The 70,418-nt window shown below is 43.9% G+C and overlaps 2 protein-coding genes across 12 annotated transcripts; one reads left to right on the top strand and one right to left on the bottom strand.

Moving 5' to 3' along the window:
• Nucleotides 1–17,951: 17,951 nt before the first annotated feature.
• Nucleotides 17,952–29,678, top strand: KCTD6 (potassium channel tetramerization domain containing 6). 6 transcript variants are annotated; one of them, XM_053600106.1, is made up of 4 exons: nt 18,233–20,413; nt 23,855–23,959; nt 25,296–25,367; nt 28,274–29,678. In XM_053600106.1, the coding sequence occupies exons 3-4, from the start codon at nt 25,341–25,343 to the stop codon at nt 28,958–28,960; spliced, it is 714 nt and encodes a 237-aa protein (XP_053456081.1). In that variant the 5' UTR covers nt 18,233–20,413; nt 23,855–23,959; nt 25,296–25,340; the 3' UTR covers nt 28,961–29,678. The 6 variants fall into 6 exon arrangements, with proteins under 6 accessions (XP_053456085.1, XP_053456082.1, XP_053456081.1 ...); XM_053600108.1 differs by lacking the exon at nt 18,233–20,413 and adding an exon at nt 20,425–22,891; XM_053600110.1 differs by lacking the exons at nt 18,233–20,413; nt 23,855–23,959 and adding an exon at nt 17,952–18,102.
• Nucleotides 29,679–32,215: 2,537 nt separating this feature from the next.
• On the bottom strand, nt 32,216–62,000 carry ACOX2 (acyl-CoA oxidase 2). 6 transcript variants are annotated; one of them, XM_053600318.1, is made up of 16 exons: nt 61,630–61,995; nt 61,272–61,362; nt 60,133–60,391; nt 59,565–59,721; nt 59,186–59,337; nt 58,674–58,781; nt 57,499–57,618; nt 57,081–57,196; nt 56,291–56,463; nt 54,385–54,547; nt 52,830–53,020; nt 51,085–51,264; nt 49,328–49,433; nt 45,294–45,511; nt 35,862–35,994; nt 32,216–32,605 (listed from the first exon to the last, which is right to left on the bottom strand). In XM_053600318.1, the coding sequence occupies exons 3-16, from the start codon at nt 60,290–60,292 to the stop codon at nt 32,543–32,545; spliced, it is 2,040 nt and encodes a 679-aa protein (XP_053456293.1). In that variant the 5' UTR covers nt 60,293–60,391; nt 61,272–61,362; nt 61,630–61,995; the 3' UTR covers nt 32,216–32,542. The 6 variants fall into 6 exon arrangements, with proteins under 6 accessions (XP_053456293.1, XP_053456296.1, XP_053456294.1 ...); XM_053600321.1 differs by having other exon boundaries at nt 60,133–60,315; XM_053600319.1 differs by lacking the exon at nt 61,272–61,362.
• Nucleotides 62,001–70,418: the final 8,418 nt, after the last annotated feature.

Genomic DNA, 70,418 nt, shown 5'->3' with positions numbered 1-70,418 from the left:
CCTTTTAGTCTAGTGTCCCCTTCCGAGGAGCTGGGAAATCTGTCCCAGAAATCTCCTATCAGATATATCCTCACATTTTAATGGGCAGAATTGGGTCACATGCTAGAGTCTAATGGGACCACTAAGAGGGAATTAAGCCAATTGGGATTTATCTCTGAGCGAGGGATGAGGAACCATTTCATAAGCCATGTCGGGGAGGACAGCTCCTGGAACAAAAGTCATGTTCTATTAGCAAAGAAAAATGGGGAGGATTATTTTGATTGCTCTCCTTTTTATCCCATTAATGAGGGCAGGATTCTTACCCGGGGTTGTGGGGACTGAAGACAAAACCCCACGCTGGACAGATAAGATTGACAGGAGTTTGTTAGGGACATGTACTCGCAGCTGGGGAGGAGGACACTGCTATTAGCCCTTCTAGTGGGGGCTGCCCTTAGGAAGGGAGTGGACGACCAGGGGCTGTGAAAGGCAGGCCTTGCTGCTTCAAGAAGGTGAGGTTCCCCCTTAATTCCCACAGGAGGAAGTAAGTGGCTTTTGGAATAATTCCATGGACTGGTAGGAAGTGAAGCCTGCTACTCAGGGATAAGCAGGAACAGTGCCTAGTCCCTGTGATGAGGTTATTTGGGTAGGGGAACTTATCCACAGGAGCGGAGTGGGGAGAGGGACTTGTGGTTAGGTCATTGGAAGCCCTCCCAATTTTACCAGATTGACCAGATATCAAGGCAGCACATAATATTGAACTTTAATTTTAGGTCTTACACAGGCGGAGATGAATGTGGGATACATACATATAACCTCTCTTCCATCCACCCATCCGTCCATTCATCCATCCTCTGTATGTTCCACTAAGGATCACGGCAGCCTAAGCACTCTGACTGCATCTCTCATCATTAATGGAGCCCAGTTCTTAGTTGTTTGTGGGTGGTGGACACGGCAATTCGCCCTTCTAGTCCTGTCACCAGTTCTTCACCCTTTCCAACTCTGCCTCTGTCAGTAGGTCAATTCATTGACCCTAGAATGTGCTTTTCTCTGTTCCGCTTCTCATTTTGCCAGGAACCCCCCCCCCCTTTTTTTTTTGGAGACAGAGTCTCACTTTGTCACCCTTGGTAGAGTGCCAAGTGATTTTTCGGGCTTCAGTGATTTTCTTGCCTTAGCCTCCCAAGCAGCTGGAATTACAGGCACCCACCACAATGCCCACTATTTTTAGAGATGAAGCCTTGCTCTGGCTCAGGCTGGTCTCAAACCTGTGAGTTCAGGCAATTCATCTGCTTCGGCCTCCCAAGTATAGGTGTGAGCCACGGTGCCTGGCTAGAACCCTCTTCTTTGCCTAAATTCTGTCCTCCCATGAGCCAAATCCCTCATCCAAAGACACTTTTACTTGGCTTCCTGAATTCTGGTCCTTGTCCACCCGAAACCTTTGTGGCAGCTGCTCCATGCAAGTGTGTAACCGTGCACTATTGTGTGTTATTGCACTTACAGGAGATGCTCTTTCACTTCTTCTTGGTTTCTTTTCTCACTAACCTCATGACTGACTCTCTGAGAGCCAGGGCTCTGCCCTAAGTTCTCTTGTCCTGTCCCTGCATGGTGTGAAGAAAGGACTGCACAGCACCTTATCCTGCTCCTGAGGCTCCACAGACATTTTTTGGCTTAATTCAAATCTTTAGATTCCTTTTAAGAATATTTTTAATGTAAGTACAAAAAGCAGTTTGAGTTGAATCTTTAAATGAACATTTGTCTAGCATCTAGCACAGACAAGGCATTCAATAAAAAGGTGTTGGAATGGCCAATAAAACATTTCAATGGCCATAAAATTCTGATTGTTATTTTTTTAAAGCCTTTAAAAATCTTTATTTATTTCATCCCAGTAGTTTTATTTTTATTCCTCCCCCCCTGCTGAGAGAGACAGAGAGAAGAGGAGTGAGAGGGGAAGGAGAGAGATGGGGGAAGAAAGAAAGAAGAAAAGGGCGGTGCCTGTGGCTCAAAGGAGTAGGATGCCAGCCCCATATACTGGCGGTGGCGGGTTCAAAACCAGCCCTGGCCAAAAACTGCCAAAAAAAAAAAGAAGAAAAAGAAAGAAAGAAGAAGCCTTATGAGCACAGCTTTTGCAGATCAAGTTGAGAAAAAACTAAAAGTTTGTTGTCGTATAATAAGTACAAAAAGTATAAACAAGATCCTGGAGACTTTAAACCGAGTGAAGCTCCTGATTATTATTTTTAAAAGACTGAACATTGATAGCTATGCAGAGAATTTCAAGCCTCTCAGAAACTATTTCTCTCTCTCAATTGAAGTTACTATTTTACTGGCTTTAATCATTGGCATACATTCTTACAATTTTTAAAAATCTATGCACTGTGGCTTGGCGCCTGTGGCTCAAGTGGCTAAGGTGCCAGCCACATACACCTGAGCTGGCGGGTTCGAATCCAGACCCGGTCCGCCAAACAACAATGACAGCTGCAACCAAAAAATAGCCGGGCGTTGTGGCAGGTGCCTGTAGTCCTAGCTACTTGGGAGGCGGAGACAGGAGACTCGCTTGAGCCCAGGAGTTTGAGGTTGCTGTGAGCTATGATACTACAGCACTCTACCCAGGGCGACAACTTGAGGCTCTGTCTCAAAAAAAAAAAAAAATCTATGCACTGTGTTACTATTAATGTTTCCTTAAATTGATTTTTAAACCTATTCTAGATCTCAGCAATGGTATCTGTGGTATCACGGGCTTGATATGGTAGTTATATTCATGAGTCTTATCAAACATACAAACAATTAAGTTCATGAATTTGCCAGTGTGAGCTTACACTGGCAGCACTGTACACCCTGGTGAGATGTCCTGACCTTGGGGCGTCAGCGTCTCACAGTTGTGCTCGTGTTGCTGTGTGGTGGTCTCTTGCTGAGTCATGTTCATTATTGTTGTTGCATGTTTTCGTGTGCCACCACAAGGATGTTGGAGCTTGAATTGGAGCAACAAACAAACATTCATAAATTTCTTGTTAAACTTGGGCAAGAGTGGAAGTGAAACCGGGGACATGTAAGTCTAAGTTTATGGGGATAATGCCATGAAGAAAACAGCAGTGTACAAGTGGATTAAATGTTTTTCTGAGGGAAGAGAGGTAATGAACAGTAATGAACAGAACTGATGAAAACATTACAAAAATTTACTAAATTGTGTGTCAGAATCATTAGCTGTCTGTGAGAAGCATAGCATACCAAGTAAACATCAATAGAGAAACAGTTATGAAAATCGTTAACTAAAAATTTTGGCCAATAACTCACGCTCTTGCATCATGACATTGCACCAGCTCATATGACACTGTCTGTCAGGGAGTTTTTAGACAGGAAACAAATAACTGTATTGGAATACCCTCCCTACTCACCTGATCTGGCCCCCAGGGACTCTTTTCTTTACCTGAAAGCAAAGGAAATATTGAAAAGAAAACATTTAGGTGAGATTCAGGATACCAAGGGTAATACAATGACAGTTTTCATGGCCATTCCAGAAAAAGAATTCCGGAACTGCTTTGAAGGATGGACTACATCCTAGCGTCTGTGCATAGCTTCCCAAGGGGGAACTTCAAAGGTGACTTTAGTGATATTCAGCAGTGAGGTATGTAGCACTTTTTCTAGAATGAGTTCACAAACTTCATTGTCAGACCTCATACACAACTAAGATAGCAAATAGTTGTCTATATATAACCCACAGTTATTTTTTGAATTGAAATATAACAGTTGTCCATATTTTCAGGATACATGTGATACTTTGATACATGTATACCATGTGTTATGATCAAATTAGGGTAATTGGGATGCCCTTGAACTTTTATCTTGTCTTTGTACTGGGAACATTACCATTCTTCTCTTCTCTTTGAAATATGCAAAACATTATTGTTAATTATATTTTCTCTATTATTGAACATGAGAGTTTATTTATTCTTTCTATGTGTTTATACCCATTAACCAACTTCTCTTCATCTCCTTCCATCTCCTTCTCTTCCCTGCATCTGGTAACCACCATTCTGCTCCCTTCCTCCATGAGCTCCACTTTTTAGCTCCCACCTATCAGGGAAAGCAAGCATATTTACCTTTCTGTGCCTTACTTATTTCACCTAACATAGTGACTTCCAGTTCCATCTATGTTGCTGCAAACTTTTCATGGCTGAATAGCATTTCATTACGTATATATACTGTATTTTCTTTATTCATCTGTTGGTGGATACTTCAATTGATTTCCTATCTTGGTTATTGTGAATATTGCTGCCCTAAACATAGGAGTGCGGATATCTATTTGATATATGGATCTCCTTTGTTTCGGATACATACCTCGCAGTGGGATTGCTGGATTATATGGTAGTTCTTTTTTTAGTTTTTTGAGGAACCTCTACACTGTTCTGCATAATGGCTGTACTGATTTACATTCCAACTAATAGTATAAGAGCCCTCTTCTTTCTCTGTCTCCTCGCCAGCATTTGTTATTTTTTGTGTTTTTGGTAATAGCTATTCTAACGGGGGTGAGGTGAGATCTTATTGTGGTTTTGATTAGCACCTCCCTGATGATTGGTGATGTTGAACATTTTTCCCTATCCCTATTTGCCATTTCTATGTCTTTCTTTGAGAAATGTTTATTCAAGGGCTGGGTGTGGTGGCTCACACCTGTAATCCCAGCACTCTGGGAGGCTGAGGTGAGTGGATTGCCTGAGCTCAGGAGTTCGAGACCAGCCTGAGCAAGAAGAGACCCCCATCTTTAAAAAAAAAGAAATAGCTGCATGTTGTGGTGGGCCCTTGTAGTTTCAGCTACTTGGGAGTCTAAGGCAAGGAGATTGCTTGAGCCCAAGAGTTTGAGGTTGCTGTGAGCTATGATGCCATGGCACTCTACCGAGGGTGACAAAGTAAGACTCTCTCTCTCAAAAAAAAAAAAAAAAAAAAAAAAATAGAAATGTCTATTCAAGTCTTTCCTCACTCTCACCCTCACCCCCTTTTGGAGATGGGGTCTTGCTATGTTACCCAGGCAAATCTCAAACTCCTGGGCTCAAGAGACCTCAGCCTCCCAAGTAGCTGGTACTATAGGTACACACCAGTTATTTTAACATCAGATTATTTGTTACTTTGCTGTTGAATTGTTTGAGTTTCTTACATATGCTGGTTATTAATCCTTTGTCAGGTGGATAGTTTGCAAATATTTTCTCCCATTCTGTAATTTATCTCTTCACTTTGTTAATTGTTTTCTTTGCAGAAGCATTTTCACTTGATGTAATCCAATTTGTCTATTTTTGCTTTGGTTGCCTATGATTTTGAGGTCTTACCCAAAACAAGCCTTGCCCAGATCAATGTCCTACAGCATTTCCATGAAGTTTTTCTTCTACTAGCTTTATAGTTCCAGGTCTTACATGTAAGTCTTTGAGTTGATTTTTGCATACGGTGAAAGAGAGGGAACTAGTTTCATTCTTATGTATATGGATATCTAGTTTTTCCATTTATTAAAGAGACTGTTTTTCTTCCAATGTATGTTCTTGGCACCTTTGTTGAAAACAGTTTATCTCTGTGTGGATTTATTTCTGTGTCCTCTATTTTGTTCCATTGGTCTGTATCTGTTTATTGTTAGTTTTGTGTGTGTGTGTGGTGTGTGGTGTGTGTGTGTATTTGCCAGTACCAAGCTGTTTTGGTTACTATAGCTTTGTAGCAAATTTTGAAATCAGGTAGTGTGATGCTTCTAGCTTTGTTCTTTTTGCTCAGGATTGCTTGTGTTATTTGAGGTCTGTTATGGTTCCATATGAACTTTAGAATTTTTTGTATTTCTTTGAAGAATGCTGTTGTTATTTGATAGGGATTGCATTGATTCCGTAGATTGCTTTGGGTAGTATTAACAATATTAACTCTTCCAATCCATGAGCATGGGGAAATCTTTCCATTTTTTTGTGTGTCTCTTCAATTTCTTTCATCAGTGTTTTAGTTTTCCTTGTAGAGATCTTTCACTAATTTATTCCTAGGTATTTTACTTTTGTGTGGCTATAATAAATGAGATAGCTTTATTGATTTTTTTTTCAGATTGATCACTGTTAGTGTATATAAACACTACTCATTTTTGTATGGTGATTTTATATCCTGCAGCTTTACCAAATTCATATATTAGTTCTAAGAGTTTTTCGTGAAATCTTTAGGTTTTTCTAAATGTGAGATCATGTCATCTATAAACAAGGCTAATTTGACTTTATCTTTTCCAATTTGGAGGCCCTTTATCTCTTTCTCTTGTTTAATTGCTCTGTCTAGGACTTCCAGTACTATGTTAAATAACAGTGGTGAAAGTGGGCACCTTTGTTTTATTCCAGATCATAGGGGAAAGGCTTTCAGGTTTTTTCCATTCAGTATAATGTCAGTTGCAGGCTTGTCACATGTGGTTTTCATTGTGTTGATGTGTGTTCCCTCCATACCCAATTTGTTGAGGATTTTTATCAGGAAGGGATGTTGAATTTTATTGAATGCCTTTTCAGTTTCTATTGAAATGAACATTTGGTCCTTGATTCTGTTAATGTGATGTATCACATTTATTGACTTGCATATGTTGAGCCATCTCACATCCCTGGGATAAAGTGATTTTTTTAATGTGTTGGATTCTGTTTGCTAGTGTTTTGTTTAGGACCTAAAATTGTTTCATGAGCCAGGCTTGGAAAACTCTAGTCTGGCCATATTCATTTCTACATATTTTATGATTATAAAAGCCAGTCATAATACTAAAGAGTATTATAATATATCTAAGATTGTATGATTCCACTTATATGTAAATTTTAGTAAAGGCCAAACTCTGGAGACAGAGAAACAGATCAATAGTTACCTACAGCTGAGGGTAACAGGGGGGGCTTAAACTTCAATAGGGTGTTACTTTGAACAAAGGAAATTTTTAGAGTTAATGGAAGGACTATAAAACTGGATGGTGGTGATGGTTACATGACTAAACATATTTATAAAATATCATCGTCTGGGGGGCACCTATGCTCAGGGGTTAGGACACTAGCCACATGCTCTGGGGCTGGGGGGTTCAAACAACAACAAAAACAGCAAAACAACAACAACAACAAAATAGCTGGGTGTTGTGGCAGGTACCTGTAGTCCCAGCTACTAGGGAGGGTGAGGCAAGAGAATTGCTTGAGCCCAAGTGTTGGAGGTTGCTGTGAGCTGTGATGCCATAGCACTCTACTGAGGGTGACAAAGTGAGACTCTGTCTCAATTAAAACAAAACAAAACATCATTTGATTAATTTACAAAGGATACAATTTTATGGCTTGTAAATTATATCTCAAAGAGAAAGAAGGAGGAGGAAAAAAATGAGAAAAAGAAAAGAAAAGAAAGGAAAGATAAGCCAGGAAAGGGCATGAGGTCCTGGTAATGTTCTTGATTTGTGTGTTGGCTACAGGATATATTCATTTTGTGAAAATTCATCAAGCTGTCCATTTATGCATTGTGCATATTTCTTTTTATTTTTTATTTTTTGCCCTTTGTTGAGTGCCATGGTGTCATAGCTCACAGCAACCTCCAACTCCTGGGCTTAAGCGATTCTCTTGCCTCAGCCTCCCTAGTAACTGGGACTACAGGTGCCTGCCGCAATGCCCAGCTATTTTTAAAGGCAGGGTCTCACTCTTGCTCAGGCTGATCTTGAACCCATGACCTCAGGCAATCCATCCACCTCCAGCCTCCCGGTGTGCTAGGATTATAGGTGTGAGCCATTGGGCCCGCCCTGTGCATATTTCTTTTATTTCCTTTTGTTGTTTTTGAAACAAGGTCTCATTCTTACTGCCAGTGGTAGAAGGCAGTGGTGTGATCATAGCTCATTGCAACCTCAAATGCCTGGGCTCAAGTGATCCTCCTATCTCAGCCTCCCAAATAGCTGGGATTACAGGGCATGAACCACACCCAGCTCATTTTTCTATGTATTTTTTTTGTAGAGACAGGGTTTCACGATGTTGCTCAGGGTGGTCTCAAACTCCCGGCCTCAAATGATTCTCCTGCCTGGGCTTCCCAAAGTGCATATGATATCACACCCAACCTCTTTGTGCATATTTCTATATGGGTGTTATACCCCAGTAACAACATTTACTAAAAAAATAAATTCAGCCAAGATGGGAGGGTGCGTCTTCTCAGTTGTTACTTAACTATTTAATGATACTTAGTTATTACTTTCTTTTTTGTTACTTTGTATAATTATATCCCTCTGCCAACTTAGTTTTGTGATGTTTGCCTGTCTTAATACAGAAAGAGTTATAAAAAGATTAATGTAACTAATCACACAAGTGCTGAAAGAATGTCAGCAGCAGTCATTGTTCTTTAATTATTCCTAGCAATTATCAGTGTGGACAATGTTCAACTTGCAGCCAAAATAAATGGATGTTTTAAGAGGTCTTGTTCTAACAATCAAATCATCAGTCTCAAAGTCCCCTCTCTCAGCCCAGTTCTCCTGCTGCTTGCCAGAGTTTCGATTCTATATTTATCTCCTCAAATCAGCAGTAGGGCAATTAGTAATTATAATAAGAGCTACCAATTTATTGTGTGCAGACTTCTTGCCAGGTAGTGCATTATTAAAGTTTTTTATATTTTAATTGCCTCATTTTATTGTCACAACAACCCTTCAAAGGACTTATTTATTCCATTTTACAATTGAGGAAACTGAGGCTGAGAGACTTCTGAGTGTCCCCAAGCCCAAATGCCTGGTAAGTTGACAGAGCCAGAGAGCAAGCTGGGGTCCTACCCAGTCATCTTGGGATCTGACATCAGTAACAGGAAATAAGTGACATGTGTAAGACAATTCTGAATCCCAACACATGGCTTATCACACGGTTGCTATAGTTACTACTCTATCTCATGCTCTCCATTTTTTGCTGAGATGACAATGGGCCCACTGTCAGCCATTGAGGTATTGAACCGCCTGCCCCCCAAAACCCAAGAGACATTTTAATAAGGTTAAAGTAGCGTTCTTGGCTTATAATCATACCGTTCATTTCAGAAGCTCCTGGAACATTCATAGATCCTGTACTATGGCAGCTTTACAAATATTATTAATTGCACCTTGTGTAAATCATAGAAGGTCTATGAAGGTAACTATAGGGGAGGAAAAATATCCTTTCCTTTCTGCCCCTCTGTAGCAAAAGACAGGTTAATAAGGAAAAACACACACATTTATTTAAGTTTTATGTGATGTGGGGGCCTTTCCAGGGAAACGAAGACTTGAAGGAATGGTTAAACCTGAGTGTTTTTATATTAGGTTTGTTGAAACATGGGAAGTTGTGGAAAAATGTGATAGGACAAAAGGCTATGAGCCAAGCTAGTAAACTGGGAAACTTACCAAGCCCCGTTCCTGATTCTTCTTGGCACGTCCCTCTATTTTCATAGATAAGGCTGCTCCTTTCCCTTGGGAATAAGGAGGGCACCTCTCACATGGTGGGCTTATGACTGGATTCAGGGGAAGGTCTGAGAGCCCTTCCTGCACCTGCTATTTTCCAAATCCTTTTAGTTTTAAGTATTTCATATGCCAAGTTGCCATATTCTGGGGTAGCATGTCTTGAACCCTGTCATAATACAACCATATTTCAGAGTCACACAGAACTCCTGGACAAAGCAATGAATTTGAGGGGGTCATGCATGAGAACCCCTTCACTAGGTTCAAGAGGGGGGAGACCCAGAAAGAAGTGTGGAAAGAGGGGCTCTTGGACCTGGAGAGACCCAGCCTGAGAGGGAGTGGACCAAAAGGTCAGGAGTGAGGCTTTGCAAGAGATTCTACTCTTTCTAAACAAGCAAACACAAGCAGAGGAAGTGGTTTGGATTAGGAATGGGGTGGGAGGATAAACCAAGGCCTGAAATGTGTTACTGACAAGTTTTTTGGATACTGAGCTGTCAGGGAGGATGAAAACTCAGAATCTGGATTTGTTTTCCAAGTCTTTTGCACGCCAGCTGGTACTGCTATGACCAGAAATCTGTGTTCCCATTTGACACTGACATTTCAGAGGTGGCACACTGCGATGCTCATGGGGCTGAAGACGAAGCTGGAGCTTCTGAGTTCTGGGCTAATGAAAGATCCATTCTCTGTAATTACAGAGTCATAGTGGTAAGAGGGCCAAGACATCCAAGGACAATCACAGGGCCTCTCTCGATACTGGTGAGAACCAGATTCCTTTCTCTGGTTCTGTAGCTCCCAGCAGAGTTTTGGAAACTGATTAAAGAGAAGGTCAGAAATAACAGGTAATTAGAAAGCTTACAAAAAAGAAAAAACCATCCTCATTAGACTTACCAAAGCATCTCTGTGGCTAGAAGTGGGGGAGTTGTTGGAAACTGCTGGCTGCTGGGTCACTTGCGCCAGAGGGTGGCCTGGAGAGGACAGAGCTAGTCCCTAGCAGGAAAGAGAGGAGGCTGTTTTGTAATTTATTTCCAAGTTGGGGCACCTAGTGAGGAAAAAGCTAAGGCCATTTATAAGCCCCAAGAAAACCTCATCTGATGAAACTAGTGACATAAGGACCAAAGACAAAAGTGGAAGAGAGGGAAACACACAAATAACACATACACCGAAGAGACAGAGCCCCCCACCAAGACAGGCAGGGGGGAGTGGGTTTCTCACTGGCCGGTTCCTGGCTATTTAGAATATTCCACAAGGAGTAGCTGGAAGGAGCTCAGCAATATCTTGGGTCCAGATTATCCATGTAATTAGCTGCTTTAAGGTCCCTCACGTCTTGGGAGGGGCATGTGGGAGGTATTTTTTTTTTTTTTTTTTAGAGATAGGGTCTTGCTCTGTAGCCCAGAGTGAAGGGCAGCCACACAATCATAGCTCACTGCAGCCTCAGTCTCCTGGGCTCAAGCAATTCTCCTGCTTCAGCTTCCTGAGTAGCTGGGACTACAGGCATTTGTTACCACACCTGGCTACTTTTTAATTTTTGTCCAGATGGTATTGCTATGTTGCCCAGGCTGTGGGAAGTTATTTGAATGGCCACATGTGGGCTGAGTATGTAGGCTTAGCCCCCAGGAAACCTACTTGAACTCCAATAGTAATCAAGCAGACCTCTCTTTGGTGGTGCCTCTGCCCAGGGCACTCTCACAGTTTCCCTCCATGGGGCTAAAGTATGGCCTCCCTCTTCCTCTCCTGCAGGGCTTTCCATTTTAGTGTTCAAGATATTGTTTTGGAAGATACTAGAGGGACCCAGATTGGTTTCTTTCTGCATTCCCTCAGACTGCAGTGTGGCTGGGGGACTTTATCCACAGAGGCAAGGGAGTGGAAGAAGTGGGGAGGCACTCACATTGTAAGTAATCAGCCTAGAGACTCATTCTGCTTTTGCTGTTTGGGTAGTATTTCATTGCTGGTTCCTTTTCCCATCTTGTTCTCTTTTCTCTTCCCTGCTCTTTCATTTCTTTTCTCAGGAGACTGACCATCTCCTGAGAGCCAAGGTTCCCTCAGATACAGAGGTATTCTGAATGAGGACTGAGGCCAGTGCTAAGGCTGAGGTGGGATGATCACTGGAGACCAGAAGTTTGAGATGAGCCTGGACAACTTAGAAAGACCCTGTATCTATATAAAAAAAAAAAAAAAGAAAGAAAAATCAGCATGTGGCCTGTGTCTGTAGTCCTAGCTACTTAGGAGGCTGAGGCTGAGCCCGGAAGTTTGAGGCTGCAGTAAGCTGTGATTGCACCACTGCATTCCAGCCTGGGCAACAGAGCAAGACCCTGTCTCGAAAAACAAACAAACAAAAATAGTGAAGACTGAGACACAGTTCTCTCTTTATTGGGAAGTCACAGTCCAGTTGTTAAGGGACAATTTAAAAGCAGAGGATGTGTTTATACGCTCAGTGGAGGCAAGCAGGGGGTGGCTTGAGAGCCCAGGGATGGGAGGTGAACAGACATAAGGGATTGGGGGGGGAGGCCAGAGGAACCTCCCAAAAGAGGGGGCAATGATGCCAGCTCCTGACAGGGGTGCCAGATAAAATACAGAATGCTTGTATTTAATGCAATACTTGGGATATACTTTTATCAAAAAACTTATAGTTGTTTATCTGAAATTTGAATTTAACTGAGCATTCTGTATTTTCATTTGCCAAATCTGGCAACCCACGTTGCTGATGAACAAACAGGAGTTAGCTGAGTGATGGACGAAGGGAGGGAAGGCATGCCTGTGGGGGAGCAGCATGTGCAAAGACCCGGAAATGAGGGTTCCACGACCTGTCTAAGGAAATGAACGCTGTCTGTGAGGCTGGAGTATGGAGTGCAAGATAGAGGGCAGGGGAGAGAAGTCACATGGTTGTTGAATATGTGTGCTAGGGGCCAGGCAGTAGGTGAAGTTCTAGGGTGTGTTATGAGTGGGACAGATACAACCTCTGCCTGCAGGGAGCTCATCGTCCAGAAGAGAAGCAGGGAGGTAGGCAGGGAAAGATCAGGTACTGCGGAAGTTATAGCTGGGGGACTGCAGCCTCCCTGGGGGTTCAGGGCAGACTCCCCTGAGGGGGTGCCTATATGCTAAAAATGAGGAAACAGGCATGCCAAGGGATGGGGGAACAGTGTTCTAGGCCCGGGGAACAGCATAGTGGAAGGTCTGACAAGTGAAAATGGGCAATGGGTCCTAGGAACTGAAATGTGCTCAGAAAGGGTGGGGCCCAGAGAGAGGGAAGAGGAATAGGGGAGGAGGTGGGATGAGTGGGCAGGGACCAGGCCATGGGGGGAAGTTGAGCTGGATCCTGAAGGCAATGGGTACCACTGAAGGGGTGTGAGGCAGACAGGTGCTCATAGCCAATCTTGTGTTCTCAGTGGGGACTCACGCCGGGGTAGAGGTGGATGCTGGGCAGTGGAGGGGGCAGAGAGTGTGAGGGAGGCCATAAGGCGGGCACTGCAGATGTCCAGACACACACACTGGTGGCTTGGCCCGGCTCAATGGTGGCGGAGCTGAAGAGAGCAGGAGAGATGGCTCCAGGATGCTCTGAGGGGGCAGACTTGGCAGGGCTGGGCTCTCTGGCACTGGGAAGTGAGGGGGAGGGAGGAGCAGGCATGACTCAAAGCTTCTGGCTTGGGCAGATGGGAGGATGGCAACGCCATTTGCTGAGCTGCGCCAGGGACTCGGGAGGCTTGGGGGTGGCGAGGAGAGAGAGTTCAGGCTTGCACATGTTGCGGGTGCTGAGGCTGGACCGTGGGCTGCGGGCTGTGGAGGGGGAGAAACCCGCGGGGAGCCAGGCAGGATGGGGTTCTCCTTCCTCACACTTCACTCAGCCGGGTGGCCTGGATCTACGACGTCCCCTCTCCTTGCCTTTGGTCTCTCATCTGGGCTGCAGGGGGTGAGGGTGTCCTGCCTTCAGTTGTGAGGGTGTGGGGGCAGCCTCTGAGATAGCGCCTCCTGACTCCCTCTCCTGGTTTATACCCCGGTGAGGTACCCTCTCTGTGACCAAAATAACCCTGGTATGTCACTTTCCAGGTTGGCTCATAAAAGATGTTGTGGCTTCTGTCTTGCTCTCAGAACTCTTTTTTTTTTTTTTGCTTTCAGAACTCTTGCTCTGGAGGACACAAGCTCCATGTGGCCAGAATAGGCCCACTTGTGAGGAAGTGATGCCTTGTGCTGAAAGCCTAGTGAGTGAGGCTGAAAGCCAATTCTCCAGTCTTTGGGGGACTATAGCCCATGCCGACATCTGGACTGCCAGCTCGTGGGAGATATTGAACTGCTTCCGTGTTCTTGACCCACAGGAACTGTGAGATTATAAATGTGTCTTATTGCAAGCCCCTGCATTTTGGGATAATTTGTTATGTGGTGACAGATACCTGATATAGAGTCAAAACACTTTGCACAGTGCCTGGTATGTAGTTGGGACTATAGAATATGTGAGATCTATACTTCTGAAGTTCAGGAGAGAGGGCTGGGCTGGAGGTGTGGATTTGGCAGCCTTCAGCTTGGAGATAGGCATGGAATCCATGGGAGTGACCAAGGCAGAGGAGTGGATAGAGAGGAGAGGATGGTGCTGGACTGAAACTTGGGCACCAGTGGGGGTAAAGCAAGAAGACCCTGTTCATGAGCCTGAGAAGAGCTATAGAGGAAAAAGGAAAAATAGATTATGGCATCCTGGAAGCCAGGGGAAGAGGCTGTATCCTCAGGCGATATCACTGCAGAGAGACCTGACATGCATGATCTGAAGAGGTTCTTTTGGATTCAGCAACAAGGAGGATCCTGGTGCCCCAGGAAGAGCCATTTAGATGGAGAGGTGAGTGCTCAGGCCAGATTAGAGAGTGTGGGTTGACGTGTTAAGGGAGATAGGCAACAAAGCAGAAGAAAGGGAGGGGGACACTCAGCCAAAGGAGGTGAGGTCAACCAGGGAATGAGAGTTGGGAGGTAGAAGGGGAGTGAGGAAGGGGATTCAGAACTATTAGGCTTAATTCTTACCAACTGCTGCTTCCCTTCTGCCCTCCCAGCACCTGCTGGGTTTGGTTCCTTCTTGTAACCTTGTAGCTGCCATGATAAATAGCCCTTCCAGGCAGGCTTGGCCAAGGGGAAGACAAGGATCGTCCAGGCCATCTCTTTATTATGGGAGCCTGGATACTTGGTGGCCACCTGGAAAAGAGAAGCCTATTACAGGCAGTCACAAACCAGAAGCCAGCCTTCTCCCACGTGCTCATAACCCTGAGCTCTGTGGAGTCAAATAGCTTCTAACTGGATTCCACCCCAATCCTCCAAACCAGCAGATCCAGATGGTTTACAGGAGAATCCTAGAGAATACTCAAAAGTACCAAACATCCTAGACTAGTTAGTAGACTGTTATTCCTTCATTTATTTTATGAGGCTCATGTAATGTTGATGGCAAAACCAGACAAGGAGAGACTAAGAAAGGAAAACAGTAGGCATATGTCAGTCATAAACATGGATAGAAAAACCCTAAATAAAATATTAGCAAATGGAATCTAGCAGTATATTGAAGAAACCGTACATCATCAAGGTGAGTTTATTTCAGGAATGCACAGATGGTTAATATAATAAAATCCCAGATTGTAATTCATTACATTAGGGAGGAAAATTCTACATTTGATAAAATTCAGCACCCATTCATAGTAAAGCAAAATAGTGCTTCCTTACCCTGATAAAATGTATCTATCACAAATCCAGGCAGTGCCTGTGGCTCAAAGAGGTAGGGCACTGGCCCCATATGCTGGAGGTGGTGGGTTCAAACCCAGCCATGGCCAAAAACAGCAAAAAAAAAAAAAATCCACAACAAATACCATACTTGATGATACATTAGAACATCATGTTCTTGTGTCAAGAACATGACACAAATGCCCACTACCATCATTGCTATTCAACATGTGTGCAGGAGAATTTAGTCAGCATAATACAGAAAGGAAAAGGGTATAAAGACAGGACAGGAAGATACCAAACTGTCATGATTTGCGAGTTCTATGATTATTTATTGCATTTTTTGGCCGGGGCTGGGTTTGAACCCGCCACATCCAGCATATGAGGCTGGCACCTTACCCCTTTGAGCCACAGGCGCTGCCCAGGCTTTATGATTATTTATAGAACAAATTCAAGAGAACCTACAAAATTATTAGAACTATAAAATGAACTCTTTAGTTTGCTGAATACAATATAATTATATAAAAACCAACTTCAAAAAAAAAAAACAACTTCATTTCAATAACTATCAAACATTATAAAAAATAAAATTGAGGGCAGCACCTGTTGCTCAGTGGTTAGGGTGCTGAGGCAAGTGGGTTTGAACCCCGCCTGGGACCTGCTAAACAACAACAACAACAAAATAGCCAGGTGTTGTGGTGGGTGCCTGTAGTCCCAGCTACTTGGGAGGCTACTTGGGAGGCAAGAGAATGGCTTGAGCCCAAGAGTTTGAGATTGCTGTGAGCTATGATGCCACAGCACTCTACCAAGGGTGATAAGGTGAGACTCTGTCTCAAAATAAATAAAATAAAATAAAATAGAAAATACAATTTCCATTAGTTATAAAAACTTTAAGATACGAAGGAATAGGTTTGATAAAACCACTGACAAAGTTTACGCTTTCATTTTTTGTTTGGGGCAATGTAATAGATGCCCTGAGAAGGGAAATGACTCTTTCAAAGACACCAGTAAGTCAGAGGCAATTCTGGATTTTCAGTGGCATCAAATTCTGGAAATCTGAATGTTGGGTAATTTTGTTTTGGGCCTCTTGTGAAAAATAAAGCTCACTGTCTTCATCTCATTATAAAAAATACTCATGTTTTCTAGAAAATATGGAAAATTCAGAAGAACATTAAGAAGTAATAAGTCATTAACATTCCCATCCTATTGTCTGGAACAGTATGATCAATGGTTTGGGGTTATTTCCTTCAAAAATGTGTCATGTATGTTATGTTTTTAAAAATAAAATTAGGATTATGCTATATATATTACTTGGTGTGCTGATTATTTTCATACACTTTTCCCTGTATCCTCACCTTTTTTTTTTTTTTTTTTTTGTAGAGACAGAGTCTCACTGTACCACCCTCAGTAGAGTGCCGTGGCGTCACACGGCTCACAGCAACCTCTAACTCTTGGGCTTACGCGATTCTCTTGCCTCAGCCTCCCGAGCAGCTGGGACTACAGGCACCCGCCACAATGCCCGGCTATTTTTTGGTTGCAGTTTGGCCGGGGCTGGGCTTGAACCCGCCACCCTCGGTATATGGGGCCGGCGCCCTGCTCACTGAGCCACAGGCGCCGCCCTATCCTCACCTTTGTGAATGTGATAATGTAGCTCTCAGTATATTGATGAAACATATGCCATTTATTTAAGCTATCAATTTAAGTTTTTCTTTTTTTTTTTTGAGACAGTCTCACTTTGTTGCCCTTAGTAGAGTGCTATGGCCTTGTAGCTCACAGCAACCTCAAACTCTTAGGCTCAAGTGATCCTCTTGCCTCAGCCTCCCCAGTCGCTGGAACTACAGGCATCCTCCACAATGCCTGGCTATTTTTTTTAGAGACCGGGTCTTGCTCTCTAAAAAGGCTGGTCTCCAACTTCTGAGCTCAGGCAATCCACCCGCCTTGGCCTCCCAGAGTGCTAGGATTACAGGTATGAGCTGCTGTGTCCGGCTAATGTAAGTTTTTGGGAAAAAACCAAATATTAGATATGACTGTGATGCGTACACTGATGAGAAATTCCACTCTAGAGTCAACTCAGGCACATGTAGACATGAAACCCAAGTGCGTTTCTAAGGTCAGAGGTTATTTCCGGTGGAGGGAAATGATAAACCATTGTCATACAACTGGTCCCTTCTGGAAGGGGACAGCAACCTGGCCAGCAGGAAGTGAATGGGATTTGGTCTACTTATGGAGACCTATTAGTTCTGAAGCTTTAGGTAACTGCCCACTCCCTCCAGCCTTGGTTTCTTTCCTGAATTGGGGACAGTATCTGTGCCAACCTCATCTGGGGCCGAGCCCCTTCAGGCCTCAAAGCCTTTGCGTAAAGCCTTGCCTGCGAGGTTGGCTCTGCCCTCTCTACCTGGCTGCCCTTTGTTGCTTTTCGCTGCCTTGCCCTCCAGGCCGGATAGGTGGCCCCGGGGGCTTCCTCACAGTCCTTATTACGGCGGATTCCCCAACCAAGGGCAGGGCCTGCAGGGGTTCCGTCCGTCTGCCTGGCGGCCAGGTCCCCTTCCTTTCTCCATTTAAGCCTCTAATCACGCTCCTCCCAAGTTAATGCTCATAACTTGTCGTTATTCTATTAATTCTTCCTTGAGTCTTGTCTGTCTTCTCTCAAAAGCTCCCGTCTCTGTCTCGGTGGCCGCTGTACCCCCCAGGCCTGGCGCACGGTGGGAGCCCATACAAGTTCGTGAAATGACAGAAGAGACACAGCAGCGGAGACACTAGAGCTGAGGTCGCCGCGAAGAGCGGGCGGGGCAGGGCGGACCCCAGGCTGCGGTTGGAGGCGGGACGTGGGGGCGGGTTCTGGGCGGAGTCTCGTGGCTGTGGGGCGGGGCTTCAGGGCTGCTGCGGAGCCGGGCTGACCACACTGCTCAGGCTCAGCTCGTAGAGTTCCTCCGGCGCCAGGCCCTCTGGCTTCCAGCCCGAGCCGCCGTTAGGGGGCGCCCGCGCTCGTGGCGCCGCGGTTCTGCTGGGAAGGCGCCGCCCGCGCCGGGCTGCTGGGGCCGCAACTCCGGGTGCGTACTCAGTCGTCCCCTCTGCCGCCGCCGCCGCCGTCGGGCGCGGGCTCGCTTGTCCCCGCGCTCGCGCTCTCCGGCCGCCGGCATCTCCCGGCCCGGCCGCCGCCGCCGCGCAGTGAGTGGGACGGTCACGGGGTTTGCGGGGCCAGGGCGCGGAAGGGCCGGGCTTAAGGAGGGAGCCCGCGCAGAGCAAGCCGGGGAAGCCGGGCTGAGGAGGATCAGGGCGGGGGCTCGCTGAGAGGACCGCGGGGAACCCGAGCCGCGTGTCCCGGGGCTGGCACGAGCCTGCGGTGGGGGTGCCCGCGGCCAGGCCTGGGCCGGGTGTTCGGGGCCCGCCCGGCGAGGACGCGCGCTTTCGGCCGGCCCGGGTTCGGGGCTCCGGTGCGCGTCCCCCGCCCGGGCCGGGAGCATCGCCTGCCCTACGGCGGGGCGGGTCAGGTTGGGCGGCTTCGCTTGCGGGGCAGCAGCGAAGCACGGCCCGGACGGGGACACTCGGGGTTTGCTCGAAAATGATTGTTTCTGGGGGTGGTGCTTATTAGCCATTGCTTGCCCTAGTTTAAAGCATAAGACAGGTCTCAAAAACCCTGTCTTTAAGATTTTCTGCTCTGAAGAGACACTCAGATTGCAGCTGAGTTCTTTATGCTTAGATTTGTGTATGTCGTGGCATTTTTAATGCTTGATGTCAGAAGTGATAAATGGCCGTGGTAATGGGGAGCCCCTGCAGCACCTGCTGGGCTGACTGGTGGAGTCTGTCGAGGGGTGGGGTGGGACAGGGAAATGAAACGTGACAGAGATCCTGTTTGGATATTCTGCTTAAGTTATCATGTTTCTGTTCAAGTATACCAGTACTAGAACAAGTTGATAAATCCAATTTTAGGACTTGTGCCCAAGAACTTTGGGTGGCAATGTGACCCGGCATGACCTGGTTTGGCTAAGAATGTTGGGGGTGGCCTATATATCTCTTTCCATATCCCTCTGGCTTGTTCATTTTTTTTGCTGTCACAAATGCCCTAGTACTTGGGGTACAAGATGATTGGGATACAGCTTGGGGACAGCATTTAGTACAGGCCTGAGCCCAATATTGAGATGTTTTCAAATGAACAAATATATAGCTAGGTAGAGGAAAAGAATGTTTTTGTCAGCGGAGTTCGTAGGTTGAGAGAATTTCCACGTTGACTGAAAACCATCAGTCATTATTGATACTAGATTTTGCATAATGCCTTAGATAGGAAGGATGGAGAGTGGTGAAGATAGCCATAGATGCCATTTCAAAGTTTTGTAATTTGAATTTTCATAAATCATACTTAGCCCAAAGCATTACTACATGGAGGAATCTTAGGGCAAACTATGACTCTCCCAGTGTGTGTTGGATTCTGATATTGGGATGTGTTTATTTGGATTCAGCCTTACCTTGGAGATAATCCTGAGTCATGCTTTAAAGAAGTTCTGAGATCTAGAGCTCAGATGTCTGGACACACCCCTTTACCTGTGTGTAGTTCTCCCTTTTGGAGCTCTGGAGAGATTAGAAGCAAATTAAGAGGGCTCTTCTCCATATTTGCCCTGTGTGCATGCTGATGCTCTAAAGTACCTGTATTCACACTCTCAAGTTTCTCAATTTACCACAGAAATTTTGTTTATGCTACTGCCACTACTATTTTCACATTTGTGTAGTACTTGCCAGTTTACAGATGGTTTTATATTCATAATCTTATTTATTTTCTCCATTTCCCCAAAGAAGAAGCTGGGCATAAAGAATGAATCTCATAATTAGTAACAGACCAGAATTGAGCATTGGGGATACAGCCGTTTCCCACCCCCCACCAAGTTCTTTTTCCTTGTTTTGATCTGTTACCTTTTATGTTGTGCCTAACTAGTGTAATTACTTTTGGGAAGGTGGTATTATCAGGTTTTATCTCATGGAAACTGATGGTTAAAAGGAATTTTATAATACTAATGATTATATAAGATTTTAGGATTTTATGAGGAATTTTATAATACTACAGAGCTGACTGTTTGTGACTGTTCTTTAGCCTATAGCTCCTTTCTAGACCACATGGTTGAGAGAGGAGAGAGAACATAATTACTTAAAAAAAAAAAAAGTCCATTTCTTCAGTGGTTTTGTTAAGGATAATTTAACACTATAATCACATTATCCTTGTATGCCTGGTTACTTGTGCTGGCCTGTATGTGAATGTTAACCCGAAAGACTCCTTTAGATGTTGCTGAACTAGTTACTATAAAAAGTATTTCACTTTCAAACTCCCACGTTTCAAGAAAAGAAAAATTCAGTACAAAGGCAAATTTGAAGGTAAGTATAGATGGAGGAAATTTATTGAGCCTTCTGAATGCCAGACACAAAGGTTTCAGTAGAAAAACATTTTGAAGGGCTACCTGGAAACTCTGGGACGGCATAGTTACAGGGTTGAAGGTTTATATTGCAGTGTATAGGTTGTTTCATAGGAGTAGGTCTTTTCGCCCTGGGGAAGTTCTAGTCTGTTGCAAAAGTGATAAACCAGCAATTAAATTAGTTCATCATAAGTATAAATTCTGCAATTGCAATTCTGCAGTAGTGAGGAGAGTGGCATTTAGGGGCTCTTAGGTCGTTTTTAAAGTTACTAATTTGGCTTGGCGCCTCTAGCTTAGCAGCTAGGGCGCTGGAGCTGCGGGTTTGAACTCAGCCCGGGCCTGCCAAACAACAGTGACAACTACAACCAAAAAATGGCTGGGGGTTGTGGCAGGTGCCTATAGTCCCAGTTACTTGGGAGGCTGTGGCAAGATAATTGCTTACGTCCAAGAGTTTGAGGTTGCTGTGAGCTGTGACGCTACTGCACTCTACCGAGAGTGAGGTAGTGAGACTCTGTCTCAAAAATAAATAAATAAATAAAGTTACTAACTTATTGAATCATACATTCTTCAGATTTGCTACTTCAGAAAATTTATAAATTCTTTTAAGGCTTCTATAAATTCTTCAGTATATATATTTTTAACTTAGTTACCTGCTAACAGTACACTGTCAGAATTTATACATTAGTTGCAATAAACTTGAAGCTTAAACTTAGTGAATTTTTGTACTGTTGGATATTTTTTGGGAATGGTCATTGTTTCCACAAGAATTTTATTTGCATCAAGGTCAGATCTTTTCAGGTGAGCTGATTTTACACGGTCTGAAGGCTTTCTTTGAACTTTATAGTTGTTTGTGCTTGGTTGTATGCACTCTTTAAAAATGATCTTTAGTAAGGGAAGTCATTGTAAACAATTTTTTTTTTCATTGTTACCCTCATACTCTTCATTCCTGGCAATTTTTTTTTTTTTTTTTTTGTAGAGACAGAGTCTCACTTTATGGCCCTCAGTTGAGTGCCATGGCATCACACAGCTCACAGCAACCTCCAACTCCTGGGCTTAAGCAATTCTCCTGCCTCAGCCTCCAGAGTATCTGGGACTACAGGCGCCCGCCACAATGCCCGGCTATTTTTTGGTTGCAGTTCAGCTGGGGCTGGGTTTGAACCCGCCACCCTCGGTATATGGGGCCGACGCCTTACCGACTGAGCCACAGGCACCACTCCCATTCCTGGCAATTAAAAAAAAAAAAATTAAGCTATTTCTTTCCTCATCAAGGAAAACAGGCCCATTTGCTGCCCATTTTGAGATCTTCCTTCTGCTTGCCTGTCTTGTGGTCATTTTACTTCTCATTGAGCCCTCCATTGGAGACTGTGCCAAAAATGGAGAGAAGATGAATAGCAAATGAATAATTTTTTAATTGTTAGTAGTTCTGGAAAATGATTTAGTGGAAGAGATTGAAACTATTCTGGAAATTCTTTGGTATTGTGTTTTATTTCATTCATCTGCATTATCTCTGAGATATTTCAAATGGTCAAAAATTCAGAATTCAGCCTCGGCACCTGTAGCTCAAGCGGCTAAGGTGCCAGCCACATACACCAGAGCTGGTGGGTTCAAACCAGCCCATTGTTGTTGCCAAACAACAATGATAAATACAACCAAAAAATAGCTGGGCATTGTGGTGGGCACCTGTAGTCCCAGCTACTAGGGAGGCTGAGGCAAGGGAATTGCTTAAGCCCAGGAGTTGGAGGTTGCTGTGAGCTGTGATGCCACTGTACTGTAGCCAGGGCAACAGCTTGAGACTCTGTCTCAAAAAAAATTTAGAATTCAGAGGCTGATTACAATCCAGCTATTGGATAGCCAGGAATCTTCCTGCCTTTTTTTTTTTTTTTTTTTTACATTTCCACAGAGGATGTTTAAAAGCAAGGAGTAGAGATAAAAATTAAACCAATCAATACTATTTTTCCCTTTGAGCTCTTTAATGAACAATTTGATTTTAAAAGATAGTTTAGTCATTTTTATTGGAAATGACTAATAGTGACTTTGCTTCAGTTTATTTTGATGTATTTTATACACAAGTATAGTAAGGCTTTTGGGTGCTTTTAAAGAAACATAGTCTTATATAGATTCTCATAATTGCTTTCCTGAATTATTAAGCTTGAGGTTTCATTACATCTTTGTACCGGAACTTTGGCTTTGCTGTGGTATTCAGTGGTATCATTAATTTTCTTTTTATGACTGCTCAAGAAGTTATCTAGTTTTGATTTAACAGTAAAAAAAGGAATAGTGGACAGATATTGCAAAACAGCTGTAACATTGATGTCTGTTTTTTTTTTCCTTGTCTTTGGTCTTCTATTTCTTGTTTAACCATTTGGATATTCATGGATTGGAGTTCCTTTTTCTTACTGAAGACAGAGGATAGCAGCCACTTATTCACAGCAGTGAAGAGGTTCTTGCCATTTATTTATTTATTTATTTATTAGCCTCAAGAGAATGTTTACAAACCCATTATGACTGCTTAGTTAGGTTGAGGTACTGGAAAATTTGTAAATCCCTATTGGGTAGGAAGGGTTAATCGATGGCTATATAAGGAGTCGAAAGTTAATCCTTTTCAATTCTTAGTTTCTTGGATTCTGTTCTTTCAGTTACTATCCTAGGAGAGATCTAGACTAGAAGTCAGAAAACCCAAGTTCTTATTCAGTAACTTCTCAGTTGTGGGGCCTTGAGCTAGTCACTTAATCTGCCTTATTTTTCTTTTTTGCATCTCTAAAATGTGGATAGTAATACATGCTTGGTTTACTGTTATCAGAAGTGTTGTGAGGTGGGAAAGGCTTTCATATTCCTGCCTGTTTAAATTATTTCTTTGTTCTAGAATCCCTTTTCAGGTTGTCCAAGTTTTCTTTCAGAGTTCAACTGAGTGAGCTCTTCCCTGAAGTCCTCCATTTTCCCATTATGAATCTTGATCTTCTCCTCTGCTGGTCCATCTATTATATAGCACTTTTGAATTCTGTTCTGCACTTCAGTTGTCACATGTTGTCTTCTTTATAGATTGAAACCTCCATGAGGGCAAAGATTGTTCCACACAGGTTCCTCCCCCCACCCCATAGTTGACTTACAATAAATGTTGGTTGAATAAATGATTATTGAGGCTGTCCGTAATGAATACTTTGGATGATGGAAAGATGCCAAAGGTGAGCATCTTACCAGAATGTTTGGATGACTGATCTTTTATGTTGTTCAGTTACTAAATCCTTGGTTATCAGTAACGGAATCAGATGCAGGCAAGACAAATGGGCCAAGCCCATATCTTGGTTCTGTTTATTTCAGATACTATTTGTGAAGCAAGTCAGAGGACTGAAATGCTGTCATAACAACCCTGAATTTGACATTTGTTCCATTTCTCGCCCTGTAGCATGTGGAGGCCTAGCTATATCCAACTGCTGAGTGTAAAGAATAAAAACTGACTGCACATCTCTCAGTCCACATTTCAGCTTGTTTGTGTTGAAGAATTTGCAAGGTAGAGAAATAGATGCTTCAGGCTCTGATTTCAGCCCATGCTGTGCTATGCAAATGTTCTCTACATGCCTGAGTGACCTTTTGAGAAAGAGCCTTTGTGATCTTCTGTAGCCAGGGCTTGTTCTGGGAATTGTGTGCCAGATTCCTCTAAAAGTGGGAAAAGTGAATGTGTTCAAAGACCACATAAAAAAGCCAATGCATTTCCTGGGTGAATATGTATAAGTCCATGTTTCTTACTATCTCTTGCCAGAGCTTTTGAAATTTGCTCTGCAGTTTGCTTTGCAGTTTGATTTGAGGAACTGAAGTGTGTGAGAGGGAACTGACTAAGGCAATTCAATAGCAGGGAAACTGTTTAAGTGCTTTTGAATTGTAGATAAAAATAAATCACACTGTCATCCTTAGTATCTGAGCATTTCTGTGTCTTAAGGCTGGCTGTCCGTGAGTGCTGGCCGATTGACTCTTGTCCAGACCAGTAAGGTTGTTTTTTTTTTTTTTGTCCCAAATTATGCTTTAACAGATCTGGGATTTATTTCAATTATTTTCTATTTTCTTGTTGTACAAAGAGAAATACATCATTATAATCTATGTTATGATTAGTTTTTTATATTACAAAATAAACACCATTCTGATATATTTCTCTTGGAAAGAGAATAACTGGTGTCTTGGGAGATTTATAATTTGTATAGCTGAAATGCTGATGAAAAGAAGTTTTTCCTTTCTCCTTTTTAATGTTTAATTTTTATTTTTTGTTATTTAGAGTTTTTCGATGACATTTAATTATTTTTTCAAAATGTTAAGGAGGTACAAGTGTTTTTATTATATGGAGGAATTGAATAACGTTTAAGTCAGGGCTTTTAGTTTGCCTTTCACCAGAGTAGTGTCAATCGTGGACCACTAAGGATTTGAACCAGGATAAGGTTATTATCGTAATGTTCTCCTATAGATTCTAAAAACTGGATTTTCAGAGAAAAGAGGTAGATTTTTTTTTTCTTTTCTTGTTTTAGTTGTCCTCTCATGAAGATTCAGAGAGGTAGAATTTGAATGGCTGGTCTGCTTCCTAGGCTCTTCCTCCTTCCTTTTAAGTACAAGATAGCTCTTACTCTGAAAACTCTTCACTGTTTAGTTCCAGATGGGCTCCCTGAGGTAAGGACAGAGGACACACAGACAGCCCTGAGGGGTGTGCTTTCTTCCCCAGATCTTTGCATTGTATTAAGTTTTAGTAGAGCAAGAATGAGTACTTTTTCTGTTGTTTGTATTGCTCTGTTGGGAGAAAGAACCTTTTTTCTCTATTTTCATACTTTCATGTACTATCATATGTCTGGTTTATTTCTTCCCAGAGTTTCCCTGGAACCTGGGCTCCTGGAGACGCAGCGCTGGAGCAGATGGATAATGGAGACTGGGGCTATATGGTGAGTGGTTCTTGGAGATTGAAGGCTGACAAATACTTTCTGTGTATTTTCTTTTTTTTTGCAGTTTTTGGCTGGGGCTGGGTTTGAACCTGCCACCTCCGGCATATGGGGCCGGTGCTCTATCCTTTGAGCCACAGGCGCCACCTCTGTGTATCTTTTTTTCCCATTATGTATTCTCAGGTATAATATATCTTGTAAGATGAACATTATGAATTTGTGCAACTCTCTCCTCTCTTTTAATTAGTTTTGTTGGGTTTGGGGTGGTGGTGGTATCTTTTTCTTTTTTTTATTGTTAAATCATAGCTGTGTACATTAGTGCAATCGCCTGTACCCATTCTAAGATGCACCATAGATGTGGCCCCACCCATTACCCTCTCTCCACCAAAACCTTCCCCCTCCCTTCCCTTTCCTTGGCCCTTTCCCCATAGTCTTGTGCTATAGTTGGGTTATAGTCTTCATGTGAAAGCTATAATTTAGCTTCATAGTAGGGCTGAGTACACTGGATACTTTTCTTCCATTCCTGAGATACTTTGCTAAGAAGAATATGTTCCAGCTCCATCCACGTAAACATGAACGAGGTAAAGTCTCCATCTTTCTTTAAGGCTGCATAGTATTCCATGGTATACATGTACCACAATTTGCTAGTCCATTCATGGGTCGATGGGCACTTGGGCTTCTTTTTCTTTTTTTTTTTTTTTTTTTTTTGTAGAGACAGAGTCTCACTGTACCGCCCTCGGGTAGAGTGCCGTGGCGTCACACGGCTCACAGCAACCTCTAACTCTTGGGCTTACGTGATTCTCTTGCCTCAGCCTCCCGAGCAGCTGGGACTACAGGCGCCCGCCACAACGCCCGGCTATTTTTTTGTTGCAGTTTGGCCGGGGCTGGGTTTGAACCCGCCACCCTCGGCATATGGGGCCGGCACCCTACTCACTGAGCCACAGGCGCCGCCCTTCTTTTTCTTTTTTAAAATTAAAAAAATTTTTTTTCTTTTTTGCTAAAGATGGAGTCTTGCTATGTTGCTGGTCTCAAACTCCTGGCCTCAAGTGATCTCTCATCTTAGCCTCCCAAAGTGCTAGATTACAGGCATGAACCAACATGCCTGGCTGGTTTGATATTTTAATGGAAGCAAACTCAATGTGGACATTCAAAGTACTTTTTAAAATCACTTATTTGAAAGTTAACATTTTTTTTTTGTTTAAAGTATATTTGCTCATAAGATGCTTTCTTCATGGAATGGTGACTTCTAGAAGGGCACATTTATTTGTAGGTAGGGAGATTAATGACTGAGAAGTGCCTCTTCTCCCAATTATACTTCTCATGTGTACATGTGTCTTCCTATTTTTCTGTTCCTTTGGTAAGAAATATTTTACTTGTGTTATACTTGAAGTCAGCCTGTCCTTATTTTTTCTTAAACATGATTAAAATATGATTTTTTCTTAAATATGGTTTTGTTTTTTTTTTTTTTTTTTGTAGAGACATAGAGTCTCACTGTACCGCCCTCGGGTAGAGTGCTGTGGCGTCACACGGCTCACAGCAACCTCTAACTCTTGGGCTTACGCGATTCTCTTGCCTCAGCCTCCCGAGCAGCTAGGACTACAGGTGCCCGCCACAACGCCCGGCTGTTTTTTTGTTGCAGTTTTACCGGGGCTGGGTTTGAACCCACCACCCTCGGCATATGGGGCCGGCGCCCTACTCTCTGAGCCACAGGCGCTGTCCTTAAATATGGTTTCTAAAACTGAAGGTATGTATTAGAGAAGCTTGTTTTTCTTTTCTTTTCTTTTTTTTTTTTTTGCAGTTTTTGGCTGAGGCTGGGTTTGAACCCGCCACCTCTGGCATATGGGGCCAGCGCCCTACTCCTTTGAGCCATGAGAAGCTTGTTTTTCAAAATTAAAGGCCGGGTTGCAACATTAATGTTACAAAAGTGAATACACTATCAGATTATGATATTTTAAAGCTGCTGTTAGCCTTTGGGCATGTATTGCTTTTGTGGCTAGGTTGGGTCGACTAAACTGTATTTTAACTTAGTATTCGAAGCTATTACTTCCATGGAAAGGTTATCAAGATTAGATCTATACAAATTTTTATTTTTAAATTAAATTTCATGTTTCTTTTGTTCCTTTTTTATAAGAGAGAAAAACTCAAATATTGGAAGTACATGTCTTTATATTATCAGATCATTTTTATTCTATTCTATGTTAAATTGAGTTAAGAAAAACAAACGCGGGCGGCGCCTGTGGATCAGTCGGTAAGGCGCCGGCCCCATATACCGAGGGTGGCGGGTTCAAAACCGGCCTCGGCCAAACTGCAACCAAAAAAAAAAAAAAAAAAATAGCCGGGCGTTGTGGCGGGCGCCTGTAGTCCCAGCTACTCGGGAGGCTGAGGCAAGAGAATCGCTTAAGCCCAGGAGTTGGAGGTTGCTGTGAGCTGTGTGAGGCCACGGCACTCTACCGAGGGCCATAAAGTGGGACTCTGTCTGTACAAAAAAAAAAAAAAAAAAAAAAAAAAAAAAAAAAAAGAAAAACAAACGCATTTTTACAAAAATCAGAAAAAGACTTCAGAGTATATTTTAGCTTAGCTTTTCCTTTCTCATAAACTCTGACCTGAAAACTCCATAGATACTGGGCCTAAAGCTATGTAGCTCTGGAAGTCATCCCCTCCGTTCTTAGAGTAAAGCCTTACAGAATTCCATTTTTCCTTTTTCCTATTGAAGGCAAATGTTCCATCCCTTCATCTGGTTATGTTTATCACTGAAAGTAAAGCCATTTTGTGTTATAGGATTACTAAATGCATTTTAGCCTGAAGGTATTTTGTGCTTTGTTCAGTATCATTAATTTTCTTAATTTGTCAAAGTTAGGATTTAAAAATTTAAGATGACTGACTTTTTTTTTTTTTTTTTTTAATTTCAGATGACTGACCCAGTCACGTTAAATGTAGGTGGACACTTGTACACAACATCTCTAACCACATTGACTCGTTACCCGGATTCCATGCTTGGAGCTATGTTTGGGGGGGACTTCCCCACAGCTCGAGACCCTCAAGGCAATTACTTCATTGATCGAGATGGACCTCTTTTCCGATATGTCCTCAACTTCTTAAGAACTTCAGAGTTGACCTTACCCCTGGATTTTAAGGAATTTGATCTGCTTCGAAAAGAAGCAGACTTTTACCAGATTGAGCCATTGATTCAGTGTCTCAATGACCCCAAGCCTTTGTATCCTATGGATACTTTTGAAGAAGTTGTGGAGCTATCTAGTACTCGGAAGCTTTCTAAGTACTCCAATCCAGTGGCTGTCATTATAACCCAATTAACCATCACCACCAAGGTCCATTCCTTACTAGAAGGCATCTCAAATTATTTTACCAAGTGGAATAAGCACATGATGGACACCAGAGACTGCCAGGTTTCCTTTACTTTTGGACCCTGTGATTATCATCAGGAAGTTTCTCTTAGGGTTCACCTGATGGAATACATTACAAAACAAGGCTTCACAATCCGCAACACCCGGGTGCATCACATGAGTGAGCGGGCCAACGAGAACACAGTGGAGCACAACTGGACTTTCTGTAGACTAGCCCGGAAGACAGATGACTGATTGCCAGCTCCACGAGAAGTTCTTGGAAACTGACTCCAGGAAATGGAAGAGACTGATTTTTGTTTTTAATCACAGTGTGGGATTTTTTTTTTCCTTTTAAATATTTGTATTTATTTGAAGGCAGTGAGGACCAGAAGGAAGATTTGTGCTTTAGCAGACTCCTCCATGTTTTGTTCCCTTCAGCCTGAGTATGCATGTGCCTGTTCACAGTCTCTAGATACCTTTTTTATAAAAAGAAGTCTGAAAATCATTATGGTATATAATCTATCCTTAACAGAGCTTTTTTTTATTACAGTGCTAAAATGATTTCTGATAAAATGGTCCCTAACTCAACTAGAAGGCTGAAAATACAGGGATGAAAGAATAAGCATAGAGTACTCATGATGCCTTTGAGAAAAATCAGAACATCATGCAGGGTGACCTAGTTTCCAAAACAATAAGTAGTATTGTAATATTAAAGGAGAACTGTTCCAATCATTAAAAAGTACTTATTAAGTACTGCTTTTTACAGTTATGACAACTGTTTCTTTCTATGCATATAGATCAAGGAACCAAATATCTGTAGCCATGGAAATGTCTAACTAGAAATATTTATATTGGATTCTGAATACAAAATGTCCCTGTGGTAGAAATCTTATGCCTGGTGCAGTATAATTCCCAAATGTACTGTTGACCAGGAAAAAAAAAACCTAATAAAAAATGAAATATGAAAATTAAATTTGTGTTTATTAATTATTATTAAGGGGTAAACATCATAGTCCTTGTCTAAAGTAAGCCTTGTCTGTCTTATAGCCTGGTATTTATTGCCTATAGCACATTTACATTTGATCTATAGGTTGCAGTTTATAAAAACTCTATTGTGTTAACTGAAGGAAGCATGGATGGAATTATTAATTTTGTCTAAAAGTGCGTATTTGAGCAGTGAACATAGTTTGACAAATTTTTTCAAATAGGACTTACATTGAAGAGTATACATTTTTGTCATAGTTGTGAATATGACCATTATTTCAGCTTTGTGCTAAGCACAGGGACAAGACTCTATAACCACTTTCCTGTGGCCACCACACATCTATTTTGTTATCAAAGTTAAGTTGTATTTCTGAGGAAAGAAACAAGCTCCAGAAGGATCTGGAACAGTTATTTCATTGTAGTTGTCTTACTTTGCATAGTTCATTTGATTCTATTTCATGAAAGTTACAGGAAAGAGTATTTTAATCTTAGTGAGACTTCCTAGTTTGCTAGAATACTTTATAAAAGGAATTCACAGTTTCTTCACTATTTTCTAAGAGCAAAATGGAGCTCTGAGACTGTGCGCTCTGGGGTAGACAAGTCACTCCTTTTTTTCCTTCTTGGTAAGAAGATTCTGAGATTCTCTGCAAGGAAGATTAGAACACTTACATCCATTTTTGCCCATGTCTTTCTTTCTTTTTTTTCTTTTGCCCATCTTTTTCTGAAAATTTATTTTCGGATTTGACAAATGGCCAATATGCAGAAACCTGTAATTACCCTGTTCTCTTCAAACAAAAATCCCTTAAAGTTATTGACAGGCTGCTGTGGTTTCAGTAAATCAATGTACTAGTACAGGTTATCTTTTAAAAAATATTGTCTCCTGGGCGGCGTCTGTGGCTCAAAGGAGTAGGGTGCCGGCCCCATATGCCGAAGGTGGTGGGTTCAAACCCAGCCCTGGCCAAAAACTGCAAAAATAAAAAAGTCTCCTATTTAAAATTGATTGATGGTTATCTGAAAAAAAAAAACAAAACAACAACCAGTTATGTGTAGTTGAACAAGCTAAGGCCAATGTGAATTAAAATGATTTGGGTTGAAAATAGGTGTGTAAATAAGAATAATAATAGTTCTTAAGTTTTTAAGAGTTAAGAACTTATGAGGTCTCTTCCTTGTCTGGTTTACTGGAGATAAGTTTGCTTTGGGTAAATTTTATCAGATTCACTAATATTATTTTTTTTTTGAGACAGAGTCTCACTATGTTGCCCTTGGTAGAATGCCATGAAGTCACAACTCACAGCAACTTCAAACTCTTGGGCTTAAGTGATTCTCTTGCCTCAGCTTCCCAGGGTGTGCGGTGGCTTAGCCGAGGCTGGTGGATCACTTGAGCTCACAGGTTCGAGACCAGCTTGAGCAAGAGTGAGACCCTGTTTTTTAAAAAAATGTCTCTTAAAAAAATAGCCAGGTGTTGTGGCAGGCTCCTGGAGTCCCAGCTACTCAGGAGGCTGAGGCAAGAGAATGGCTTGAGCCCAAGAGTTTGAGGTCGCTGTGAGCTAGGATGCCATTATACTCTATTGGGATGACAAAGTAAGACTGTCTCCAAAAAAAAAAAAAAAAAAGATTATTAATTAAATTACTTTTGAAAACACAGTAAGTATATTCTTTTTTTTTTTTTTTTTTAACTTTTTTGTTGACCAATATGATTTAAGTGTGCCGTGGAAGTTTAACTATAGGTTCAAGTGTGCTGTGAGATAAAACAGGTTGAAAAACACTGCGCTAGGGTGATGCTGACCACTGCCTTGAGCTGCAGTTGTGCTGTAAAACACTATGAATACTGATTCTTATTTTTCTTCTTACTATTTTTTTTTTTGAGACAGAGTTTCAAGTTGTTGCCCTTGGTAGAGTGCCGTAACGTCACAGCTCACGGAAACCTCAAACTCTTGGGCTTAAGTGATTCTCTTGCCTCAGCCTCCCGAGTAGCTGGGACTACAGGCGCCCACCACAACGCCCGGCTGTTTTTTTTGTTGTAGTTGTCATTGTTTAGCTGACCCAGGCTGGGTTCGAACCCACCAGCGTAGGTGTATGTGGCCAGTGCCATAACCACTGTGCTACAGGTGCCAAGCCAGGTTCAGTAATTATTAACAACTAAATGATTACATGAGTAAATTAGAAATAGTAGCAGTTGAGATTTTTTTGCAATTTGTCTAGTAACATTTAATTTTAAGTGTTTTTTCTAGTTAGGTAATTGAAAATGATATGAAAAATGTACCTTGAAGATTTTGGGTAGTTTGAGATATCTGTTTTTATGAAATTCCAAATCATTTTCACTTGGGAAGACTTGATTTTTAAAAATGGATACTTAGTTGTATTCTTAGGGCTCTATTTTGTTTAGATTACATCAAGTGTAGGCACTTTGTGGGGAGTGTATTGTATCTGCCCTTTTAAACCTAAGGATGAATGTGTACTAAAGACAGAAGTGTTAACGAGTGAGTTTACTTTCTACATCTAAAGCAAAGCCTGATATTAAATCAAATAGATGCTACAAATGTATAGTGGTACTGTTTTTTATTGTGGGAAAATTCAAACATTTGAAAGTAGACAAGAACACCCATGTACAACGCATCTACCCATTGACCAGCTTCGGTAACTGTTCCCTTGTGCCTTTTCCTTCTGTGAATTATTTTAAGTAAATCACAGATACTATTTCACAGTTAATACTTCCGACTGTATCTTAAAAGATAACACTTCTAATACATATATATGTGCACATAAAATTTTTTAAATTTTAATTATATACATGTGCCATAGTACCATTACCATGCAGTGGTGTTGCTTGCTTCTTGTAGACTGTTGGTTATTTCATAGCTTGGATCTCCCACTTTGTAATAATGGTCTTATGTATTTCTCATAGGCAGGGTTCCCCTGTTTGTAGAAAGAAATGCATTATTAAGACAGGATATTTCTGCCAGGATTAATGACTTTTACTTTCAAAACAAATCTTTAGCTTCAAAAAGGTAACATTACATAAGATTCTTGATTTTTAAATTATTTTTAAAATTCATGTTATGTGAACATATGGAGAAACATTTTTCCAAAGGGCATCCTTCCTTTTCTCATGCAGATTTTAAATTGTGGATGCAGGTGGCCAATTAAGAACACTGCTTATCATTTGCTTTTGGAATTTAATACAAATAAAAGGCTTGACTCTTTGAGGTTCTTTGAAATTGAACATTAACCCATAAAGCAAGGAACCATGTAGTTGACTCAGGTAAGCAGCATGCTAGGTCAGAATAGTTTATCCCCTTTGTTCTCCCATGCAGTGTTTTGATTCTTTCATAGCTTTAGCCTCATGTTTAATAATATCTACTTTTTTTTCCTTGTCTACACTAAAACTATAAGGTACTTGAACAGTAGTCTATGACTGTTGTTCTCTCCTGTATTCTTAGTAGTTAGGCACTTAGTTTTTGGCACGTGTGCTCAGTAAATATTTGTTGAATGATTGAACGCATGAATCTATTGGCCGAATTTTTACATTAGAATAATAGGGGGAAAATCAGATTCTTGTTTTCAAATTATCCCCAATGATTCCCTCCATTGCTTGCATCTCTAGGGGATCACCTAGATGTGAGTTCACGTTTCTCCACTATGGAGAAACTGGCTTGAAATAGCATTAAAATCAGGAAAAAAGCCAAAAAGCAGACATGGAGTAAGCCAAGAGAGCACATCATTGTCTGGGGATAAAGCTCAACACAAATGGCCCCAGACAGACAGATGCTCCCCTGTGATTCTAAGATGTTTAACTTTCTTTTGGTAGAAAAATGCCAGTGAAATGTATTCCTGTTTAAACTTTTGTGTCTATGGAGCATGTTTCAATATAGGTGCTGTTTTAATTTCTTTGAAGTACCTGTAGGATGCCTTTTTCTACTAATGCAAATGAGGAAGAATCTCTCGTATCGCAGCTTCAAAATTACCTATACACGTAACAGATTAGAAAAATACACTTTAAAAGTGCTGTTTAGGAGATCTCTCTCTAAAGGAGCCAGAAATGTATTGTTTGATCACGTGGCTATATATTAGCAGTCAGCTGGGTGTCATTTTAACTAACTGGAAACTGTTCTCCAAGGTCACTTGTAAGTTCACATTCCTGACGGTAGGTGAGCCTATGCATGAAGGGCCACAGCCCTGCACAGTGTCACCTTTTTAGCAAGATAATAGAAGCTAGGATGACAAGAGTCTGTAGCATTGTATATGCAAGAGGTTTCTTCCTTTCACTATGTAGGTTATAAAACCATGTTCATTTGTTTATTCCTGAAACATGGAGTGTCTACTCTTAATATCCTGGAGTTAAGAAGGTGAGAAGACGCCATTGTTGTCCTCAGTCAAGTGGAAGGAGATACCGAAAAGTCATCAACGTGTTACCAAATCTGTCAACACTATGGGTCACTCATGCCTCTCATTTAGCTAAGCCTGTTCTTACGTAGTCTCCAGATTAAAGTCTTTTAGAATAAATATTACACACAACATGAGAAATAAGGAAAGCCCCCTACATTCTTCAGTGAAGATGAAGAATCAAGAGAACTGGAATGTTTCCTGTGTTGCCAGTAAAACAGGTTTGAGCTACACGTGTATACAATAGCATTTCCTGACTGGTGTTCACAGGACAGGCTTTTCTCTAGAGCACCAAAGGGCCAACATTTATCTTTAGATGGTGGGAGTCAGTCTGTAGTGGGAGGACTGCTGTATTTTTATGCCAGGATTTAAATGTTAGAAGTGGAAAGACCTAATTATTAGAAAAAGTAATGTCTTGGACGTAGGTTAACTGTAAGTTGTTCTCTTTCTTTGTTGAGTTAAAAGGATGTCTTCTTGGGGACAGGGGATGACCGAAATGGATTGGCCTTCTATCTCACAACCATCTTGAGGGTAACTGGTTGTGCTATAACTTTAGATAATCACATTAAATTAAGCTCTGAGGTATGACAGGCTGCAAATTGTTAAGAGCAAGTCTAACACCATGCTAAGTGTGAATGAAAGCCTGAGAGTTGCCAATTTGATGAGGTGTGAAGACACCTTTTCTGAAATTGGACTGAAGAGATAAAAAAGAAAGCTTTACCATCTGAATAACATATTTGCATTATAAAACTTAAAATAATCTGTTGTGTACCTAAAGAATTTTTGTTTTGATTATCTGTGTCAAATCTATTAAATACTGGTTCCCTAAATTCTAAATACAGGGTCTATTTCTTCACTTCAGTTAATGTATTCGTTGATTATTCAAAGCTTTTCCCAAAGAGGCACACAGCAGACAGTCTGGGACCCTGGCCATAGGCTGTTGGGGTTTTATGAGTTCTCTGCCTCTTCTCACTATTAATGATGTAGAGGCTGGATGTTTTTTCTAGGACATCTGGGGATCTTTTTGCCATAACCTTTGTAGATTGTTATTTATACGGTTTTCTGGGGATAGTGTAGCAGTTTTTGCGCCTGGGGTTCCTTGCAGGGGTGTCCAGCCTTTTTTCTTTTCTGTTGCACATTGGATGAAGAAGAGTTGTCCTGGGACACATATTAAATACACAAACACTAACAAAAACTGATGAGCAAAAAAAAGTCCATGTATACTTTTCATGATATCTGCCACCACAGATAAGCAAAAAAGTCCTCATATAATTTGCATGTGGCCCACAGGCTGCAGGTTGGACACCCCTGCAAGGAGGGAGGCTTCTCTAGCAGGCAGTCAGGTCTGAGAGAGATCAACCCCAAACTTCCCAATCCCTCTGAATATCCACTTTTATCTACACAAAACAGTTAAAAGGCTGAAAATAAGATGGTTAAATCACAATAGTGATTTATCTCCTCATTTTTGTTACTTAAAAGCCAGTTTGCCACTCTGTATACACCCTTGGGTATGTCAAACCAGATTTAAAGCTTGGGCCTTCCTCTTAATTCCCTTTACCCAGTTCCCAGCACTGCATTTTGCTGATTACAGTCCAGGCTTGCGGTTCCTAACCGGCCACACCCCTACTGAAATTTCTGTGTTCTCTAGAAATTTTTTAAACAGACGTGCTATGTCAAGTGATTTCCAACCTAATGGGTGGGAATCAACTGAAATGGTAAAACATGGATGTATATTCATTACTTGTTCTCTGCTCTCTTACATATTTTAAAATGTGTTCCACTCAGTTACCTGAGTATTGGTTGGTGACCTCTGAGCCCACTGGAACAGACGTTCATAGACATTTCCATCATAACAGCCAATTGCTGAATTTAAACTCTGATCAGTGAAGTCAAAAGCATCAGTTAACAAGATGGCATCCTTCCTGAGAGGAAACAAGAGTTTGTGGGTTTTTTTTTTAATTTTTGATTTGATAAGAATTAACTTAATTAGGTATTGCATCATCATTCGCTTTCTGAACAATTCAGCTTCATTTTCTTCTAGTATTTATTTTTTAATCAGTTGTATACATGCGGTATAAAGAGTAAGAGTTCCTTGAGGCTTGTTATTTAAAAAGCAGCATATCTCTGTCACTCACTTCCATTTCCTTCTCCCCAGGAGCAGTCAGTTTTAATCTTTTAGCTGATATTTTGCTATTTACCTAAATGTCTAAATATCTTGTTTATATTACAGCTTCTTGATGATTTAGTTTTAGATATTATCTGTTGACTGTTCATTACAAAAGTTAAGGATTTATTTTTAGCACCCCTCTCTCTCTTTTTTTTTTGTGGGGATGGGGGTCTTACTATGTTTCTCAGGATGGTCTGGAACTCCTGGTCTCAAGTGAGCCTTTTGCTGCAGCCTCCCAAAGTGCTGGGATTATAGGCATGAGCCACCAAGTCCAGCTTCCTTCTCTTTACCCCCGACTTCTCCTACCCCAATGCTTCCTGCCTTAGGCCTTCCTGCTTCCAAGGATAAAATTTTGGCAACGCCAATCAATATTCAGTGTTTACTGTATGTAATCAAAGTGTTTGAGGTAACTGTGATACTGTACCCAATTTCATCTCTCCTGATGACCCTTCACATCATTATGAACCCTACCCCCTTTTTAAGGTCCCTCTGCTCCTTGTGGTCCTTCCTTATCCAACTAAAATTTCATGTTCTATTATAGTCACTCCCTCAAAAATATATTCAACAGGTTTTGTTTTGTCATACTAGTTTAGCAAAATCCATCCCTCTTTATCTCCAACTTTCCACCAACTTCATGCCACCACCTTTGTCACTAGACATCGCTGGAAAAAAAAATCCTGACTGGTGTGATAAGGATTCAAGTGGGCCCTGATCTGTGGTTGGCAATCATATTACGTTGCTCCAGTCCCCTCTCTTTCATGTCTTCTCTTTAGTCCTCAAATCAATACTACCCACCTCCCCATCTCTCTTACCTGGACAACTTTGCACTCTATTCACTGGTAAAGTGGAAGCTGTCAGAGAGTTTCCATAAGTTTCCTCCCTTGCATTTATACACACAGGGTCTTCTTAGTCACTTGTCCAGACTCTCAGCTCAGGCCAGTCAGTCCCTCTTTGTTTACTAGATGCTTTTGCCTCTTGCCTACTAGGGAACAACATTTCAGAAATTCTCCCATCTTTCTTTCTTTTCTTTTTTTTTTTTTTTTGTGGTTTTTGGCCAGGGCTTGGTTTGAACCCGCCAACTCTGGCATATGGGTCCGGCGCCCTACCCCTTTGAGCCACAGGCACCGCCCCAATTCTCCTGTCTTTCTACTACAACATCACAACTCCCCTTTCTATAGGATCATTTCCATCAGCATATCAACATGCTGTCATTTCCTCCACCTTAAATACATGCTTTCGACTCTATTTCCTCACCTATCATCATGGCTCCCCTTATGACAAAACTTCTTGAAAATGTTATACCCATTTATGCTTACTATGTCCAGTTTTCACATTCTCTCCTGAGTGGACCCATCCAGATTTTCACTCCCCCTATTCCACTGAAATAGCTCTTGTCCAGGTCTTGTTTCCTTGGGAGGGTGTCAGGACTTAGTCCTTGGACCTTTTCTCTTCACGCACCCCTCTGTGTGGTAGCATCCTTCCGATGGCTTTAAATATCAGCCATATGCCAAATTGATCCCTCCAGCGTCACCGGCTTACCAAATCTGTACCTGGATTTCTAACTGGCCCTTCAAACGTAATATGTCTAAACCAAACTCCTGATTGGCTAGACTAGACCTTTTCATGTCTATCCTGCCCAAACCTGGCCTTCCTGTAGTCTTCCCCATTTATGGTAAATGACATTTCTGTCATCTTGGCCAAAAGCCTTGATTCCTTTCTTCTTTCTTACCCCACATCTAATCTGTCAGTAAATCCTGTTCTACCTTCTCTCGGCTTTTCACACTTAATATGGCATGTGGAATGATCCATTAAAGATATCCATCGGATTCTTTCAGGTTGTGTCTATCCTATGCTCAAAACCATCCCAATCTCACACAAAATAAAAGCCAAAGTCTTCAGTCCTTGCAGTGATCCGTCCTACCTCTCTTGCCGCTCCCTGTACTCCCTGAACTCTCTGCATTCTGCTCTCATTCTCGACCTCACTCATGCCATTCCTCTTCTGTGGCCTCTTTTCTTTCTTTAGATAAGTGAGCTGAGCTCCTGCTGCTTCCAACCTCTGTACAGTCACATGCCACGTAACATTTTGGTCAATTACAGCCTGTGATTGTTATGATGGTCCCATAAGATTATAATGGAAATAAAAAGAGCCTACTGCCTAGCAGTTTCTGTTCCAGTTGCGTCCAGTATTCAGTAGAGTCACAGGCTGTGCAGGTTTGCAGCCTAGGAGCAATGGCGATAGCATACAGGCTAGGTGTGTAGTAGGCTGAACCATCCACTTTGGGGTACGTATACCCTATGATATTTGTACAATGATGAAATCACTTCACAGTGCCTTTCTCAGACCATATCCCCATTGTTAAGTGAAACGTGACTGCACTCTCTCTGCCTAGAATGCTCTCTTCCCAGCAGCCACATGGCTTCTCTCTACCTTCCTCTGGGTTTTTCCTTAAATGTCACCCTCCCAAGGAGGCCTTCTCTGACCCATTTCAAACTGCAGTCTCCCCACCCTCAGCATTGCTTTTCCTCCTTTCTGCTACCCTTTCCTTCATAGTACCTGTTACCATTTCACATGGTATGTGTTAGACTGATTGTGTGTGTTTCTGTTTCTGCTCTTATTGTCCGTAGGCATTTGTGGCCCCTTTCAGTCTGAAACCCGTATCCTTCATTTGCCCTCAATATTTTCTTGAATTATTAATGATTCACTCTCTTCTGTTTGCTCTGTCTTCTCTTTTTAGAGCTGTTGTTGAGATGATGGACACCTAGGATTGGTCCTCTTTAAAAAATATTTTCTTGGCTCAGCGCCTATAGCTCAGTGACTAGGGCCCCAGCCACATACACCAAGACTGGTGGGTTCAAGCCCAGCCCGGGTCTGCTAAACAATGATGGCTGCGACCAAAAAAATAGGTGGGTGTTGTGGCAGGCGCCTGTAGTCCCAGCTATTTGGGAGGCTGAGGAAGAGAATTGCTTAAGCCCAAGAGTTTGAGGTTGCTGTGGGCTGTGACACCATCGCACTCTACCAAGGACAACATAAGTGAGACTCTGTCTCAAAACATTTTTTTTCTCTATTTTTTTTGTCCTTTTGCTTCCTTTCTGTGAGATTGCTGAAACTTTCTCTTAATTTCTCATTTCTAGTATCATTTTTTAAAATTTTTTGGTTTTTGTGAGACAGAGTCTCACTTTCACCCTTGGTAGAATGCTATGGCATCATAGCTCACAGCAACCTCTTGCCTCAGCCTCCCACATTTCTAAGATTACAGGCATGAGCCATCACACCCAGCTGCAAATATTACTTTTTTTTTAGAGACAGAGTCTCACTTTGTCAACCTCGGTAGAGTGCTGTGGTGTCACAGCTCACAGCAACCTCCACCTCTTGGGCTTAAGCGATTCTCTTGCCTCAGACTCCTAAGCAACTGGGACTACAGGTGCCTGCCACAATGCCTGGCAGTTTGGCCATGGCCGGGTTCAAACCCGCTATCCTCGGTGTATGGGGCCAGTGCCCTACTCACTGAACCACAGGTGCTGCCCTACAAATATTACTTTTTAAACAATTTACATTATCATTCTTATTTTGTGGTTGCAACATCTCTTGTTAGCCCTTTGAGGACATTACTGATTTTTTTTTATTGTTAAATCATAGCTGTGTACATTAGTGCAATCAAGGGGTACAATGTGCTGGTTTCATATACAATCTGAAATATTCTTATCAAACTGTTCAACGTAGCCTTCATGGCATTTTCTTAGTTATTGTATGTAGACATTTGTATTCTGCATTTAGTAAGTTTCGCCTGTACCCATTCTAAGATGCACCGTAGGTGTGGCCCCACCTATAACCCTCCCTCCCACCTCCCTTCCCCTTCCTTGGCCCTTTCCTCATAGTCTTGTGCTGTAGCCTTCATGTGAAAGCTATAATTTAGTTTCATAGTAGGGCTGAGTACATTGGAGACTTTTTCTTCCATTCCTGAGATACTTTGCTAAGAAGAATATGTTCCAGCTCCATCCATGTAAACATGAAAGAGTAAAGTCTCCATCTTTCTTTAAGGCTGCATAATATTCCATGGTATACATGTATCACAATTTGCTAGTCCATTTGTGGGTCGATGGGCACTTGGGCTTCTTCCATGACTTAGCAATTATGAATTGGGCTGCAATAAACGTTCTGGTACAGATGTCTTTGTTATATTGTGATTTTTGGTCTTCTGGGTATAAACCTAGTAAAGGAATTATAGGATCGAATGGCAGGTCATTTTTAGGTCTCTAAGTATTCTTCAAACATCCTTCCAGAAGAAATGTATTAGTGTGCATTCCCACCAGCAGTGTAGAAGTGTGCCCTTTCCTCCACATCCATGCCAACATCTCTGGTTTTGGGATTTCGTTATGTGGGCTACTCTTACTGGGGTTAGGTGATATCTCAGAGTAGTTTTGATTTGCATTTCTCTGATGATTAAGGATGATGTGTTTTTTTCATGTGTTTGTAGATCATGTGTCTGTCTTCTTTAGAGAAGTTTCTCTTCAAGTCCCTTACCCACTCTGAGATGGGATCATGTGTTCTTTTCTTGCTAATATGTTTGAGTTCTCTGTGGATTCTGGTTATTAGACCTTTATCGGAGGTATAACCTGCAAATATTTTCTCCCATTCTGAGGGCTGTCTGCTTGCTTTACTCACTATGTTCTTGGCTGTGCAGAAGCTTTTTAGTTTGATCAGGTCCCAGTAGTGTATTTTTGATACTGCTTCAATTGCCTGGGGAGTCCTCCTCATAAAATATTCACCCAGGCCGATTCCTTCAAGAGTTTTCCCTGCACTTTCTTCAAGTATTTTTATAGTTTCATGTCTTAAGTTTAAATCTTTTATCCAGTGAGAGTCTATCTTAGTTAATGGTGAAAGGTGTGGGTCCAGTTTTAATCTTCTACAAGTTGCCAGCCAGTTCACCCAGCACCATTTGTTAAATAGGGAATCTTTTCCCCACTGAATGTTTTAAATTGGCTTGTCAAAGATCAAATAACGGTAAGTAGCTGGATCCATCTGTTGGTTCTCTATTCTGTTCCAGACATCTACTTCTCTGTTTTTGTGCCAATACCATGCTGTTTTGATCACTATCAATTTATAGTACAGTCTCAGGCCTGGTAGCATGATTCCTCTAGCTGTGTTTTTATTGCTGAGTAATGTTTTGGCTATTCGAGGTTTTTTTCTGATTCCACGTAAAACGAAGTATTATTTTTTCAAGATCTTTAAAATATGACAATGGAGCTTTAATAGGAATTGCATTAAAATTATATATTGCTTTGGGTAGTATGGACATTTTAACAATGTTGATTCTTCCCAGCCATGAGCATGGTATGTTTTTCCATTTGTTAACATCTTCAGCTATTTATTTTCTTAAAGTTTCATAGTTCTCTTTGTGACATTACTGATTTTTAAAACAGTTTTCTTCTTCCTGAAGATTCTCTGTGTCCTCAGAGCTGCCTTGTCCTGGCTTGTTTTGGTCTTCTTCTTTTATGTTAGGGGCTTTCCTGAAGCGATCCCTGGGTTTCTGATCATAGGTAAGAGCAGGGCATTCACTATTCCACGAGACACTAGTGGGTATGCTTGTTAATGTGGGGTGTATTGTGAGGTGAATTAGATCCCTGGGGACCCAGCGTCAGTATTTTTTAGCTCCTTCTGCTTGGGCTGATCGGATTCTCAAGAGAAAAATCATCTCAGTGTCTTCCTGCAGGGTAGTTTGGCTTCCAATTTTTTAGGAACCAGCAGGAAAAGAGGGCTGTGGAGGGAGGTGTCAGCTTTTGGCCTGTAAAGTTCCCTGTTTTCTGTAGTATAGCCTTATCCTGAGATAAGCCTGATGCTCCCTGTTTGCCCTCTGCCAGGGCAGGCTTAAGGAAAGTCTTAAAATCACTCGCAGAGGAGGAGGGGAACTGAGGATTCAGCTCCTTCTGAAATAGACTTTCAACCCAGGGCTCAGTCTCACTGCCAGAGGGGACTGGGCCGTGCTGCTAATTCCCACAGCTCTCTGGTGTGACTAGTCTGCTAAGCATCTGTTTGCATCTGTTCTCCAGCTTCCATGTCTCCCCTGTTCCTTTCTCTTTGCGAGCTCTTCCCTTTTAAAACATTTCAGTCCTTGGGTTGATGTTTTCATAGGTTTTCAGGAAGGAACAAAAGTAAATGTGTATGTTTAATCTGCTGTCTTTACCTGGAAGTTCCTCAAGTGAGATTTTATAGCTGCTTAACTAAAAACTGTGTGGGTCAGTTAATTAACATTACCCAGAGAGCTATTTCTAGGTGTTACTTAGAACAGTGTGTTATCTTTCATTTGTCATCTCAGAAATCTGAGGGAAGTAATGTCTAGGCAAGGCAGGGAACTATGACACAGACGGTTAAAAGCATAGAATCTGTTACATACCAAATTACCCTGCAATAGTAAGGTTACTTAGGAACCATAATGTAAGTAAATCAATTTGTGGGTATGATGCATGTGTTAGCTGGTAGCTTGCATCAGCGCTATCTGTCTTGTCTTGAATTGTAAGTCTCTGGAGCCCAAGGCAAGCACTTAGAAATGCTGTTTGCAAATTAAAAAAAAAAAGTGCTTATGGAATATTAAGGTGATCTTTTATATTTTTTCATCACTGCCAGCCAGGACTAGGACATTATTTTCTTCATGTGCCTTTAAATGCCGAGTGTTTTAGAAAGGCCAAGATGCACTTGGGCTAGAACTATGGAGTATTTCATTACGCTCTTAATGGTCACTGGATTCCCTGTATTAGAGAAAGTTTAATACCTGGGGTGTAATTTTATGAAATGTATTTTTGACAGATTTTGATGGTTTAATTGAACAAATATTTACTGACTATCATCTATCTGTTGGGTGCTTATGTGTAGTCATAAATGGTATGTAACATTATATACCAAATATTATTAGAAATAAAGAATTTGGTCTAGTTTTTTTTTTTCGAAACCTCTGTCTTAAAAATCTTGTTTTTACACTTTTACACTGCTGGTGGGACTGCAAGCCAGTACAACCTTTCTGGAAGGAACTATGGAGAAACCTCAAAGCACTCAAGCTAGACCTCCCATTTGATCCTGCAATCCCATTACTGGGCATCTCCCCAGAAGGAAAAAAATCCTTTTATCATAAGGACACTTGTACTAGACTATTTATTGCAGCTCAATTTACAATCGCCAAAATGTGGAAACAGCCTAAATGCCCACCAACCCAGGAATGGATTAACAAGCTGTGGTATGTGTATACCATGGAATACTATTCAGCTATTAAAAAAAATGGAGACTTCGGGCGGCGCCTGTGGCTCAGCGGGTAGGGCGCCGGTCCCATATGCCGGAGGTTGCGGGTTCAAACCCAGCCCCGGCCAAATTAAAAAAAAAAAAAAAAAAAAAAAAAAAAAAAAATGGAGACTTTACAGCCTTCGTATTAACCTGGATGGAAGTGGAAGACATTATTCTTAATAAAGCATCACAAGAATGGAGAAGCTATGTACTCAATTTTGATATGAGGACAATTAATGACAATTAAGGTCGGGGGTGAAGGAAAAGCAGAGAGAGGGAAGGAGGGATGGGGGTGGGGCGTTGGTGTGTGCCACACCTTCTGGTGGCAAGACACGATTGCAAGAGGGACTTTACCTAACAAATGCAACCAGTGTAACCTGGCTTATTGTACCCTCAATGAATCCCCAACAATAAAAAAAAAAAAAAAATTGTTTTTACAAATTTTCAGATCTTTTTCCTGTTTTTTCTTTTAGACTTGCCAATAATGATAGCCACTGGAAGGGACCCTCCCCTCCATACAATAGGCTGTCCTGTGAGGTTGTGTTCTTAAATTACTCCATCATGGTAGGGATGAAAAATACGGTAAATAATTTATATTGTTTTACTTGCTATTCTTCCCAGTACTCTGGTGATGGTGGGCTTTGGTTTTGATATGTTTTATTTAAAGAAATCATTTAGAGTATAGAATAACTCCATGAAAACATCGCATTAATACTTCCCAATCCTAAGTGGCACTGCATTAAATAAAGCTGCATTTAAAAACTGTTTTTTTATTTTGCAAGTCTAAATATACATTACTGAGTTTAAAAAAACTTCATCTTGAAGCTGAAGGAAAATTAAAGTAAGTTTATTAAACTTAAGAATTTTATTGAGCACATTTGATAAAGACAGGGATATGTTTGAAATAAACAATACCTCAACATTAACATACAGGTCAAGAGCACTTGCTTAGGGGTCAGACAGGCCTGAATTATACCTGGCTTCTCCTCTAATTATGTGACATTGGGCAAGTTAACCCCCCGAATTCTGAATTTCCTCCCTAGTAAAACGGGGAGATTAATACCATCCATTTCAAAGGGCTATAACGATTAAATGAGATGATGTGTGTAAAAGTTTTTGGTGCAGTGCCAGGCACATAAGGGCTCCTTAAATGTTAGCTATGGTTAGGACTCTTACTATGAGCACATATTATTCACATGTAGCTTCATGTTATTCATATTCATTAGATATTGATCCTATTTCCTGGACAATGTTAAAGAGTTCAATTGAATAGCTAATTTTGTTTTTTTGAGATAGAGCCTCAAGCTGTTATCCTAGATAGAGTGCTGTAGCATCACAGCTCACAGCAACCTCCAACTCTTGGGCTCAAGCAAGTCTCCTGCCTCTGCCTTCCAAGTAGCTAGGACTACAGGCGCCTGCCACAACGCCCCGCTATTTTTTTTTTTGGTTGCAGCCATCGTTGTTGTTTGGCAGGCCCAGGCTAGATTCAAACCTGCCAGCTCAGGTGTATGTGGCTGGTGCCTTAGCTGCTTGAGCCATAGGCGCTGAGCCAGCTAATTTATTTTTAAGCATTTTTATTTCTAATTTATTTTCTTTACTTTTTTTTCTTTCCTTAATTCCATAATGCTTTATGTCGGTGTGATAATGTTAGGGTAATGCCCTCTAGGGCCGTTGCTGCTTTTGTCAGAACCTCCATTGTAAGGGTTTGGAGTTTGAAGTGAGCTGTGAACAGAGTCTAGGGTTATTCTTTGAAGGCCAATGTGGTCTAAGTCTCAGCTACTCACCGGATCAGGGGGAGCAGGTCCAGGTAGGCCTTTCTTGCCATGTCCACTTGGGTCCCAGACATGAAGCCATCATGGAGAAAATCACCTGAGTTAGTCAGGATGCCGTGTAAGGCATGGAGGTCACAGAGGCGCTTGAGCACCTGATGAATTGCAGGTTCATTTTCTAGTTTCTGCAGAGCTTCTCTAAAACTCTTCACAGAGATATAGTAGCAGTGTGCCTACAAAGATACACAGACACATTAGCCACTGATTTCAGATTGCTGGCTCCAGAGTCATCCTGCAAGCTTGGCAAGACTGCTTGGGTAAACTTGCGGCAGCCACGTGTTTCCCAGCAGGCTGACAAGCAGCCACCTTTTCTTCTAGCTCATTCTGGGTCTGACTGAGCCTTTTTGATGGTGTGTTTTGTGTATGTGTGTGTATGTTGAGGGCTGGTAGGCTTTGAAACTTGGTTTCCTCATTTTGCTTGGGGCAGCTTCACATAGGGTTGAAAATAGAAAGCAGATTGGAGGCTGGCCTGGGGAAAGCAGAGGGCAGTACCACTTTTCTGAAGAAAATAACTACTATCTGCCCATGTTCCTGGTAGTGGTAAGTGTGTGTGTTTGGGCACGGATGTGTGTGTGCACCATGGGTGAAAAAGTAAGGTTTCTAGATGTATATGGAAATTCATCCTACATATACATATACATATCTGCCCATAATATTTTGGAACCTGTTGGTAAGTGACTACTGCCATCAACCTGTGAGAGTCTCTCTACCAGATGGCCTCCTTCTCTGGGACCCTCTCTCCCCACAGCCTAGCAGCTAAGGTTAATGCCTGGCCAAACAGGAGGCCTTTAGAATCCTGCTTCCCTAAGCCTGAAGTCCTTTCTGATTAGTTGATGCCCCTGTTCTATTGTTTTAAATATTTTGACTCTTCCTGCTCCCCAAGACAAGAGCACATAATTATTTTCTTGTGTAGGATATCTGAGTTCCAGGATGGTAAGAGATGAAGAGACAGGGTAGTGTTTCTTAAATTTTTATGTCCACACAAATCACCTGGAGATCTTGTCAAAATGTGGGTCCCAGAGTGAGGCCTGAGACCATGCATTTCTAATGACCTCCCTGCCTTGTGATGCCCCTGCTTACTGGTAGTGACTATAAGTAGAAAGACTTAGAGTATCTTGGGGATTTAAAGGAGTTCATCCATAAGGACAAGGGATGGGGAAATGTCATTTTAGGCAGGGGGAACTTTTTGTGCAAAGAGCTGTACTTCCAGGAAGGCACCAGCAATTTGATGAGGCTGAACTGCTGGGGTATGGTGTGGTAACAATGGAGAAACTGTGGGAGTTAGGGCAGACTTGTGCCTGGGACCCAGGTCAATGAGGGGCTGTGAATGACCTGGTTGGGGTTTCATTCTATGGGGCCAAGGAGTCTTCATCAGGGCAGTGACCTGATAAGGTTTCTCACTTGGAAAGAACCTGTGCTTCCCAGGGGCCTCACACAAGAGCTGACGACTCCGCTGGGCCATGTAGGCCTGGTGCACTCACAGCTGTGTGGGGCTGGCAGCATTAGGATGTGGATCATGAGCCAATGTGCTGAGCCACCTCTGCCGGCTCCAGCAACCTTGGATGCCAGACTGCGTCCTGGCAGAACTGAAGACTCAAATTTCTTTCATCTAAGTCTTATTTTCTCTGTCTTAATCTGAGAACTCAAGGCTCTGGGTTGAGGAGTAGAGTGATGGAAAGCTACCAGAGGGCCTGGGCCTCTGCCTTGGAAAGCAGGATGAAGACCAGAGAGAGAAGGTGGCCTATGTGCTCTGGGAAAGTCTGAGCCAAACCTTGGCATCACCCTCTGAGCACAATGAACTTTAGTTACTTTACAAATGTGTTGGCTTAAATCTTGGCTCCCATCTAATTTGGGGGTGAGGGTGGGATGTATAATACTTATGTGCTAGGTGCCTAAGTTTTATGAGTGGTAGGTACAGTAATTAGCTCTATTTTGCAAACGAAGAGGCAGAGCCTCTGAGAGATTAAGTTTCTTGCCCAAGGTCACATGACTTGGTAAATAGTGGGACTGTTTTCCTAACTGCTACCCTGTGTTGCCAAGGGCAAGGGAGTCTGAGGCTGGGCTACAGTGAGTGCTAGCTTTATACTCCAGTGGACCTGGGAATGGACATCTCTGCTGGGCAGAGCCTGAGATTATAGGACCAGAGCCCATCAGAGCCAAAAGGGCTTTTCCATGCCCCTTTGTTAAATGGACAGGGAAGATAAGACCCAGAGAGGGAAGGGGCTGTTGGAGGTCCCACAGACCTGAGACCAGAACTTAGCCTACGGTTCCTCCTTGTCTTTCCCTCTATCGATGTTGGGCCCCTTCCCCAAGCCGCAGTCATTCTCTCTGAACATTCACAGTTCCCAGGGGGACCCAGTTGGATGCTTGAGTTCTCTGTAGAGTAGAACACATTCCGTCTACCCAAACACAGGAAGTGACCTCGTGACCCCAGAGGCTCAGCTTGGGCACGACCACCCCAGGCTGGCTGAGCTTTCTCCCCTAGTCACTCCCAAGCTTGTGGCTCACCTCAGTCAGACATCACACACTCTGTGGTGTATGGGAAAGGACAGCATCTCGACTCAGTTATTTCCAATTTCTGGGACTTAACTCTTTCCATACCCTTAAAATGGAGATGATGCTAGTCTCCCTCACAAGGTTATATGTAGTAAATGAAGCAGGCCTGGCGAGCAGCTTCTGCTACCTTTGAAGGCAGGGGAGACAGATGAATGGGCAACTGTGGTTCCTTTTTTGGAATTTGGGGGAAACCTTGGCTAATCTGTCAACAAAACATTTAGCACAGCAGGTGGTGCCCCTGTGGTAGACTGGGCAGAACCAGCACTGGCGGGTGTGGTGGAGGTGGGGGTCAGCGGGTGGTCCTCATGCCCAGACTGCACAGCCAAGCCCACCCCCGAGGGCCTCTGCATGCCTTCAAGATTCTCCTGTTCAAAGACTGCCATGGCCTGACGATTAGAGTGATCATTTTAGTTTTCCAGTTGTTGGCAGGGCCAGAGGCCCAGCGGCCTAAGCTGGCACTCAGGAATCATTCTTACCCTTTCCTACACCAGCACTCTGAAGCCTCACCCTTCCACCTACCCAGTTCTCTTCATGCCCTTCTCCAAGTTCATGGTCAGGACTCTCCTCAGTCCTGGTCCAGACTGCTGATGCTCCCTCCCAACTGGCCTCTAACCTCTGGTCCTTTCCTCCCCCTATATTCTGCACAATAATAGTATGAAACTCTGCTCACTTCACTCTCCCGTTACTAACTCAGTAGTCTTTCCAATGCAATGAAAACACAACCCAAGCTTCTTGCAATGGTGCAGGAGGTCTCAAGCCTTGCCCATGTCTTCCCCCTTCCTCCCTTCCCTCCTTCCTCTCCTGTGTCAGTCTTCCTCCTTTTGCACATGCTGTTCCCTTTGCCTGGACACCTTCTTCTCCAAAGTTGCCATCCTTTCAGCTCCTCCTTCACGTCTTAGCCTATTTGCCATTTCTTCTGTTAAGCCTTTCTGACTCCCAAAGGTGGGCAGAGATGCAGCTGTTCTGGCATGCCACTGCAGCCTGTATTTCCCTGTCACAGTGCTTCCTTGACTTTGACTGTATATGGGCAGTGGCTTCACTCCGTGCCTGGGTGCTCAAATATTTGCCAACTGATGGCAAATTATGCATAAACACAAACAGAGTGGAAATTGAATCAGACATCCAAGAACTGCCTGTGGGGCTAAGGGGAGACTTGACCTGTTTTTCTCTTTGGGAGGAAATATTTGAACAACCTGAAGCAAATCCAGTAACACTGCCTCATTGCCTTTGCCCCTAAGAGCTGCCAGCAAGATTGCTTTGGAGTTAAGTCCTTTAATTAAAATAACCCTGGACTAAAGCCTTGGAAGTGAAATGAGGGCAGTCACCGCCGCGCAGGCTGGGGAATGATGGCAGAGCTTGGATTTTCCCAGCAGGGTGGCCTGCCTAGGGAACAAAAACAGGTCCCTTTCAGCTTCAGCTGATGGGCAGCTCACCTTAGCAGCCTGGAGGTGTATGACAGTGCTCTGGTTCCAGGCCTCGTGCTGGTCCGCCCCAGATTGCATCAGGGTCTGCAAATGATGTACCGAATCTTTTGTGAGCCTGGAGACCAAAGAAAAAGAGATTCAGCTTCCTGACTGCATGGAAGATGTAACTGATGGGCTGCCTGGGGTATCTCGGAAGTAGAAATAATTCCTATTTATTGACCCCTTATGTGTCATAAAGCGAGATGCTTGATACTCATTATCTTTTTAACCCTTTTAATCGCAGGCATTCCCAATTTGCAATGGGAAAATGGAGTCCAAGAGAGGGTAACTAACTTGTCCAGGGTCAGGATTTGGACTTGTTCTCAGTCACCATGTTATATAGCCTCAAGGCCATAATGCAGATTCTATCCAGATGCCACTGTTTCTGGCCATTCTTGTGTGACCTGAGTAAGGAGAATAGTTTTTCTTCGAAGGCTATTAAGGCCTGTGGGTCATCTGCCTACTGCACGTCCTACCCCAGGGACCTAAAATAAAAAACAACGCTGTCCTCCAAATCACTACATTAGTCATTTGCCACTGTATTAATCTTTAGTCCCCTTTTATTTTCTATTCCCTGCCCATCCTCCTGTGACCCTTGGAATTTGTGTAAAACAAACTGTTTATGAGGCAATATTTATTTTCCTTCACCAGGGAATAGATAAGCAGATGTCACACTGAGTTCCAAGCCAAGTGAAATATTAATAACACGGCATTTTAGTTACCCCGAGCAGCCTTATTTTTTTCCTCCTCAGCTCACCCAACTAATCTAACTGGTTTATTGAAAAATCCCTGGTGCCTACAACCGTGCCTGGCATGTTGTAGGCACTTGATAAATATTTTTAGAGTAAATAAATGCCTGAAATTGCTTTTGATTTTAAAATAACTATTAAACACTTCTGGGATCACAAGTTGGGATATAAGACCTCTTATTACATATTGAAATATTTTTGTTATTCCAGTTCGTTTTTGGTGTTTTGATCTAGGTCAGGGTTCAGAAGGCTTCTTTCTTAGTTAAATCTCTTTGTCCTTTCCTGGGTGCTGTCTGTCCCTGGCCTGACTTCTGTGCCTTCATTCCTATCCCCCAGCACATTTGGTTATTCCTGACATACAGCAGGTATCTGACAGTATTTGTTGAATGCAGAACAGATGAGCCCTTGGTTTTTTTGTGTTCCCTGTAGTCTAAAAGATCCTGGAAATAAACTCTCGGTGTAAGCATATTTTTGAAAATTATTTTTAATCTATTTTTTTTTTTTATTGACCAGGCCCGGGTTTGAACCTGCCACTCCTGGTGCACAAGGCCGGTGCTCTAACCACTGGACAACAGGCGGTTGCGCAGCCTGAAAATTAGTTTTAAATTATATGATGTTTTTTAAGCATATGGGAATTGCTTTATTAGATTTGCATATTGAGACATCTGTAGTGTTTATATGTGGGTACATATCTTGTGTTATAAATCACCATAGGAACCTAAAGATTTTAAAAATTCCTTTCACTGGCTAGAGAGGTAATATCCTTCTACTGATATGATCAGGTTGGGGAAATAATGGTGGTCTATGGCTGATGGGACCTCCCTTTGTCCCCATTCCTGGTGGTAGGAGCAGGAGGGTTAGAGGTGGGGTGGTTTTTGAAGTGTATTCATGAACGTGCACCCAACAAACCCCACAGGTCCTCGCGTGGGAAGGAGCCTAGCCCCAGGTGGGATGGCTGATTTCTCAGTGGTGGCTTACCTGGTTGCTACATGTGCCCAGGCTGTGGTGTAGAGCTCTGGGCAGAGGAAGTCGACTGGACTCTGGGCTGGGCACCTGGACAGGTCAGATGCAGTGAGATACACAACAGATGGAGGAAGAGACTTCGGTGATGTGGATCCAGTGGACATCTGAGCCTGCAGATAGTTCTTCACCAGAAACCTGGGGTGGAGGTAGAGGCAGGTGAGAGGTGGAGGGCCCTAGGGGACAGCTCAGCACCCCTCACTCTCAGAGACAGGCACATATATACTGGCTTCAGGCTTCACATGGGAGAGACAGCGTCACCCAGGCCTCAGCCGGCCTCTTCCTGATGGGTACCCCTCAGTCCAGAGTCCCCTGTGCTACCCAACTGCATGGGAGTTTCTATGGAGCTGGGGTAGACATTCTTCGATCCCGAAAATAAACCCTTTTGAAACGTGAGCAAACAGAATATTTTCTCTCAGGATCTTCTGATATGGGGATTTATGATGACTTACACAGTGACTGTGTGGAAATTAAATTTTCTTAGCTGAAAACGGGTAGATGAAAGACTGTTAACATGAGTAGGAGGATTATAGGGGACTCTCAGCTGCTGCCTTACGATAATGCAGTGATTGCAGGATCCGGGCTCAGACAAGCCCAGATTCCCAAGCAGCTTCCCCAGACCTGTGTGATATTGTAGAAGTGTCAGTTTCAGTTTCTCCTTCTCTAGATGGGGGTGATAATTCTTACCTTATGGGAAGGAGTTGTGAAAACTGAATGAGATAATATTTGTGAAGTCCTTGGCACAATGCTGGGCACCAAGTGCATAATATATGCTATTGCATTCCTTTGGTAATTTGAGAAAAACCCAATAAATGTTATATATATTTTTTAGAATCCAGTAAATGTTATACATCATATTTGCCAGTGAACTCCTTTCTCCCTGCATAGAGACATATTTGCTGTGTTTAGTCATCTGAGAATAGGCTTTGTCAGCCTTGGGACCAACAAACATAAAAGGGATGAATGAAAACCACTTGTGTGAAGGTGGCTGACTTGGTCATCGCTTCCTGACTCTCCTGTTGGAGCCTGTATGTGCAGGCTCTGTGCTAAGCCTGGGGGATGCTGCAGTGAGCAAGGCAGGTGTGGCTCCTGCCTTCAAGGAGCTCTTGGTCTAGTTAGGTAGCAGAGTCAAAAAGGTAAACCACAAAAAAGAGATTACAGATGGTGAAACTGCTCCAAGGAAACAGGGCAGCATCATGTGGGAGGGAAGCAAGTGCAAAGGCCCTGTGGTGGGGAAGAAACATGTGGCTGGCAGAGGGGAGCAGAGGCAGGAGGTTGTGACAGCAGGATGGCCAGGGAGAGGGGGCAGGTCATAAGAACCTTGTGGACCACAATGTAGGATGTGGCATTTTCCTACAAGCAGTGGGAAACCGCTAAAGAATTTTAAGCAAGAGGAAGATATGATCTCTAGGCTTTGAAAAGATCCCTCTGGCTGCCTGGGAAGAAGTGGGGCAGGGTAGTAACAGGAGACCAGAGGAGCCTGAGGCTGCTGTCCAGGTGAGAGGATGGTGGCCTGGCTGGGAGCTGCGGTGGGTCTGAGAAGAAGGTGGAAGAGACATTTTTACTGTGGGAATTGGATAGTTTCCAAATGCTGTTTTCCAAAGCCTGCTCCCCTGTGGGCATCAGCCAGAAGCTTCTACCCAAGCAGATACGTGGCATGTCCTGAGGGGGTGGGCAGAGGCTTGGGCCAGTCTGGACCTTACCTGGCCACCTGCAGGTACAGCACAGTGTTCTCACCCTCGTAGGTGCAGGAGGCTGACACTTTGGTGACTAGTGATGGCAGGCCACTCAGCTTTGAGTATCCGTGTCCGCCACAGGCCCTGCGGCATATCTCGGCTCCCTGGGTACAGAAGTCTGCTATCATGGCCTTTGCACCTGTGCTCAGTGAGTGGAGCTGTGAGAACAGGAAGAGGGGCCAAGTGATGTAAGGGGGCCCTGCGCTGTGGGTAACAACCTCACTTCCCTCTTGCCAAGCGTTTACTGCATGCTAAGTACAACTCCGCGAAGGAAGAAGTGTTTCTCAGCTCACACCTTTAAGAAGAAGGCTGAGACTCAGAGAGTTGATGCGACTCACCCAAAGTAACACAATTAGGCGATGTAGCTGTAGGAGCAATAACAACAAAGGAAAACCTGCCCAGGCCAGTGTCTCCAGGATTTTAGGAAGAGGTGCTACCTGGACTGGGCCCACTATCCTCCAGGAGTTATGGATTTTGCTGGTAAGGAGGGATTTTGGAAAGCTAGCATGTGAGGATGGGTGTCCACCGTCAACGCACTTTCTGGGTTGTAGGAGGGTGCTGTGGTCTGAGTGTGTCTGCCCCAAATGTTGAAATCCTGACCCCCTCCAAGTGGTATAAGGAGGTAGTGGGGACCTTTGGGAGGTGATTAGGACATGAGAGTGGAGCCCTCATGAATGGGATTAGTGCACAGAAAGAGGCCTAAGACAGACTCATCATCCCTTCTATTGTGTGAGGACATAGTGAAAAGGCACCATCCATGAACCAGAAAGCCAGCCCCCACCAGCACTGAATCTGCTGGTGCTTGATCTTGAACTTTCCAGCCTCTAGAATTGTGAGAAATAAATTCCTATTCTTTATAAGCCACCAGTTATGGTATTTTGTTATAGTAGCCCCAGCAGAGGACTGCCAGGCAGCAGGCCTCACTTGAGCTTTCAGGTCTTGGAAGCCTCTTTTGAACTTTCAAGTCCTTGAGAGGAAGGTTATGCCCTTTACTGCTCTGTGCCTCAGTTTCCTCTTCTGTAAAACAGGACATAAATAGCGCCTTCTAATGAAGCAATGCACAGTGGCAGGACAGACGAATCTGCAAGTGTATGTAATTCCACAGTGCTTTATCTGAGACTGAATAATTTTTGAATTTTAGAAAGGTAAAAAAGGCATTTAAGGTATACTATACATGATACTGCCAGTGGGGTTGGGGCAGCCTTAGTAATTAAACATATTAATAATTTTGCTACAAAATGTATTCATACTGAGTGGGACAAGTCAGTTCAGGTCTGTGCCCCGAACGAATTCTAAACAACATTCAGCTTTCAGGCCTTTTTATGTTTTAGCTGCACATTAGGGATGGTGGACAGATTATTTCTTCTGACATTTTTGTAGCTCTCTCTGCGGGCCAGGTGTGAGTAAATTTGTCTATGAGGGTACAGTTTACCCTGATGCTCTGGGATGTTGGAAGGGCCCACGGGAGCAGGGCTGTGGTGCTTCCTAGCCAGCACAACGACCCTCAGCAGACAGCAGGTACCTCAGGCAGGAGGCTGAAGTCTTTGTCCAGAATGGCACTGTAGGCATGCTGGAAGAATTCCAAGATGCTGACTGCCAGGAAATGGAAGGCATAGATCATGGCCAACTGAGGAAAGAGTTTCTGCTGCTGTGTCTGGTAGTCCAGGACTTTTGCTTCTGGGCCACTGAGGGGAAAAGAAGCTGAAGATGAGAAGATTGCTGCTTGCCACGCCCATCTTTCCTTTTCCCCAACACCATAAAAGCCTTAAAGACAGACAGTTCTTTATAACTCTTTGCAAGACTTGACCTGAACTGACACGAGGTTATTAATAACCTATAAAAATCCCATCTAACACGACAATTTACACAGTGCATAGCAGAAATATGGACATGTTTATGGGTACTAGCCCCCATAGAGGGAGGTTTACAGAATTCCAGTGTATACACTCCATTATCCTAAAATCAGAAAAGGTCTGAATTCCAATACATCTGATCCCAAGGATTTCAGGTGAAGAGTGGTGGCCCTGCACCCCTGATTATTTGAGCCTGTGACCTCCCACTGCCCACGTGCTGAGAAGTATGTGGAGCCTCAACAATAACTCTTAGGATGTGAACTCGGGTATGGCAGAATCCCAAGGAAGGGATGATGTCTAGTATAGATGAGCCTGTAGCACAGAGGGGCCGGAGTAACTGGGTGGGGATTAAGAGAGGGTGTGATGATGAGAAGCCTCCCATAGCTGGCAGCAGCCTGCGGCTCCTCTCTGAGGCAGCAAGTCCTTACCCAACACAACCTTCTTATACCATCCTGGGAATGCTTGTGCAACCCTGATAAATGGGATGTGGGTAGGACATAGCAGCAGCACCTTCTCCCCAGCAGCCCTGTTCTCCAAAGACTCCCCAAGCCTGAAGCCCAGGTTGAGAGTGCCATAGGTTTGCCAGAGGAAAGTCTCCTCTGCTGAAGGCCTGGTACATCTTACTGGATTTCACCTTCAACATCACCCTGAGAAACCACTCCTGCCATAGATGAGGAAGCTGAAGGACAAAAAGGTAAAGTAGCCAAGCTGTGAGGCACCCAGGCTTACGTGGCTTCCAACCCTTAGTCCACTCTGCATCAGGCTCATTCTGGCCTCTTGAGCCCACAGCATGAGAAACCCCAGGCTCTTGGGCCAGATGTTCTCAAGTTCCAGTTCTGCCAAACTTACCCTTTACATGTGAGGCCCAGAGAGGGCAAAGGATTGGCCAGGGCTGGTCAGCAGAGCTGGGATGAGAGCGGTCAGGTTAAAGCAAGTAACCTTAGCAATGCAAGTTCAGTCATGCTGTGGCCAGCTCTAGCCTCTAATCCTATTCTCACTCCGTTGTGCTGCATCCTGGGGGAGGGTGTCTTTATTATAAAACATTATTCATTGTTTACCTGAAATTCAACTTTCACTGAGTGTCCTATATTTGGAAACCCTGTGTGTGTGTGCGCACACGTGTGCACATGTGAGTGCACCGGTTAAAAGAGGGGTACGGTCAGCCCTTGTTATTCTATGCCATGGAGTGGAGGAAGTGACAGGCAGACACAACCAGACATAGCAGAAGGGATCCAGACTTAGACACACCACAGTCAGGAGCTGACAATTACAGCCAGACAGAATGAGCCCTGCCACATACAGTCTGATGTGAGAGTTGGGCTTTGCCAGACACAGCTGGGCACCCAGCTGACCCAGACTCACAGTTGGACTCAGGGCCAGCCCATAAGCCGTGTTAGAGGGAGCCAGAGAGATCCCACCGATGTGCCCAGATAGGGCCAGATCCAGGGAAATTATGTGAGTGGGGGAGGCAGGGGACGAAATGCCTGCTCCTAGCACCCAGCAGTGTCAAGGGCAGGCACAGTGCGACTGAGAGGCAGCCATGTCTGTTGTGCTCAGCCTCTGGGTACCCCTTGCCTGGGCCGGAGCTTGGACTGGCGGCGTATGACTGAGTAGCGTATGGCGATGACACAAGCCTTCTTCATCAGTGGGAGGATCTCGCCTAATAGCAGTTTCACCCGAGTCACCACCATAGCAAGATAGTTGCTCTTTGCTGTTCCAAGCTTGATGTAGGTGCCATCTGGCAAGACCTGTGTGGAATAAAGATGGGCACGGGGTCTGAGCCAAGGCCTTCCAGCCTGCCCATCCCTAGAACTGTGGGTCTGCGTACCTGGTGTGTGCTACGCTCCTCAACCTGCTCCCCTAGAGCAGAAAGCCGGCTGCCAGCCAGGATATTAAAGGACAGATGCTTCTGTGCCTGTTGTAACTAGCCACTCACCCAAGTGTCCTGGTTCAAAGGTCCTCTTCTGGGACACCTTGGACTAGGGTGAAAAGGGGAAATACCTGGCAAAACTGGGACCTTCAGAACTGTGCCAGCACGCTGGCTGGTGTCTGCTCAGTGACTGGTTGTATCTAGTCCTCACTGTGGGTAAATAAGCCTACTACGCATACACCCTCAGTCCTGTCCCTGTCCCCTCCATGATTGTGCCATTATCCACATCATGAGCATCTACCTGTGAGAAGTCTGAGGCTTAGAGAGGTAAAATGACTTGCCCAAGATCATACTGCCCCTAAGCTGGTGTTTGATCCCAGTCTATGGGACACCACAGCCTCCTTGGGTGGGATTATGTCCCAAACTCAGCTCTGTGGAAGAGGACCCAGAGCAGTCTGCACAAAGCGTGGGTGCCCCGCCTCCCTAGGCCCTGACCTGTGTGAAGCGACTGAGCATGTTCTCCCTAGGGACTCGCACATGGTCCAGTCGCAGGAAGCCATTGTCTGTTTGATCAAAGTTCATCTTGGGCCCGATGTCCCCAACGGTGATTCCTAGAAGGAGATGCAGTTAAGAATACCCATCAGTTGAGTGCTTGCTATATGACAGGTGTCACACATGCCTTCCAGCTCACAGCAGCCTGTGACACTGGGGTTATTACACCTGTTTTGCAGGTAAGCAAGCTGAGGCCAGGCAGACTGTGATTCTTACTCAAGGTCACTAGCCAGTTAGCATGAAGTCTGCCCAACTGGACCCCTCCATGCCCAAGAAAGAGACGTATCTCAGCTTCTCTTATGGACCTCTGGGGCCCTAAGACAAGGAGGCCTGGTAGGATCTCCTCCCAGCAGGGGCTTACCTGGCAGTGGGGTGTGGTCCTGAAGGCTCCGGATGGGCACAATGAAGGCATGCATGCCCTGCCGGGCTCCCGAGCAGATCACCTGGGCAAGGACCAGGGCGTGCGTGGCTGACCGTCCCACTGAGAGGAGAAAGATGAGAGGCGCGTCATAGGAAGACTTGTATCATATACATCCCTGCCTCTCCATCCAGCCTCCTGGGGCTGAGGTCACCGATAGGGTCTTGAAAAGTCACTGATCACAGAGAGGGAGGATGGTGCCTGAAGAACCAAGCAGACCTAGCACTGACTTTGCAAAGGCACTGTGAAATGAGCGAGATTTTTTTTTGCGTACCCCCAAACCACTAATGAACCACTGCCATCAACCTCCCAGTCCAGGTGGTGCCAGACCTCTAAGGATGCTTTCCAGTTCTTGCAGGGCAGGTTTGAGGAATCCCATTTCCTGATAAGGAAAGTAAGGCTCAGAGTGAAGTGACACCTTGAAGGTCACTGGCCTGGAGGCGGCAGACCTGGGATTTGAACCCTCGTCCACCTGATCTTAAAAGCTGCTTTCTTTCCTCTGTAGTTTTGAAGATGGTCATTCTCTCTTTCTTTGCCATTTCTCTTGCCTGACTCAATCTCCCCGTTTCTGTATCTCAGCTCTCTGTCGCTCCCCTGCTTTCTCTGGACCCCTCACTTTTGTTTTATTCAATTTTTTTGACACAAGGCATTCACCAGCTGGGTCCCCGAGTGCCACAGATATGTCCTCAGAGATGAATTCTCAAGTCTGAGGAAGGGGGACACCCTCCTTGGGGCAAGTGGCAAATCACTGTGGGGAGGGCCTGGGACAGGCCAAGTGTGTGTGTGTACATGTGTTGTGTACATGCACGTGTGTGTCTGTGTAGAAGCAGCGTGCATGTGTATGAGTGTGAGGCTTTGTCCCTCATAACCCCCAATTTAGGTCTATTTCCTCCTTTCCTTCAAGATTCCCTTGGGGACCTCCCAGCTACCCATTAAGGAAATTCTTAATACTCCACCTATTTTACAGAGTAAGAACCTGAGGCTCAGGGAAGTGAACTGATCTGTCCAAGGTCACAAGCATAGAATAGGAAACCAATCTGAGGTCTGTTGGACATCAAAACCAGTGCTACTTTGCCCTCCAACTTGGGGAAAGATAAGGAGGAGGGGTGGATACTCACGGTCCCCAGGCCACCATTTGGTGGCAGTCATCGTGGGGCTGTGTATCACAAACTCCTGGGTGGCTGTGTCATAGGTGGCTTCAGTCTCCAGGCCCTGAAGGTATGTCCCTTGGGATCAAGAAAGGGAGTTAGACATTGGGCCTAGCAGGGTTCTTACCTGGGAAGCAGCTTTGGGGATCTTAGAACTCTCAGGCACAAGCCCAGTATGGAGCAGGGGGGTAGCTCCTAGCTGTACTTGCAGGCATTTCTTTCCTTTCTTCTGTGCGCTGTGTGTGGGACATGTAATCCCCGTGGCCAGTCCATGACAAGGGATAGATGCTGATGTTTCCGGAAGGACTTGCTCCACGGGTAGCTCAGGCAATGTTTGTGCAAATTAGAAAAAGACCCTTGACTGCCATCTACTGGAAATTTTCATATTAAATACATAAATCTATGACTACTGATATGTGAATGGGCCCTCTAGAGTTGTACAGGACACAACCTAAAAACTGCATGTAACAGCCTGGACTCACCATGTCCCAGTTCTGTTTGGGCATATGTTGTGATGATCTGGAATGTTTTGCACAGGGGCTCCCATTTGGCAATCTGTTCATCCGAGCCCAGGCTTCTGAGGGCTGTCAAGAAGACTTGGTGCACATTTAACGCCAAGTCTCCAGAAAGGGCACTGTGGAGACAGATGCTGTGACTGAGTATCCTGTTGGAGACAGGGGCCCAGGGACCCTCAGCCTGGGTAGGGCACAGGAGGGAAGGAGCATCTGGTATCTTGATTTCCCAACAAGTATTGCCTTTGTGGGTGGAGGGAAGAATGGCTCATGGGGCCGGGGTGAGAGGAAGGTTCCAGGTGATCCTAGGTAGATTCCTCTATAGTGGGGCTGCCCCAGGAGCAGGCACCTGTAAGCACAGTTTAATTCCTCTTCTGACCAGCCCAGTTTCCGTGCTATCATGTGGAGGTGGACCGTCTTCCGCATGGCGCCCTCATAACGTTCATTCTGGGTCATGAAATAATTGTCCTTACAGGTAAACTCTGGGTCACTGCAGATGATGCTCTCTGCAGGAGATGGAGAACAGAGGGCTTAGGGACCTAAGCGAGGTTATGGCATCTTCAGATCCTCCCACTCACTTGCCTGGAAAGGAAATCAGATGTTATTGTCATTTTACAGATGAGATCACTGAGGACCAGAGGTGGGAAAGTGACTTGCCCAAGCTTATAAAGCTATGCCATGAGAGAAATTTAGAATGAGTATCCAGGTCTTCTGTTACCTAGGACTCTTCTATCCATCAGATGAGTTCAGGGAACAACATCATGTTAAGAGTACCATTATCATCCAAAGGAATGAATCTCTAACAGTGGAATTTCAAAGGTAAAATTTATTTGAAGGTAGGACTGCTAATGAAGGACTCTTCTTCCAAGAAAAGCAGGGGCATAAAGCAGATTATCCATTCCTCAGCTTCCCCTTACCAACATTCCTCCGGAGTGCAGTGTTCTGGGCACCTCTGTCAAGGATGTTGGTGAGCCGTTCCACGTCGAAGGATGGCCCATGCCTCTCGCTGTCTATGTCAGCATGCACGCGGCTGCTCCAGGTGTCCCCTAGTGACACTCGGTGCACGGGGCTGCCCATCCTATCCTGGGTCTGCCTGGCAACTGAAGAGAGACACTGGTGGCCCCGCTGTTCTGAAGGTCTGCTCTGAGCATGGGCAGTTCCTGTGTGTTAGAGGAACTGCCCCCAACTAGGTGTCAGCCAGGAACTGTGTGGTGGAGAAAAGCCACCCGAGTGTCATTCCAATTCTGCACCTTCCCTGTGGACACAGGCTGTGGGCCAGGCACTGTACACATCCTTGGCTCTGATTCAGGCTGCTGTGGCCTCTTCCCTGGCTTTTATGCCCCTTATCTGCTCTTCCAGCTGCCAGCGTGAGCTCTGGATCTGTAGATCATGTTTTCCTCCCCTTCTTGAAATTTGCTCCTTGGTGCCTTCTGTTTGTGCAATGGAGCCCACCTGCCCCCTCCAGTAGCAGCTCATCCTCCACTCAGGGGCCTCCACTCACTCTCCTCCTGCCCTGTGTCTTTCAGTTCCCTCTGGCCAAGGCTGGGCTCCCTGGTGTTCCTAGTGAGCCCCAGCTTCCAGCGATCCCTCCACCATGAAGCCCTCCTGATGGCAGTGCCCTGGGAGTCAGCACTCCTTTGGTGCTCCCACTGACATGTCCCTGCCCCAAGGCTGGATGCCAGGCGGCCACTCTTTCAATTTCCCTTTTTCTTCACCTCAACCCTATGATGATGCACCGTGGCTTTTAGCATTTTATAGAGAGGGATGTGGGCCTTGGGAAGATCCTGCAGACACATGTAGCAGTTGGGTTCTATTGAGGCTCCCCAGCCAGTACTGCGGGGTGCTGGCAGGGGCCTGGCAGGTCCCGGGGCCCCACTGTCTGCCCCTGGAGCCCTGCAGGCCCAGCTCGCCAGCTGCTCATTTGTGCCCCTCTCTCTACCCCTTCCTCCTTGCTGTTCCCAAACACCACTGCAAACCTGGTCCGGAACACCTTTTCCTCAGATGTCATCACAGCTCCCTGTGTCCCACCTCAAGGTCACCTCTCCCTGAGGCCCACCTTTTAGTGTCCACCCTTTTTAAAGTCCCAAGTCCTCTCCCTGGGTCTTCTCAGTCCCCTTTACTCTGCTGGACTCCTTTTCACGGATCACCTAAGATAGAGATAACTTACTCATTAAATGTGTGTTTGTTTACTGCTGTCTCCCCGCTACTAAAACATAAACTAAAAGAGGGCCTTATTTCTGTTTCCCTCACACTGTGGCTCTAACTCTCAGTGCAGGGACTGCCTCGCAGGGCGCCCAGGGAAGGAAGAAGCGCTCAGTCAGTGGGAGCTGCGCTGGGGCCATTCCTGGGGAAGGCCAGGCCCTGGGGGGTCTCCCAGTCCCTCCCCTGCCCTCGGCCCGGCTCTCCTGACTCACCTCTGTCCTGTGCCCGCACTGTAGGCTTGGCCTGGCCTCTCCCTGGCTGCCGACTTAAGCCTCTGGCAGCCTGGGGGCCGGGCCCTTCTCTCCTCCCGCGGAGGGGCTGAAACCCGGAAGTCCAAGGACCCCACCCGGCTCTCGGCCCACGTGGCTGCGCTCGCTGAGTTTCTCTGCCTGCCCCAGCCTCCCAGGTGGGTGTGCTGTGGTGAGCCAGGGCTGCCCCGAGAGGACTGCTGTGAGCCTGAAGCCTTTCGGTCTCAGAGCCAGGGATTCCTTTGAGACTACTTGTGCCAAAAAGCAGCGTATCCCAACTGTGTTTCCAAGGGAAAGCCCGGGTCTTTGCCTCCTTTCCTGATCTTTCATCAAGTGCCCTTCAGGGACTCACGCTGTTAACACCAGGTGAGCTTAATAGGCTCCCCTCAGGTGATCTTTGTGTAAAAGGATCACTCTGTCAGGTGAGTGATTTTCCTCTCCGCAGGTTTCTGCTTTAAAATTTGGCTTGTCTTATGCTTAACATTCCCTGACATTCCCTGGACAAATATTTGTGGGGTACCTGTGGGGCGTGCTAGGTGGGACCCAGAGGGGAACCCGCGCATTTCTGCGAGTGTGACGAAATGCTTAGAGTTTCCTACCTTCATGCATAACGCCCTGGAAAGAAGGATGCACCCCTTATTTTTCAGGTACAGATACAAGCTCAGGGATGGAATGTCACTTTGCTCAGGTTTGCGCAATTAATAGATTACGGAGCTGGAATTTGAACCAGGTTCCTCAGGACAAAGACTGGTTGGTTTTTGACCCTTTTGTGCAAGATTGGGAAAGAAATCAAGACACACCCACAGATGAGTAGCAGACCAAGCCTCCTGTCCTGGCAGGATTCTTGAGAAGTGGTGACCCTGAGCAGGGGTGTCCTCCCCTCCTGGTCTTTAGCCACCCACCTGTGATATAGGACATTTACTCACTAAGGGGCCTCACCACTTCCCACCGCACTCTCAAGGTGGTGTCCAGCTCCTGTCTGCAGGAAGTGGCAGAACCTGTGTCACAGCCTTGAGGATGATCACCTTGCACGTCCTGCTGGGAGAGTGGGGGTTGGACCCTGGCAGTCTCCATTGCTGTGGGTAGTGACAACACAGGGTGGTGGTTTCAGGGAAGATGGCCTTGACCCCAGTGTTTGGAATTGAAAATTCTGGCTACCAGACCAGCTCTGTTAAGGATTTGTGTTATCACTAACGGTGGGCAATTATTTACTTCCTCTCGCCATAGTTTCCACATCTATGGTAATAAACTCCCCCATGTTTAAATTGTTTCTTCACCAGCTTTTGAGTGGACCCTACTCTGTATGTTTTGGACATGATCATTTTGATTTGTTACATTTTTACTATGCAAAATTTCGAAACTGTACAAAGGTAGAGAAAAAAATAAATAATTTACCCACATATACCTAACAACATGCTTTAATAATTATCTTTACACATCTTTTTTTTAAATCTTATTTATTCTTTCATTTTAAAATAGTGCTATTTTTTATTGTTAAATCATAGCTATGTACATTAGTGGAATCAAGGGGTACAATGTGCGGGTTTCATATACAATCTGAAATATTCTCATCAAACTGTTCAATGTAGCCTTCATGGCATTTTCTTAGTTATTATATGTAGACATTTGTATTCTGTATTTAATAAGTTTTGCCTGTACCGAGTCTAAGATGCACCGTAGGTGTGGCCTCACCTATTACCTTCCCTCCACTCTAACCTCCCTCCTCCCTTCCCCTCCCTTGGCCCTTTCCCCATATTCTTGTGCTATAGTTGGGTTATAGCCTTCATGTGAAAGCTATAAATTAGCTTCATAGTAGGGCTGAGTACATTGGATACTTTTTCTTCCATTCCTGAGATACTTTGCTAAGAATATGTTCCAGCTCCATTCATGTAAACATGAAAGAGGTAAAGTCTCCATCTTTCTTTAAGGCTGCATAATATTCCATGGTATACATGTACCACAATTTGCTAGTCCATTCATGGGTCGATGGGCACTTGGGCTTCTTCCATGACTTAGTGATTATGAATTGGGCTGCAATAAACATTCTGGTACAGATGTCTTTGTTCTATTGTGATTTTTGGTCTTCTGGGTATATACCTAGTAAAGGAATTATGGGATCAAATGGCAGGTCTATTTTTAGATCTCTAAGTATTCTCCGAACATCCTTCCAAAAGGAACGTATTAGTGGGCATTCCCACCAGCAGTGTAGAAGTGTGCCCTTTTCTCCACATCCATGTCAACATCTCTGGTTTTGGGATTTTGTTATGTGGGCTACTCTTACTGGGGTTAGGTGATATCTCAAAGTATGTTTGATTTGCATTTCTCTGATGATTAAGGATGATGAGCTTTTTTTCATGTGTTTGTAGATTGTGTGTCTGTCTTCTTCTTTTTTTTTTTTTTTGTAGAGACAGAGTCTCACTTTATGGCCCTAGGTAGAGTGCTGTGGCATCACACAGCTCACAGCAACCTCCAACTCCTGGGCTTAAGCGATTCTCTTGCCTCAGCCTCCCTAGTAGCTGGGACTACAGGCGCCCGCCACAACGCCCAGCTATTTTTTTTTTTTTTGGTTGCACTTCAGCAGGGGTCAGGTTTGAACCTGCCACCCTCGGTATATGGGGCCGGCGCCTTACCGACTGAGCCACAGGCGCCGCCCTGTGTCTGTCTTCTTTAGAGAAGTTTCTCTTCAAGTCCTTTGCCCACCCTGAGATGGGATCACTTGTTCTTTTCTTGCTAATACGTTTGAGTTCTCTATGGATTCTGGTTATTAAACCTTTATCAGAGGTATAACCTGCAAATATTTTCTCCCATTCTGAGGGCTGTCTGCTTGCTTTACTCACTGTGTTCTTGGCTGTGCAGAAGCTTTTTAGTTTGATCAGGTCCCAGTAATGTATTTTTGATACTGCTTCAGTTGCCTGGGGAGTCCCCCTCATAAAGTATTCACCCAGAACTATTCCTTCAAGAGTTTTCCCTGCACTTTCTTCAAGTATTTTTATAATTCCATGTCTTAAGTTTAAATCTTTTATCCAGTGAGAGTCTATCTTAGTTAATGGTGAAAGGTGTGGGTCCAGTTTCAGTCTTCTACAGGTTGCCAGCCAGTTCACCCAGCACCATTTGGTAATAGGGAATCTTTCCCCCACTAAATGTTTTTAATTGGCTTGTCAAAGATCAGATAATGGTAAGCAGCTGGATTCATCTCTTGGTTCTCTATTCTGTTCCAGACATCTACTTCTCTGTTTTTGTGCCAGTACCATGCTGTTTTGATCACTATCGATTTATAGTATAGTCTCAGATGGGGTAGCATAATTCCTCCTGCTTTGTTTTTATTGCTGAGTAATGTTTTGGCTATTCGAGGTTTTTTTCTGATTCCCTATAAAACGAAGTATTATTTTGTCAAGATATTTAAAGTATGACAGTGGAGCTTTAATAGGGATTGCATTAAAATTGTATATTGCTTTCTGTAGTATGGACATTTTAACAATGTTGATTCTTCCCAGCCATGAGCCTGGTATGTTTTTTTCCCATTTGTTAACATTTTCAGCTATTTCTTTTCTTTTTTTTTTTTTTTTTTTTTTTTTATTGTTGGGGATTCATTGAGGGTACAATAAGCCAGTTACACTGATTCCAATTGTTAGGTAAAGTCCCTCTTGCAATCATGTCTTGCCCCCATAAAGTGTGACACACACTAAGGCCCCACCCTCCTCCCTCCATCCCTCTTTCTGCTTCCCCTCCCCATAACCTTAATTGTCATTAATTGTCCTCATATCAAAATTGAGTACATAGGATTCATGCTTCTCCATTCTGGTGATGCTTTACTAAGAATAATGTCTTCCAGCTATTTCTTTTCTTAGAGTTTCATAGTTCTCTTTATAGCGATCTTTCATTTCTTTTGTTAGATGGGCACTACTGTAAATGGAATAGAGTCCTTAACTGTTTTTTCAGCTTGACTATTGTTGGTATATATAAAGGCTACTGATTTATGAATGTTGATTTTGTAACCTGAGCCGCTGCTGTATTCCTTGATCACTTCTAAGAGTTTTGTAGTAGAATCCCTGGTGTTTTCCAGATATACAATCATATCATCTGCGAAGAGCGAACGTTTGATCTCTTCTGACCCTATATGGATACCCTTGATTGCCTTTTCTTCCCCAATCGCAATGGCTAAAACTTCCATTACAATGTTAAAGAGCAGTGGAGACAATGGGCAGCCTTGGATTTTTTGAATTTCTGAGGGGTCTGTTGTTATTTTGTCTTTGTCATTTCTGATTGATGAGATTACAGATTTTACTCTTTTTTTTTCCTGGTTAGGTTAGCCAAAGGTTTATCTATTTTATTGGTCTTTTCAAAAAACCAACTTTTGGATTTATTGATCTGTTGTATAATTCTTTTGTTTTCAATTTCATTTAATTCTGCTTTGATTTTGGTAATTTCTTTTCTTCTGCTGGGTTTGGGGTTGGAATGTTCTTCCGTCTCCAGTTGTATGAGATATCCCATTAAGTTATTAATTTCCTCTCTTTCCGTTTTCTTGAGGAAGGCTTGCAGTGCTATAAATTTCCCTCTTAGGACTGCCTTTGCAGTATCCCAGAGGTTCTAATAATTTGTGTCTTCATTGTTGTTTTGTTCCAAAAATTTGGTGATTTCCTTCTTAATCTCATCTATAACCCATCTATCCTTCAGTATAAGGTTATTTAGCTTCCATGTTTTTGTATGGGTATGCAGAATCCTGTTGTTATTGAGTTCAACTTTTTTTTTTTTTGTAGAGACAGAGTCTCACTGTACCGCCCTCGGTAGAGTGCCGTGGCGTCACACGGCTCACAGCAACCTTTAACTCGTGGGCTTACGTGATTCTCTTGTCTCAGCCTCCCGAGTAGCTGGGACTACAGGTGCCCGCCACAGCGCCCGGCTATTTTTTTGTTGCAGTTTGGCCAGGGCTGGATTTGAACCCGCCACCCTCGGCATATGGGGCTGGCGCCCTACTCACTGAGCCCCAGGCGCCACCCTTGAGTTCAACTTTTATTCCAGGATGGTCTGAGAAGATGCAAGGAATAATTTCTATTTTTTAAAATTTGCTGAGGTTGGATTTGTGACCTAGGATGTGGTTGATTTTGGAGTATGTTCCATGGGCTGATGAGAAAAATGTGTATTCAGTTTTGTTGGGATGAAATTGTTAAGACCAGATGTTGAATAGTTTAGTTTAAATCTAAAATTTCTTTGCTTAGCTTCTTTTTGGAGGATCTATCCAGCACTGCTAGAGGGGTGTTAAAATCTCCAACTACTATGGGACTGGAGGAAATCAAGTTGCTTGTGTCTGTTAGAGTTTCTCTTATAAATTGAGGTGCATTCTGGTTGGGTGCATAAGTATTAATAATTGAAATCTCATCATATTGAGTATTGCCTTTAACAAATATGAAGTGTCCATCCTTATCCTTCCTTATTTTGGTTGGTTTAAAGCCTATTGCATCTGGAATAGGATTGCAACACCTGCTTTTTTCTGGTTTCCATTTGCCTGGAGTATAGATGACCGTCCCTTCACCTTGAGTCTATATTTGTCTTTTAATGAAAGATGAGATTCTTGTATGTAGCAGATATCTGGCTTGAGTTTTTGTATCCAGTCAACCAACCTGTGCCTCTTTAGAGGACAATTTAAACCATTCACATTAATTGAGAATATTGATAAGCCTTTCGAGGGTCCGGTGGACATTTTTAATCCTTTTGTGACTGTGGAAGTTGGAATTTGATCAAAATTTTCTGGGTGGGGTTACTTTTGTGGTGGAGGAGTACGTTGGTCTTTATGGAGGATAGGTCTGAGAATATCCTGGAGAGCTGGTTTAGTTATGGCAAATTTCTTCTACATGTGAATGTTGTTAAAGTATTTAATTTTGCCATCATAAATGAAACTCAGTTTTGCTGGGTACAGGATCCTGGGTTGAAAGTTATTTTGTTTTAGGAGATGAAAAGTTGATGAGCATCCTCTTTTAGCTTGAAAGGTTTCAGCAGAGAGATCAGCAGTTATACTAATATTCTTCCCCTTGTAGGTGATGTTTTTCTTTCGTCTGGCTGCTTTCAGAATTTTCTCCTTCATATTAACTTTAGTGAAATTATGATGTGTCTGGGGGATGTCTTATTTGGGTTGAGTCGTGCTGGAGTTCTGAAACTGCTATCTGAATTTCAGAATCTCTTGGCATGTCTGGAAAGTTCTCTTTCATAGTCTCACGGAGAAAAGACTCTGTGCCTTGTGAAGCCACTTTGTCGCTTTTGGGGATCCCTATAAGACAAATATTGGTTTTCTTCGAATTATCCCAGAGCTCTCTGAGAGAGTGATCTGTTTTTGCCCTCCCTTTCTCTTCCTCTTTGAGAGTTTGGGAGTGTTCAAAAGCTTTTTTTCTTTTTTGTAGAGACAGGGTCTCACTTTATGGCCCTCGGTAGAGTGCCGTGGCCTCACACAGCTCACAGCAACCTCCAACTCCTGGGCTTAGGCGATTCTCTTGCCTCAGCCTCCCGAGTAACTGGGACCACAGGCGCCTGCCACAACGCCCAGCTATTTTTTTGGTTGCAGTTTGGCCAGGGCCGGGTTTGAACCCGCCACCCTCGGTATATGGGGCCGGCGCCTTACCGACTGAGCCACAGGCACCGCCCGAGTGTTCGAAAGCTTTGTCTTCGATGTCAGAAATCCTTTCTTCTGCTTGCTCCATTCTGTTATTGAGGGATTCGACTGTGTTTCTCAGATCTTTGAGGCCTGCAACTTCTTATCTCAATGTGTCAAAATCTTTGGTCATTATGTCTTTGAATTCATTGAATTCTTGAGATATCTTTTGGGTTACTGCTTGGAATTCTAGTTCGATCTTATTTGCTATCCAGATTCTGAATTCGATTTCTGACATCTTAGCTATTTGTTTGTGCATGGGATCTTGTGCTGTGTCTGCCCCATTGATCCTTGGGGGGGGGTTGATCTACTCTGATTATTCATATTGCCAGAGTTTATCCATTGATTTCGCCTCATGATTGTTTTTTCACCATTGCCTCTAGCTATCCTCAGAGTTGGGGAGGTGCCTCTCCAAGATTAGACCCCAGCGGGATCACTCTATTGTTGCTGGAACTTTGTAGGGAGTGACCCTGCGTAGCTCCTCTGGGGCTGCCCCAGCCAGGGAGTTCTAGTTGTGCAAGCAGCTCTGGAGTGTGACACACCTGGATCCAGCAACAGGGCAGGGGGCTGGGGGGTGGGTGCACACGGTTCTGGGAGTGCCTGGCGCCCAGTGACTTTGGCTCAGTGAGGCCAAGGCTCCAGCAGTCTCTGGCCAGGAGAAGGGCTCTGCACAGAGGCAGGAGGGCTCCGGAGGGCATGTGGCTACCAGAGTCCCTGGCCATACGAGCAGGCCAGTATGGAGGCAGGTAGGGTACAGGAGGGAGGATGCGAGGTTGCAAGGCTCCCAGAGTTCGTGGTCAGGGCATGCGAGGCCCAGCAGGTGCAGCTCTTATCAGGGTCTGGGCGGGGGCAGATCACTGATTGTGGCGCAGCTCTTATGGCGGTCCAGCTGCAGCTCTTATGGAGGTCTGGGCCCCGATAGCTGATCATGCGTAACTCTTACGGAAGTCCGGGCCACATCTTGTTTTTTTATTTTAACTTTTTATCTTGAAATAATTTTTAACTTTTAGAAAGTTGAAAAGTTCTTGTATATACTTCATTCAGCTTCCTCTAATGTTAGTATCATACATGGTACAACTCTGAAACTATTACTATGTAATGTTCAGAACTTATTTGTGTCAGAGGTTCCTCAAGATCAACCTCAGGTTCAATGATTTGCTAGAAAGACACACAGAACTCAGAAACTGTTATACTTGTTGCTGCTCAGGGAGGTTCATTTGCCAGCTGCCCAAGAGGAAGCCAATATGGGAAGACAGCTGGATTTACAGCAGACAAAAAACTTAATTTTGCATAGCACTAAGTGGGGAGATGGGAGTCATGTCTCAAATCTGCCTCCCAGAGAATTTTGAAGGTAGGGTTTTCAAGGATAGTTTGGAGGGCCAAGGATTAGGCCAGGGGTCCTCAAACTACGGCCTGTGGGCCACATGCAGTGGTGTGATTGTATTTGTTCCCGTTTTGTTTTTTTTTTACTTCAAAATAAGGTATGTGCAGTGTGCATAGGAATTTGTTCATAGTTTTTGGGTTTTTTTTGAGACAGAGCCTCAAGCTGTCGCCCTGGGTAGAGTGCCGTGGCATCACAGCTCACAGCAACCTCCAACTCCTGGGCTTAAGTGAGTCTCCTGCCTGGGACCACAGGTGCCCACCACAATGCTTGGCTATTTTTTTGGTTGCAGCCATCATTGTTGTTTGGCAGGCCCAGGCTGGATTCGAACCCGCCAGCTCAGGTGTATGTGGCTGGTGCCTTGGCTGCTTGAGCCACAGGTGCTGAGCCCATAGTTTTTTTTTTTTTAAACTATAGTCCAGACCTCCAACGGTCTGAGGGACAGTGAATTGGCTCCCTGTTTAAAAAGTTTGAGGACCCCTGGATTAGGCAGTTAGGTTTGCTAATTGGCTGGGTTTAGGTGGGAACCATCAGTTCCTCACCAGTGCACTGGTAGAGGAGCAAGGTCTGTGGAAGACAGGTTCATAGTGTGGTTCAGGCCAGGCACTTCTGGAGGGCTTGTTGACCAGAGTCCAAGTTCCTCAAACCCCTCAAGGCTAGCAATAGCCTTGTGGTAAACATAGGATGTCTGGTACCCGGAAGGCTCAGGGCTAGGTTTCTGGGGGACCTGTT

The sequence above is a fragment of the Nycticebus coucang genome, chromosome 8, assembly GCF_027406575.1.
Source record: "Nycticebus coucang isolate mNycCou1 chromosome 8, mNycCou1.pri, whole genome shotgun sequence".
NCBI classification, from domain to species: domain Eukaryota; kingdom Metazoa; phylum Chordata; class Mammalia; order Primates; family Lorisidae; genus Nycticebus; species Nycticebus coucang.
The sequence above is the reverse complement of the archived record's forward strand: the minus strand, read 5'-3'. Positions and strand labels throughout refer to the sequence as shown.

Coding starts and splice junctions, on each gene's coding strand:
- KCTD6 (XM_053600105.1), top strand. CDS start 20,297: ATGTTAACCCGAAAGACTCCTTTAGATGTTGCTGAACTAGTTACTATA. Junction 20,414..25,295: donor GTACAAAGGCAAATTTGAAG/GTAAGTATAGAT, acceptor ATTTCTTCCCAG/AGTTTCCCTGGAACCTGGGC. Junction 25,368..28,273: donor ATGGAGACTGGGGCTATATG/GTGAGTGGTTCT, acceptor TTTTAATTTCAG/ATGACTGACCCAGTCACGTT.
- ACOX2 (XM_053600318.1), bottom strand. CDS start 60,292: ATGGGCAGCCCCGTGCACCGAGTGTCACTAGGGGACACCTGGAGCAGC. Junction 49,434..51,084: donor TGGGCACATGTAGCAACCAG/GTAAGCCACCAC, acceptor TTTGGTCTCCAG/GCTCACAAAAGATTCGGTAC. Junction 32,606..35,861: donor GGTCACCAACCAATACTCAG/GTAACTGAGTGG, acceptor TTCTACAAACAG/GGGAACCCTGCCTATGAGAA.